The sequence below is a fragment of the Lepidochelys olivacea genome (assembly GCF_965140295.1).
Source record: "Lepidochelys olivacea isolate rLepOli2 genome assembly, chromosome: 13".
NCBI classification, from domain to species: Eukaryota; Metazoa; Chordata; order Testudines; family Cheloniidae; genus Lepidochelys; species Lepidochelys olivacea.
Window position 1 is genome coordinate 12,294,688 of NC_140423.1, and position 71,892 is coordinate 12,366,579.

Here is a 71,892-nt window from a genome sequence, read left to right on the forward strand (position 1 = left end):
ATGGGGGATATTTAGTTTGGCTCCAAACGGAAGTAGACATCTCATCATCAGTTTACTCTTGGTTCATTTTGTTGAAGGTGAGGTCTGTTGGGAAGAGGATGAAGGGGGTTATAAGGAATGGAGGACTGTGGGCCTTATGGGGACTTCTGTAGGATGGGATCAGCATTTAAAACTCTGGATGTTTGCCTGAACCTTTTATGATTTCTCTGGTGCTAGCTTCATATGCATTTCTCCAGTGCTCTGCCTAGCTTTCCTATACTGTTACATGCATTTTATTTTGAATGGCTGATTTATGGCATGTTTTATATGCAGTTTTGTAACGGAATGGCTTGTTTTAGGGTCTTTGTGCCGTATTGCACTATATTTTAGGGATATTGCCCAATTCCTATCCGCTACATACTCCTTTAATGTAAAAGGACATTAAAATACACTGTAGTATGGAAGCAAACTGATATTTTAACAGAGGGAAGCAAGTTCTGCAGCTGAAGTCATTGACCTAAAGTTTTTAAAGGTCCACATCTTAGTATGTCAAGAGGAGCATCCAGCTGCTTATTAATGACAGTGCATGGAAATGGTTTCTTAAGTAGATCTGGTCCATGCATTTGTAATGCTCTATTCACCACCATATCAAAGTTTGTTACTCACTCACTTGCTGCGAAGCTATATGTAATTTTTTCATATACAAAATGTGTCCAGGAACAAGGCTGATACATCTACTTGGTAGAGCTGTTTGAGAAAGGAATTTTCCATATGTGGGAAACTGACCTTTCAAAATTGCTTTCCATTCCCAATGAGAATGAAAAATTAAAATAACAAATTTGTGCAAAATTGAATATTCTGAAATGTTTCAAATGAGAAATGGCAAAATGAGAAGTCTACATTTTCAATGGAAACTAAACAACATTGGGTTTTTTTTGTTTTGAATCAACATCCCAGAATGACCTTTTTCATTCCAGTTCTCCCAATCAAAGACTGAAAAATTCCAGCAAAGTAAAAATCCATCCACCTCTACTATTTGGTGTGGGGAAGGATTGCCAACCCCCCAGGATTGCCCTGGAGTCTCCAGGAATTAAAGATTAATCTTTAATTAAAGATTATGTCCTGTGATGAAACCTCCAGGAATATGTCCACCAAAATTAGCAACCCTAGTGTGTGGGGGAGAGAATTATTGTAACTAAACGACTTCTCTTCTCAAACAGCAAGGGAAGCTACAGTATATTTGAAGGGGGAGAGATTATTTTAACTTGTTTCAGAGTAACAGCCGTGTTAGTCTGTATTCGCAAAAAGAAAAGGAGTACTTGTGGCACCTTAGAGACTAACCAATTTATTTGAGCATGAGCTTTCGTGAGCTACAGCTCACTTCATCGGATGCATGCCGTGGAAACTGCAGCAGACTTTATTTATACACAGAGAATATGAAAAAATCTCCCTCCACCCCACTGTCCTGCTGGTAATAGCTTATCTAAAGTGATCATCAGGTGGGCCATTTCCAGCACAAATCCAGGTTTTCTCACCCTCCACCCCACACACAAATTCACTCTCCTGCTGGTGATAGCCCATCCAAAGTGACAACTCTTTACACAATGTGCATGGCCACACTATCAGAGGCTCGTATACCTGCACATCCACCAATGTGATATATGCCATCATGTGCCAGCAATGCCCCTCTGCCATGTACATTGGTCAAACTGGACAGTCTCTACGTAAAAGAATAAATGGACACAAATCAGATGTCAAGAATTATAACATTCATAAACCAGTCGGAGAACACTTCAATCTCTCTGGTCACGCAATCACAGACATGAAGGTCGCTATCTTAAAACAAAAAAACTTCAAATCCAGACTCCAGCGAGAAACTGCTGAATTGGAATTCATTTGCAAATTGGATACTATTAATTTAGGCTTAAATAGAGACTGGGAGTGGCTAAGTCATTATGCAAGGTAGCCTATTTCCTCTTGTTTTTTCTTACCCCCCCCCCCCAGATGTTCTGGTTTAACTTGGATTTAAACTTGGAGAGTGGTCAGTTTGGATGAGTTATTACCAGCAGGAGAGTGAGTTTGTGTGTGTATGGGGGTGGGGAGGATGTGAGAAAACCTGGATTTGTGCTGGAAATGGCCCACCTTAATTATGCACATTGTAGGGAGAATGGTCACTTTGGATGAGCTATTACCAGCAGGATAGTGAGTTTGTGTGTGTGGTTTTTGGGAGGGGGGTGAGGGGGTGAGAGAACCTGTATTTGTGCAGGAAATGGCCCAACTTTATTATCATGCACATTGTGTAAAGAGTTGTCACTTTGGATGGGCTATCACCAGCAGGAGAGTGAAATTGTGTGGGGGGTGGAGGGTGAGAAAACCTGGATTTGTGCTGGAAATGGCCCACCTGATGATCACTTTAGATAAGCTATTACCAGCAGGACAGTGGGGTGGGAGGAGGTATTGTTTCATATTCTCTGTGTATAAATAAAGTCTGCTGCAGTTTCCACGGCATGCATCCGATGAAGTGAGCTGTAGCTCACGAAAGCTCATGCTCAAATAAATTGGTTAGTCTCTAAGGTGCCACAAGTACTCCTTTTATTTTAACTTGGTTTCTCAGTGGCGGAAACCATTTTTAATTGTGACTCTTAAAAACCACAAATGGCAAGGGTCTTGGTTTTAAACGTAAAAAGACTTTAAAGAAAAAATTGATTCCACCTTACCCAGCACTTCCAACACTGAGGCTATTTTTGTTAAATTTCTGAGTCTCCCCCTGGCGCTGCTTGCTGGAAAGTGTCTGTACCAATTTGAAAGCATCAACACTTCACAGCATCTCTCTTGCTTTTTTTTTTTTTAATTTCTTTTTTATCCTCAACATTTTATCTTTCCCATCATAACCCAGACTTTTCTCCACTGTTGTTTGTTACAGCTTCCAATCTGAGATCTTCTTCCTCGGGCATTGAGTTAATCCTTGTTCCCATTGCTGCTTGACAGATGATTCACTTCTCACATAGCGTCGGCAGTTCTAGCCATGTTGCTGCCTATGACTGCATTTAATAATTTTTTCTTCCTGGAGGCAGCTCAATTTCAGGCAAAGGGGAAGTTTTTCCTACCCAGCTTTAGGAGCTATTCTGAGTCCTCTAGTAGCATAGCCTACATTATAGGTTCACGGCTACCAGCATGCAAAGAGGTTGTGGGGTTTATTTATTTATTTGTTTTGGTAACACCTGGTGTGTGTTTGAAGAGATCTCATACACAGTGTGGCTTAACTTCTGCAAGTTCAGAGAGTTAGAGCACTCTGCTCTCCCCACAGCCCTGCCTTGCCCTCCATTCCACAAAACCCATAGAGCTCAACACCATGCAGTTAAAGAAGGAGTGGCTTCTATAGGATCTGGAGAAAAGTGAGATTGACATTGCTTGGGTGTCCCATGTACCCACATACTTCACATGCCTGTATAACCTGTAGATTAAATGTGTCACCCTACAGCAGCTGGCCTACAGAGGATAATAGCCTGCTGCTGCTACCAGCTAATAGAGGTATTTGTTCAGCCCAAGTGACTTTGTGTGTGGAAGGTCCTGGGTTCTGTCCAAATCGATGATCATTGGTGGAAGTTATTATACATTCCTCTGAGCAAAAGAGCCTGGGGATGGGATGATACAGCCTTAAGACTAGAAGGGAAAGAAGGGGAGAAACCTAGAGTTGATCCCTCCCTGGATTTCAGTCAGCATATCTGGCCACAACTCTCAACTGTGTGTGGGTTTTTTGGTTTTGTTTTGGTTTTGTTTTTTTAAAATCAGGGCAGCTGTGCTGCTTACTTGTCTGGCATTCTGCAGACTGTCACAGTTGTCTGCCCCTCCCTGTATCTGACTGAGAATTTACACGGGCTGCTGGCTGCTGCAGATACAGATCAGGGTCGTCACTCGAAACACTGAGCATCATCCTTCTTCCAATAGTATAAATGTGTTTTGTCACCCGCAGGGTTCTTCTGAAATGGGATCTCAGCTAACAATGTAACATGCATTAGAGGATTGTTTCTTTGAAGAGAATCCATAGGGACTCTTTGCTGAGAGCAGTGGGAAAGACTGCCCGTTTTATCCAAAGTTTCTTTACTTTTCTTTTTCTCAGTGTGTGTGGCACAGAGAGTGGAGGGAGTGTTTTGGATCCAAAGGAAAGTTCTTTTTAATCATGGCCAAACTAACAAAACCCTGGCAGGACATGAAAAGGTCCAAAGATAAGACTCTAGACACTTGGATGATAGCATTCGCTTGGCCTTGATTTTATCTGCTGTTTCTTATATTCTTAGATGCCACGAACAGTAGCTAGGACATTTGATATGGGGGCTGGGCCAGAAACCCAAAACACAAGTGCCACCTGGAATTAGCACCTTCGGCTGCAATTTTTCCAAAGGAAACTAAGGGAGTTAGGTGCCCAAATTAATTGGGAGCTTGAGCTGCTTTTGAAAACCCCAGCCTTGGCCAATAATACAAATCTGTTTTTGAAATGGGTACATGTACACTGTCCAAGAACAGTAAAATTATCATAAAAGAGGGCCTGATTCTCCTCTTGCTTACAGCAGTGCAACTATGTGGATTGCAGTGCAGTCACTCCTGATTTGCATGTGAATGGACAATATAGTCCTGGGGGGTTATTGCATGTGACATGCAAATTTATACTCAGAAACTAACTTTTCTTAAAGCAATGGTGTTTAACTGGAAAAAATGACACGCAGACAGGTTCCCCAGCTGGGTACAGCTCCCATTTATTCCAGCTGGCTCTTAGGAGTTCCTGGCTCTCATCTGCCCATTTAGATCGCTAGACTGAGTTCTACTCTCAGCCCTTGACTTCTCTCCCTTCGGGTAAGTCACTTAACCTCTCTGTCTCAGTTTTCCCATCTGTAAAATTGAAATAATACTGTTTGTTCTTGTCTCCCATGCATATCCTATCTTGTTAATCTAGTTCATCTAAAATTGCCTTGCAGCTGAAGAGCACTATGCAAGCGATAAGTATCAATTGAAAAAAGGTATGTTTTTATTTATGTTTTCTAATTTAGCACAGATACATGTCTGTAGTTTAGTGCTTAGATTCAGAAGCCATATGGTAGCAAGATTTTGGAGTACAGGACAAAAAAATAAATCCCAGACTTGCAGGTCTTTTTAGTGTACTTTTGGTTGGGCCAGATCGCTCAGTTTGTCATCCCCTAAGAAATTACTCCAACTGATCCTAAACAAAAACTGACTCCAATCAAAGTGATTACTGTAGAGCAGTTTAGAATAAATAGTAGCTGTCAGTTCCATGTAGTGCCTCTTCCTATTAGGAAGTAGAATATCTGTTCTATTTAGGATATGAAAATACATAGCATATGATTTGCTGTCTAGTTTTGGTGGACAGATGCAATAGTTTTCAGAGGTCTCAAGTGAATTCCACAGGGATCTGTTCTGGGCCGGGTGTTGTTTAACATCTTTATTAATGACCTGGATGTTGGAATAGAGAGCATACTGGTCAAATTTGCAAATGACACAAAGTTAGGAGGGGTTTCAAACACTTTGGAAGATAGAACTAAAATTCAAAGGGATCTTGATAAACTGGAGAACTCCGCTATAGACAACAAAATTAAATTCAACAAATACAAATGTAAGGTGCTGTGCTTAGGGAAGAAAAACCAAATGCATAAATACAGAGTGGGTGGATAACTGGCTTGGCAGCAGCACTGCTGAGATGGACCTGGGAGTTGTGATGGATCACATCATCAGCAAGAGTCAACAATGCGATGCGGCTGCAAAAAAAGCAAATGCAATTTTGGGTTGAATTAACAGAAGTATAGGATGTAAGTCACATGAGGTGATAGTACCACTCTACTTGGTACTGGTTAGGCCTCAGCTGGAGTACTGTGTTTAATTTTGGTCACCGCAGTATAGAAAGGACGTAGGGAAACTGGAAAGGCTGCAGAGATGAGTAACAAAGATGATCAAAGGGATGGAATGCAAGCCATATGAGCAAAGGCTGAAGGAACTGGGTACGTTTAGTTTGGAAAAGGTGTGTGGGGGGGCATTATAGCTCTCTGTAAATACTTGAAAGGCTGCCATAAAGAGGAAGAAAAAATGTTCTCCCTTGGGCAGGACAAGAGGCAATGGGTTCAAACTGCAGCAAAGCAGATTTTGTTTAAATCTCAGGAAAAACTTCCTAACTGGAAGAACAGTAGGACAATGGAACAGGCTGCCTAGGGAAGTTGTGGAAGCTCCTTCACTAAGGTTTCAAAAAGAGGCTGAATTGCCGTCCGTCTTAGACAGTTTAGACACAACAAATCCTGCATCTTGGCAGGGAGTTAAACTAGATGATCTTTGCAGCCCCTTTGAAACCTATGGTTCGATGAATAACACACTCTCAGGCAGACACCCTTTTTGGTGACTATTGTGAATGTGATAGGAATTCAATGAATACATTTGCCACTAATTTTTTCCTCCTATAAGGGATACTGGTGGTCTCTTGGAGACTCTTAGTGCAAGACAGCTAGCAAATGTATGCTTACCATGATGGCTGCTTCCAGGGCTGGCTACCTGGAGGAGCGTTTGGAGAGCAACAAAGGGTTGCAGCTCAAAAAAGAAAAAGCTGCAGGTTGGATAGGAAATGTTTCCTAAGTGGCTCAGTAATTCGGCAATAGAGTAGTCCAACTGTGAAGGTCATAGAGCCACTGTGGCGGGCTGGGGATAAGGGTGTATAACACGCTGGCTCGTCTGCCCTCTACTGGATAGAATTGGAAATACTCCGATGGAGCTACTAGAGCTGGCTGAAAAATGGTATTTGCAAAATTTCTAAAAAAAACCCAAAAAAATATATTTCCCCCAAAACTTTTTATGGAAAATAAATTTTTTAAAAAAGATTGGGGCATATTTTCAGGTTTTTTCCTCAGAAATTTGCCTTTTTTAATCCTAAAAAGTAAAAAAAAAAAATTCCATTTTCATAACCTGAAAACTGCTGAAAAATATTCTAATTTTTCACTGAAAAATAGTGATCTTAGACAGAGACAAGGGTGGGGGGGACGCGGCATTTTGCATCAAAAAAAAATTTTTCAACTGAAAAATATCAGCCCTCCCTAATGCTAAATTCTACTTCTCCATGGGTATGGAGATCCATCTTCAGCCCAAACACCACAGTCTGGGCTTTGGCCGTGGATGGGGCCCATTTCAAATGTCACTGTGAAGATCTGACTGGCTGTGTGCTGCAGCACAGTGACTGCCATTGAACCGAGGTGAAGGTCACTATTATTTGCATCACAGTGATGTGTAGAGGCTCCAATCAAGAAGTAGGTCTCCTCCAAGCTAGTTGAGATTCAAACTGGCCCTGTCCAGAGATCTGACAGTCTAGAAATATGACAAAATGAATAGATGGATGAAAACCAAACTGGGAGGGTGGGAGACAATTTTGTTCCACGCAGAGTTGGACAAGAAGGCCCAGATTTTGAAGCTTTCTTTTTTCCAGCCTGATGATCTAGAACAGGGATCAGCAACATTTGGCCCACGGCCCCCCAGGGTAAGCCCCCTGGCGGGCCGGGCTGGTTTGTTTACCTGCCATGTCTGCAGGTTTGGCCGATCACGGCTCCCACTGGCCGCGGTTCACTGCTGCAGGCCAATGGGGGCTGCGGGAAGCGACGCAGGCTAAGGGATGTGCTGGCAGCGGCTTCCTGCAGCCCTCATTGGCCTGGAGCAGTTAACCGTGGCAGTGGGAGCCGTGATCGGCCAAACCTGCAGACGCAGCAGGTAAACAAACAGGCCTGGTCCGCCAGGGGGCTTACTCTGGTGGGCCGCATGCCAAACATTGCAGATCCCTGGTCTAGAATTAAGCTTTGATGGATATAACCATACGCTGGACAAACCTTACTGAATTAAGTTTAAGTAGTTTAGGAGGCCATTGTACTAAAAATGAAAATGTTTAGGTACTATTGAGGGATTGTATGTATTTTCATGGGGGAGGGGGACCACAGACCCCCAGGAACTAGGGGCTAGGGGGGAGCGGTTAGACAAATTGACTCAGGTTGTACCACCTCCAGAGAGCTACTACCACATCTACTGGTTCAAAATGGATTTGTCAGGGACCAACAGACACAGAAAGGACTTTTGGATAAATAGCCAGAGTTAAAACTGACTCAGGGCTTTCTCTTTGATCCATCAAATGGATAGGGCCTCTGGTTCAAGAGGGGCCCCAATCAGTAGGAAAGGGCTGGCAGGACTTTGACCTACAGAGGCCTAATAAGACTCATAGATTCTAAAGCCAGAAGGGAACATGGTGATCTACTCTGACCTCTGGTATAACACAGGCCATAGAACTTCTCCAAAATTATTCCTAGAGAAGATCTTTTAGAAAAACCTTCCATCTTGATTTAAAAGTGGTCAGAGATGGAGAATCCAATTGTTCCAATAGTTAATTACCCTTGTTGCCAAAAATTTAAGCCTTATTTCCAGCCTGAATTTGCCTAGCTTCAACTTCCAGCCATTGGATCTTGGATCATGTTATACCTTTGTCTGCAAGATAAAAAGTCCGTTATTAAATATTTGTTCACCGTGTAGATACTTATAGATTGTAATCAAGTCACCCCTTAAGCTAAACAAATAGAGCTAATTGAGTCTATCATTCTAAGGCATGTTTTCTAATCCTTTAATCATTCTTGTGGCTTTTTCTGGAGCCCTTTCCAGTGTAACAATATCCTTCTTGTATTGTGGGCACCGGAACTGGAATCAGTAGTCCAGTAGTTGTTGTACCAGTGCCGAATCCAGGGGTAAGATACCTTTTCTGCTCCTACTCGAGATTCCTGTTTATGCATCCAAGCATTCATTGCCTTAGTTCTTTTGGCCACAGTGTCGCACTGGGAGCTGATGTTCAGCTAATTATCTATCACAACCCCCAAATCTCTTTCAGAATCACCGCTTCTCAGGATAGCATCCCTCATCCTGTAAGTATGGCCTACATCCTTTGTTCCTAGATGTGTACTTTTACATCCATATTGTATGCGTGCGCCCAGTTTACCAAGTGATCCAGATCACTCTCTATCAGTGACCTGTCCCCTTCACTACTTACTCTCCCCCAATTTTTGTATCACCTGCAAACTTTATCATTGATGATGTTATGTTTTCTTCCAGGTCATTGATAAAAGAACCAATCCCTGCAAGACCCCCACTAGAAACATAGCCACTTGAAATGTGTTCTTGCTGTCAGCAAAAAGATGATGGACTGGTAGCCACAGAAAACCCGTGCTTGGGGTTTGAAGTACTGTTCAACAGCCAGAGCCCTTGTGGAGTGAGGGCTGATTTCTGGTAAGCTTATTAGCGTGCATGTAGGTTCTTTTATTGTTGTTAATGTGTTTTCTCTGTAATGCTTTACTTTTCTTGCTGAGACAAAACTGTGTGGAAACCGAACTGCGGCAATTACACTGTATATTGTCTCTGAGGAAAGAAGCAAAGCAATCCAAAGCAGGCCTGTTTTTTGCTGGGGATTTCACAGCATAATCTGTAAACTATGTAGCCTGGAAATACCCTGATCAGGAGGGAGAGAGATGCTGGTCTTCACCCAAGAGTGGTGACAGCTGCAGAGTCTGGATCCTAAAGTCGGCACCCTTGCTGGACCACCAAGTAGGATACAGGTGCAGCTGCCCTAAACTGTGACATCAGTCATTTCTTTTGAAGAACTGGGAGGTTCGGTGCCTTATGAAGGAAATGCTTTGTGTAGGTTTCAGGGAGCACTGCCACTGTGCATTGCATTGTGTCCCTGTGGTTAGGGCTGGGGAAAAAACTGGCAAAAATTCTTAGAGGGTCAAGATGCCTTTGGTGGTTTCAAGATCTTTAATGACCCCACATGGTCAGAACTCAGTCAGTGCCCTGTAGCAACATGCTGGTGCTTTAGTTCAGAACTGGCTCAGAAAGAAGGGTGCACCCCACTGAATAACCAGCACCACGTCCTGGCAGTGAGATGCTCCCTCCCATCCTAATTAGGGGGTGAGACCTCTTTGTGGGTCACCACAAAGGCTATGATCACTGCAGGCAGAGACTGCACAGTGCCTGACTCAGGGCTTCATCTGGCTCAGTCACGATGAAGAACAGGGAAAATGGACTGACAAGTTGCTAGGGTTTTTCCACATCTCAGCCTGTTGAAAGTATATTGTCAGAGAAGATTAAAAGATGCACTAATGACATTTACAACCCTAACTAAATAAACCAATGGCACCACAGTGTGGGAAGGCGAAGTAGCTTTAAACATTCAACCTGCTGTGGTCAGAGTGGATTCTGAAAAGCAGAAATCTGGGGGAGCATTAACTATCAGCCAGGATTAATTATTTGTCAGCTCTCAGTGGCTATTCATATTTTTTTTCCTCTGTAGTTCAAGCTCCTCGTTTGAATACACAAGTTGGCTTGAGATTGATTGCTAGCAGAAGCCATAAATCACAATCGCAGCATCTAACGATGGATTTTGAAGGCCAGTCAAAAAGTGCCTCCTCGGAGTATTTGTCCCTTGCAAATGCAGAGAACCTGGATGTTGAACAATTAGGTAAGCTTGGCTCTGTTGAACTGGATTTGATTCAGAGTGCTGAAGGGCAGGGGTGGGCAGCTTTAGTGGTGGTGTGCATTGCTAATAAGCAGGAGGAGAACTACGTGTAAAGGTACCAAAACAAACCGCTCTAAAGAAATCAAATGTGTGGGTAGAACTGGCTTTGCACCCCTCTTATCCCTCTTCCTTTTTACCAGTGCAGGCTCACTGGAGTTACTGTATAGATGGCAAACGTAAATCACCTTTTGTACTGCTCTCCCTTAATTCCCTCCTACCTGGACTTGTGCTGTCCCCTCCATGATGGTATTTGTAATGTCTGAGAGTGAGCCCTGCCACTTAATGTGAGGGATGTGGCAAAATGAGTCTCCAGGGGGAATCCTGACATAGTTTCCTATTCCACGTATCTTGTTCTCTTGGTGGAGGGTGCGATATGGCCCAAAGCTCCAGGCGTGGTGCTGTTTTGGGGTCTATGGAACCAAGAGTATCAGACCTCTCTGAGGGAAGGAAAAGCGAGGTCAGCCGGGAGTTCGGCAGGAAAGACTGACTGACTGACCGAGGAGTCCCTTCCTGCTTTACATGGTGCCCGGAGTAAAGAAACGCTTCAGCTGACCAGTATTGCCAGTCCCAAGAGGTCAAATATCATGAGTTAGGCCCCACAAAAATCATAAAATTGACAGAAAAAAGGGTGCAGGACACTTTAAATGATATGAATTAACCCTAAACTTCCAGGTCAAGTGCATGGTGCATTTCTTTGACCTGGACTTCTGTAATGTAAACATACAGGTGTGTGTGTCTGTGTGTGTGTGTGTAAACAAAAACATGTTAGTCACAATGCTAATGCACTGCCAGAAGGTGATCAAATACTTCAGCAATGAGCACATTATAAGGACCTATATAGAACATGGTGCTAATTATTTTAACATCAAGAGCAGCGAGTGGGATTTTTCAAAGCTACCTAAGGGGTTTTGATGCTCGTTTCCCATTAAAACAAATAGGAATTAGGCATCAAAGTCTCTTTGGCAGCTTGGAAAATCTCATCCAACAGCTAGAGTCTGCTTCACGATCTAACATCCCCTCGGCAGATGGTCTACAATGATAAAAGCTAGAACTTCAAAGCTGCATAGGGGAGAAGGGGAAAGGTAAATTGGGGCTAAACTGGGGGTTGTCCCCTTTAAGGAGGGACAACTGAGAACAATGCCAATGTGTCCTTAATTGTATCCACTTGTGTGTTACACTCTGCAGGAGGCAACCCAGAGACATTGTGTTTCATTGGGAAACCCGTTGTAATATTTCAAAGTGATGGCATTTAATCAATGGATGTAGAGGTTCTAGTCTGCCACTGAAATCAAAGATGTTCTGCCAGTGTAACATTGGAGCGATGCAACAGTGAATCACCATCAGTCCTTGTGACTTACAGTCACCTTAGAAAGAAAAGGAGGACTTGTGGCACCTTAGAGACTAACAAGTTTATTTGAGCATAAGCTTTCGTGAGCTACAGCTCACTTTATCGGATGCATTCAGTGAATGCATCCAATGAAGTGAGAGAGATGCATCTGATGAAGTGAGCTGTAGCTCACAAAAGCTTATGCTCAAATAAATGTGTTAGTCTCTAAGGTGCCACAAGTCCTCCTTTTCTTTTTGCAAATACAGACTAACACGGCTGCTACTCTGAAACCAGTCACCTTAGACAGATTTTCACCATGTGCGTTTGTAACCCACGTGCCTCATGGGGAGATATATCTTTAAGAAATGGTGGATGGGTAGGGGAATCAGGGCCAGCTCTAGGGACCAGCTTCGGGGCAGCAAAAAACCTAGAGCCGGCCCTGGTAGGAATGAATTATGTCTGGGTCATTGTTACTAGGTAGATGCACAATTACCTCTCCACACACAGAAGTTTCTGGAATTGGGTGTGGTAGTTTTGGGTATGCTCAGTAGGTTTCCTGTTGCTGGACTCAGACTCCATGAGTGACCAAAGACTCTGAGACTCAGGTGAACTCAGCCTAACCTTTTGGGAGTTTCTTCTCACTGTGTTTCTGTAGGGACTGACCTGTTTAGATTCAATTTGTTTTCTTTATTTATGTTCATGTGTAACTGTAAAGATCATTTGTGTGGCTTACACAACAGTCATGTTATGTTATAAAAATGAAGTTATTATTACTATTTAATTTTCTTTCATAAGATTTTATAAAGTTGGCATTTAAGAATTAAGTTAATTCCTTTTATTCTTTTGGACTTGATTATGGGCAGGTTGACTCTGTGTAATTCTTGCTGAAAATCCTCAGTGCCATAACTCTGGGTCTCCAGGTGCTTTGCTATGGGTGTTGGGTTTTTTTAGGCACTGGAGAAAGGCAATGAAGTAAACACTAGCCCACCCAAAGATTACATGTTAACATGAAGCCATGATAAACATGGAGCAAAGAAAATGAATTGAATTAAAAACGTTTAAATACACAAAAATATTCAAAAATAAGGACATGCAGCTCCTTGTTTCCCTTGTCTGATTTTTCGTAGTTAAGACCTCCATGACAGCCAGTGTTTTTCGTTAGTTTTGTTTTCAGAGAAACATGTAAGTTTCGTTTTCCATTTACAGGTTTGCAGCATGGTTTGAACCATGTTACTTACTCTTTGCTCCACCCACAACTGATCATCTCGCAGTGTGTGACAGGATGACTTAGCTCTAGGATTCACAGCGTAACCGAACCCAAACGTTCAAACATCAGGAGTCAGGCCCTGCAAAATCATGAGACTAGCTTAAAAAATATCAGGACGCTTTAAAAATAATCAGTGTGGAGTTATTTTTATTTGCCTTCCTGTCTTGGAGTCTTTTCAAGTTTTTCTTCTGTGACCATGAGGGTTAGAAACTTGCATCTTTTTTTTGTTGTTGTAATGAAAGCTAAGATTTTCCTGTAATCGCTTGACTTTGGAAGCTGGTGCTTTAAGAAAAAAAACATGAAATATTGCAAGATTTCCCATTGCAAATGGAGAGTTGGCAACATTGAGTTCAGCAGAGCTTATTCCTTATTTGTAACTCTCCCAGGCCCAGAGTTTTGCATGCATTATTTGCAGTTGTAGTTACCACAGCTGCAGTAACTGTGCATGTGAAAGCCCCGTATCAACTATTTGCATAAATAACTAGTGAAACTGAGCACCAAGTTGCTGTTCTTGAATGCACACAGTGGCATGCATACAGCGTATAAATAGCTGGGCCTTGTTGTTCAGAATTTTGACATGACCAAGAACTTTCAGGTGGAAGAGAAACTTTTATTTAAAAAAGAATAATGATCTCTGCTAAAAGAAACGCAAAGAATGGCTCATACACAATGGATCCTAATGCAGCAGAGTACACAGCATGTTGTCCGTTATGAAAGTATGAGGATGTAGATCCATGTGACTCTGCTCCCTGAAGCTCAAAGAGATTTCAAAGAAGGATCTTCCAGATCAGCAAGTCTGAGATGTGCCTAAGTGGATGACACTGAGCGAAGGACACTTATGTAAGAGAAGGGAACACATAAAGGTAAGCTGTGGGGAGTGGAATACCTATTCATCCCTCCCGATTTTCTATTAATATCCTCACTGCTTCTATCAGGAAGTTCCCTACTCTTGCTTTATGATGTATATTATATCTGCTGCAAATTAAAATTGCCAGGAACTGTCTGAGTCAAGTGTAATACTTTATTCCCAAGATAAACATTTGTACAGTGGACTTTGTCTTGTCAGCCTTCTCGGTTTCAGTTTATGAGATATGTAAGTTTCACTTTCCACTTCCAGCTTCACCACATAGTTATTAGCCCTTCGTCAGAAACCCAGCCCCAAGTTACGCTTTTCTTTTTGTTCTGACTGGATATTTTGTGCTTGCTGATACATGCTCATACACTGGAGTCAGTCGTTTTCTGGAAAGTTCTGTAACTGACTCTCAATCTGCTTTGGGACTCGGATAAATGGCAAATGCACCATCTAGTGCAGGTAAGATTTGCTTTTAAAGACATTCTGAGTTTTTAGTGAACAATTGCCTGACTTTTCTAGCTGCTCATTTATACTCCTTGCTCTTTCTATTACTGCTGATGTTGAGCACACAAGTGTAACCGGTGTGATACAAGTGTTGTTAGGTGTCCCAGCAATGGGAAGGTAGGGAAAGGGGGCTTCAAAATCTAAATTATGGGTTGTGTCTTTGTCATCATTCGTCTGTGTCATCATTCGTCTGTCTTGGAAGAGTGATTGGAAACGTCCCTGTTTACTTGCGAATGCCATGAATAGAGCTGGCCAGAAAATGGAATGTCTTTCTGTGGAAAATTTTTAACAAAAACAAGATTATTTTCAGCAGAAAATTTTGAAAGTCAAAACCTTCTTGGTTTTCAGCAACTGAAAACTCTGTTTTCAGCCCAAAACTGTCCAATCACACCCTGAACCCACCCACCTCCCCCCAAAAAAATGAAAGCAGAAAATGTCCTGTTTTACAGGCAAAAGTTTTTGTAAAAATTAATATTACCAATGATAGCAGAAACTTTCAGCCAACCCCCCGCTTTCCATAGGAAAACAAGCTTTGATGGGATATTATTGACTAGCCCAGCCATGAGAACTGGGGGGGAAATGGGTTTTCCTACTGACCCCCACCAACCCCAAAGCTGGCAGGTGGGAGGAGCAAGCTATCAAGCAGTTATCACAGGGGTGGGCAAACTACAGCCTGCGGACCGAATCCGGCCCGTCAAGGCTTTGTATCCAGCCCAGGGGATTGCCAGCCCCGTGGTGGAGCAGGGCTAAGGCAGGCTCCCTGGCCCCGAGCTGCTCCCAGAAGAGGCCAGCACCATGTCCCTGTGGCTCCTGGGGGAAGAGGCGGGCAGAGGGCTCCGTGCACTGCCCTCGCCTGCAGGCACCGCTCCCCGCAGCTCCCATTGGCTGGGAATGGGGAACCGTGACCAATGGGAGCTTCGGCGGAGGTACCCACAGACGAGGGCAGTGAGCGGAGTCCTCTGCCCTCCCTCCCACAGGAGCTGCAAGGACATGGTGCTAGCTGCTTCCGGGAGCGGCGCAGGGCCAGGGCAGGCAGGGAGCCAGCCATAGCCCCACTGCGCTCTGCTGCCACCCCAGAGCCGCTCCAGGTAAGCGGCACCAGACCGGAGCCTGCACCCCAAACCCCTCCTGCATCCCACACCCCAGGGCCCTGCCCTGAGCCCCTTCCTGCACAGTGCACCCCCTCCCACACCACGCGCTCCCTCCCGCACCCCGACCCCCGGCCCCAACCCTACATTCATGGCCCTGCATATAATTTCCCTATCCAGATGCGGCCCTTGGGCCAAAAAGTTTGCCTACCCCAAGTTATCATGAAGACATCTGACAGGAAGGGACTGAAGGATTAAAAAGGAGTCAGATCTGGCAGTTTCATCATCTGGGTCCATTAGCTGTTTTCAAGCTGGAAGACGTTGTGCCCATGAGAATCACACCCACTCGGTTAGTTGTGTGTAATCCACACTTGTGGCCCATGGTACTGCAGCGTGGCCTTAGGCAGAGGGTCTCCCGGTCTACGAGCCACCAGCTGTGCATGGCCTGAGGCTTTGGGTGTTAGGTTTTGCTGTTAGGTTTTAATTAGGTGTAAACTTGTTCAGCGAGCTAGCTTTGGTGGCCAAGCTACTAAATCTTTATGGACAACATAATAATTAAAGAAAACAATTAAATGGCCACAAAAAACGATTGGTTTGATGAGAGCCCCCACAGCTGGCAACAGCGAGAGCGCCAGCTTTCCCAAGCTGTTTTACTGCTCTGCATTTCACATTCATACATGGACTAGATCAACTTGTTGTGCCAGGCTGGACTTGCCCTGACCAGATAAGAGGTGAGAGAGGGAGCTTGCCTCTAATTATTAATGCGCTGTCAACGTAACAATAGCGAACCTTCTAAACATGTGGCACTGTTCTATTCTGGGGCCCAGTCCTGGGTACACTGAGCTCCCACTTAGCAGAATTGGAGTAGAGGAGCTCTCTAGGGCTCAGCACCTTTCAGAATCAGACGCCAGCTTTCTCCACTTCCAAACTGGACTTGAACCACATTACATGGTTATAAGACTGATGTAGATGGGGTCTTCTTTGCAGCGAGGTAAGGAAAATTCAGTCCTCTTTTTCCCCTTTCTTTCCATCTTAGCGGAAAGGTTGACCATCTTTCCAATCACAGAATGTGTGTTTACCCTCTTCTCTTCTCTTCTCTTCTCTTCTCTTCTCTTCTCTTCTCTTCTCTTCTCTTCTCTTCTCTTCTCTTCTCTTCTCTTCTCTTCCCTCTCTAGATTCAGGCTGAATCCTGTAAACCCTTTGCTTGTGTGGGAATCCCCATTGACTTCCCAAGGACTGCACACCACATGAGCCTTTGCAGGAGTGGCCCCTCTATTACAGCCTCCTGTTGGTTGCAAGACCTTTTTGTGGCTTTCCTCACCCCCCTTTGGATTGTCCATTAGACTAGAATTTCCCATGGTAATGCTTATCAATCAAGCCAGTGACCGTGTCACGTTCTGATCTTGGTTACAGGGTAAACTGAGAAACTTCTTTGACTTTGTATAGCTTTTTGGAGAAGGTGGCGGGGACGGGAGATAAAAGAGGAAATGTACGTGCTTTCATTTTCATTTTTTGTCTAAAACCTTAGCGTGGAGAAGGGTTAGCATTTGCCTGCCATCTGTATAAGCTCCCAGTAGTTCACATCCTTCTGAAAGGTTTATTTGAGTTATCTGAACCTTTATTGCTTGAGAGTTGGGAATGAACTGAGAAGTAGCTTCCCTGTGACGTTTTCCCTGGTCCTTTTCCCAAATCCAAACATTTCTGAATCTCTGAAAAAGTTTCCATTAGAACTTGGCTCTCAAGAGGGACAAAGGTTCGGGTTGGCAGTACTAATCTCATCCATGTCCCCCATCATCCATCGTCCCTATTGGTTGTGGCGAAACCTCATAAAAGCAAACCATCTAGGAGTCATTTCCCATCATGCTTCAGCCTGAACTGTATCTTCTAAAGTCATTCATTTATTCTCCAGAATTGGCTGAGATACAATGTGGTGATACAGGAATTGAGTAGAATCAAAATTACATTTTAATTGTAAACATTTGTCCAGAAATTAATGTCTCTGAACTAATAGTTCTCTCCAACCAATGTGTTCAGAAACAAATGACGGTCTCTAATTGATTTTATGATATACAGGGACATGTACATGTAGAAAATCACCCAGGGATAATTGCAAATCCCCTTCTTTCAGCAGGTATCCACATAATCACTCAACCGATGCATTTGCTTGTTCTCACACAGTTGTCATTGAGTAGCTGCATGGGCATTTGCAGGAGCTGATTTTTGGCAGGGATGGATTTTTTAAAAGTGCTGTGGAGCTGAATTTGGATTTAAAACACCACTACAAGCAGCCTATGCTGTATAACAGTTTGCTCAGGGCTCTAAATAGATGTCCCCTTACTGAGATCTTTATTGATGACTTTCTCACAGAGTAGGTATTTATGATATCCTCAGATCTTTGAGATCACTCAGTAATTCCAGTGTCAATCCCAATATGTAAAGATGTTTTGAGCAACATCCAAGGACCCTTTTAACAGCTCATGGACGGTTCTTCCCTTTGCGAAAGCTAAACGAAACACAACTTGAAAAAGAAACTCCAACAAAGTTCTTGCTCTTTCTTTCTGAACTATTTTTTCTCGAGTTTTTTTGAGTTATTTAATTCATAAAGCACCATCGCTGCAAAGCAATCTGAGAGGTGGCAGCACATACAAACAAAAGTCAGAATTTGAAAAACACAAACTGGTTACCTACTCGTGAAGGGTGCTCTACAAATGAGTCCTTGCCCTGATTCAGAGCAGATCTCAGGATGTTCAGCTGATCTCAATTGCCTTGATAGGGTGAAAAAAAGCCCTGTAAGTACCTTAGGTCTCGATTATTCAGATTTCAACACCCATTGTAAACTTTCCTAATCATCTTTTGTCATTTTTAAGCACATTTATGTGGATTATTTATTACAAGTACAAAGTAGTCTTGTGCCACCGGTGTATTTTTCAGATGTCTGAAGGTAAATTACCTTCGTTGTTGCGGTGTGCAAAAGCCCAGGAGTTCAACAGACCTAACTGTAGTTTATTGACCCAAAAAAAAGCTACAACTGGTCCACCTTGGGTAACAGAAGCCAGGACTGGAACACCAGTGCTGCTGAAACTCACACCCAACACACATGGGCAGGACTGTGTGGGCCGTATCTCCTGGCTGTAGTCACTCTTATCTATTCTTTATCTTTATTAGTACAAATTTTGTATTACACAATAAATGCATAAATGTGCCTAAACAAGCATACAGCACTGGCTCATACAGGGCTGACATCTATTGATTTCAATGGGCTTCAGATCAGGCCCAGGTAAAGAACATCTTTCCTGAAAGGTCTGGCTCGTCAAAGGATTTGGGAGAAGTCCAAACCAAATGGCACTTGGCAATGCAACTTAGGAAGCAGTGCTTCTCATATCTAAGGAGGCAATTCTCACCAACGTTAGCTGAATTTAACTTTACATACAGTGAAAACTTTACAATATGGCTGAGAAAATTCACAAAATGTGCTGTGAATGGCACTGAAATTCAGAAAATAAAAGCAGCTGGAGATGTGAAATCCAGTGGAAAGGGTATCATTCCTCGGTCTAGACATTTTGCTGTGTCACATCTTTCACTTGAGGGTCAAATTTTGCCTTCAGATATCCATGTGAGTTTCATGTGTGAATATCAGAACATAGGATTTGGCCTGCATTAGGAAGACAGTTTGGGACAACTTGTTCAGGGTAGTTTCTCTGTGGTTGAAAGCCCATTCTCTAGGGTCCAATCTTAAGTGGTGCTGAAATCAATGGGAGATGAGGTCCTTTCCAGGCCATAACTTCAGGTCTTGAATCATCCTCTACTGAAGTCAATACACGTATTTCCATAGACTTTTATGGGAGTGGGATCAGACCCTCAAAGAGCAGGAGTCAGAAAAGCTTTACTCATTTGCTAGCCCATCGATACTATATGGTATATTTACAAAAATACCAGCCAGGCAGTGTCTGGTATACCCAGCTCAGGTTTTTTCATTCATAACTATTTAATTTCAGTGCTGGAACTCTGCTGTCATATATGCATGTCAACAGCCCATTGTCAGTTTAGTGGTAAAGTATTAGTCAGAGCTGACTATTTGCAGCTTCCTAAACACATTCATGAATATATAGCAATGGCACAGGACTGCTTCACTCAGCCTTTGAATTTTTTACAATGATGCTGTCACTTTTGAGCAGTGTCTGCAGCCTCTCTTACTATCAGCTTCAATAAACAAATGTAATCAAAGTTGCATTCAAAAGTAGCTTCTTGGAGTTTCTCTGGAGGAGCAAATAATCTGTGTTTATTTTATTTTTTTAAAGTCTGCATAGCAAATGATTTCCTTGTTTTAATTATATTGATTGTAATGTGCTTACAATAATTAACGCTGCTGCTAATGGATTATTGGAATTTCTCTTTAATAATATCATTAGGATACATTTCATGCATTTAATGGTTTTTGTAAAATGACAGTTAAGCCCTCTTGCCTTGGATTTCCTATTTCCTGATTGAATTAGTTTGTTTGCAAGGGCAAACCATGTTTCACAGCTGTAGCATTTTGGGGGAAATAAAAGTGGTTTTTGTTAGATGTGCCAATGTATTTCCAGTCAGAGATGCTTTTTCTGCTCTTTGTCAGTTTCAGTGCTCCTCTCTGCTCTACTCCCCTTCTTTCCTGGTCTTCACGAAAAGAAATAAAAAATCTTTCATGACATAGAATCTCTTCTATGGAGATAGAAGGCCATGAGTAAAACATGCAGCATTTGGACGCAACCAGGATCCTTGGGATTGAGATCCTTATATTGGACCTCACACTGCACCTAGAAGAGGCCCTGATCCAAAGGCCACTGAAAGCAGTGACAAAACCCCCCTGACTTCAGTGGTGCAAGATCAGTCTCTTAGCAAGCAGGAGACCTTGCACCACCCTGCTGACTGCTTTTTGTCTGAGTGCTGGCAGCAGTGAATGTGTAGCATCCCTCGTGGTAGGGAAAGGACAAGACACAGTGGTGATGAATACAAGAGGGTAATTTCTGATTCTCTAGCTCACAGGCTAATTTAGTCCTTGCAACCTAACATCTCTTCAGTTCTTACTCCGCATGAAGCAGTCATAGAAGGGACTGCTGACTCTTACAAGAATACCCAGAGATGCAGAGAGGTACCTTGCCTCTTTCGAGATGGGGTACTAACTTACCACTCATGAAACCACATGACCTGAAGGAAGGGGTAGCTACTGGGAATTTTAGTTATGCCTCAGAGACAGGAGGCTCTTTTTGTGTTTGTGAGGAGGGGAAGCTAATGCTTAGACAGATGCAGGACCAGTGCCTCTGACTTCACCCTGGATATGGCCGCATTTTTCCAAATGGCATCTCTTTTAAATTGTCAATTTGTGGCCTCCAGAAGCTAGACCCTCACATCCCTTCCAGACATAATCGGTGGTGCTAGGCTTGTGAAGTGGCATCTAAAGAGGACAAATCAGTCCAGTATGGGAAAATAATGTGGGTATCACTTTTTAAAATAAGTCCTTAAGCCAATGACCGTGACTGCTCTGAGGTTGTCATTTTGGGTGAGTAAATACGTATTCATTAAAGCCTAAATATGTAACTGCACCTATTTATATGACGGACAACTGCAGTGCAAAGCCACGCCAGCCCATCATTTCAATTCATTCCATGCCTCCACCGCTTGTCTCTGGTCACAGTTCCCCATTTGGCTTCTGTGATCATTATTGTGTGACTATTATATCCACAGTTAACAAACAAAAAATTCAGACTGAAGATCAGAGGCAAGTGAGTAAAGTCTGGTTGCCAAAAGAAAAAAGGGGGGGGGGGAGTTATTGTCTGAATTGCTTAGAATTGTCTGTAGATGGCTTTTATTGTTTACATTTAGCTTCACAAATGGAACAACTCATCTGGGACCACTTAAGGACAGCTGCCACTCCAAAGAAGGCCTCTGAGATTGCCTGCGCATGTTCGCTTAAAAAACAGGAAGCCAACAAAGTGCTGTACAAGCTGCGTAAGGAGGGAAAGGTTGAGAAGCAGAGTGTCGATAACAAATGGGTTGTCTGGACAGATGACACAGAGGTGGGATGTCATCAGAAAACCGCCCAGTTGAAAAGCGGTAAATGTTTTGAAAAACCTTTTAAAACTCTGTCCGCAACCTCCGATGCTGAGGGCATTTGGGAGCTGAGTTTGTTCTCAAGTCTGTAACTACACTGCAGCCTAACTGCATCAGAGACTCTCAAGGCTTTGACCCCAATTACTCTGAGTCCATTTTTATTTAGTACAGTGAGTTGCAAGTCAATCGACTCTGGTTTTTTTTCTTTTATACAGAACTGAAACTTGACTAAAGCGGAAGGTGCATTCATTCCTAGGCAGTTTTTGCACTGAACCTTGTCCAGGGTGGTAGATTAACCCCATGTAGTGTTCTCTGAGGGTACCCTGCCCTAGGACATTTCTTTTGTAATACCTGCAATCTTGGTGCATCCCAGAAGCAGACAAAGGTTGGCTCTTCAGAAATATCTTGGAAATATCTTTTGCCAGAAGCTGGGAATGAGTGACGGGATGAATCACTTGGTGATTACCTGTTCTGTTCATTCCCTCTGGGTCACCTGGACTGGCCACTGTCGGAAGACAGGATACTGGGCTAGGTGGACCTTTGGTCTGACCCAGTAGGGCCATTCTTTTGAGTGTCAGGCTCCTCTCTTTGCTCAGACATGGGGGGTCTGCACCCAGGGAAGGGGGGTAGTTTAATCCTCTACAGAATACTCCACCCATCCTGTAAAAGCCTCTCCATGGCTCCAGCTTCATAAAGCTGTGATGAGGAACCAGGTTCCCAGGCAGGGGAATCTGGCACTGCCATACCCTTTGCACTGGAGACCTTCATCCCTCCAGGAGGCATCTGGAAGGCATAGGCCCTGTAAGTACAGCTTCTGCAGAAGAATGATCCTGTGGATCTCATGGGATCCCCAACTTCTTCCACAGGAGGGTCAATCGCTCCCTGAACCTCACAATGAAAAGCTCTGCATGAACCCCCTATGGGCTTCGATCCAGTGTCCTTTCCCCTTCATGGGGACCATGGGGCCCTTCATTAGCCAGGGATCTTTGGCTGGGATAGTTTTAAGATAACTAGAGAGAGGACAAACTCCACATAAAGGCAGAGAAGTGCCCTTCCCCCTCCCTGATCAACTCAAGCCATGCAGCAGACCAACCGTCTGCCGATATCCTAGCTCTACTAAAGCCCCACATTTTCTGGAGGTGGGCGAAGATCAGAACCGAGGGTATGAAGCAAAGATGCCCGCTCTCCTGGGAGCCTGCTTTAGGGGATGGGGACAAGAAAGGAAAATGGGGAATCAGTCTCTCTTCCTAGCTAAATAGCAGAACTTTTCACAAATCCCCCGCCCCCCAAATTACAGTGCCTAACAATGTTCTTTGTTGTAGATGACACTGCCCTAGTCCCATTGCACCAGGCTGTGAACACTGTGACTCCTGTGAAAGATGACCACAGACTGTCAGAAAATCGTAAGATATTTGCCACGTGCCTAAGACTGAATAGACTAACTTTAGAAATCTACATTTAATGATTTTTGGCAGCCACAATAGAATGCTATTAATGCTAGCATTGCACTATGGTATGTGTAGAAGTCTAGCATGGGTCTAGGAGTCATAAATCGTATTCCTGCTAGGAATACCTTGTGCTAGTAGCCCGTAGGCCATGATAAAGCCTCATCATCCCAGGTGCACCTCCAGAAACCCTCTGTCTCAGGGAGGTAGATCCCCACCCCAGGCACCTTAGCTCCCACAGGGGAGCACATGAACTGCTACACCCCTGTAAGTGGCACAGGATACTGCTCTATCTACTCTATGCAGCCCACCAGCTCTGGTAGTTGGTAGAACTATGGCTCCACCTACTCCCCATTCCCTTTGCAGCCGGTGTAATGGTGGGCCTGAGCTGGATAGCATAGAGCTCATTACTGGCAATCCCAGTGAAGTCATGTGGGCTGATAACTTGGTAAGATTCAAAGGGGAATTTGGTAGACCATGTGTGGCCTTGGGGCCACAAATTATCAGCCCAGTGGTCCCAGGGAGCAGGATACAAACTTCACTGCGTTATCCTCCATTTCTGGCAGTGAATCAATAAGCCCACCCTTTGTTTCCCAGAGAAAAAGATTTACCAGTTTCTGTCAGAAAATGGATCTTGCCGTGCATTAGCCATTGCCAAACATATGGGAAAGAAGACACAAAAGGAAGTCAATGCAGATTTATACGCGCTGCAGAAAAAACATGTCCTCAGCCAGGAGGAAGACACAAAGCTTTGGTCAGTTTACGGACAGGGCACAGGTATTGTACTGAGATGCACTTTTCAGAACACCGCATTCTGAGTAGTGTTACAAAAGCAGCTTTGTTTTCTTTATGGCTGTAAACACTTTCAGTTAGACAACTAAATGGTCCTTCCCCGGGCCACGTCTCTTTGGCTTTGAGAATGTGGGCTTTACTTCGATGTGCCTATCAGCACCAATGCTCACAGTTTGATTGATCTTTAATCAGAAGTTCTGGTAAACGGCTCAGAGCATGGGGCTGGGAGACTTGGGTCTTGAGTCAGCCAGACAATGCCCAACTCACTGTGTGTCCTCCTAGGGTGATGGGGGTTCATTTAACTCCCTTGTGCTTCCATTTCCCCATCCGTAAAATGCGGAGAGCACTTGTCCACCTTGTAAAGGGCTCTGAGTTCCTGAAATGATTCGCACTGTGTAGCCACAAGTTATCGTTACGCCTATGCTGACATATATTAGGAAAAAAAGAGATGTTGTCTATCGATCTCTTACTAAAATCATTTCATCTCACTACTTCTATGGCCTTGCTTGATCAGTCTCATTTCTATCATTCGTTTCAAATCCTGCCCTGGGATATACACTGTTGCCATTGTTCATTGTACATCGTTTTTGGGTACTGCTGGCTGACTGAGATCAGCCCTCACCACTGGCACCATTAGACACACAGACACAGAAGTTATGTGTAACATCAGGCTCCCTTACTTCTGTAGCTCCTCCCAATGTCTTCCTGCCCACAACCCTCCAGTCTGAGATAACGAGACAACAGAGAGATCTGCTACCAGTCAGGGTCACTAGGAAATCAGGATACCTAAACAGCCCTCACTCCCTCTAAATACACAGAATTAGCAACATAACGGGCTCCTTTAGGTGTGTCTACACTGCACACTAAGTCTGGGCTCTGACTCAGGTTTGAGCCCAAGCCCCACTTCAGTCCACACACAAATTAGTCTGTCTTGGGTCAGCAAGCACACAGGACCCGGGTCCTAGGATTCTGCTAGAGTGCGTCTACCCAGTGAGCCAGCAGCCCACCATGGAGTGTCTCAGAGCCGAGATTTACAGACTCAGGCTCGTGGGACTCGCATTACAAGGCTAACAATAGCTGTGCAGACTTTGTAGCTTGGGCTTTGAAGTCTAGAGAGGGGATCACTTTTGTCACAGGACAAGAATTGCTTTTCTCCCAGGAAAATTGTTTTGTCTTTTGTACTGGAGACTAATGTGTGTTTTGTTCTTTTCCAGGTTACAAAGCAACAAATCCTGGAGCAAATAAGGAAGCAGTGCCAGTTATTATTCAGCATAATCCAACAAACATTATCTATCAGGGAGGAGTGCAAAACACCATCTCTATAGCTGATTCCAGAGCTACTCAAATTGGAAACTACAACTCACTGAATCTAGTGGATAAAAAAGGTGGTAATCATCTCTCTGCACAGGTTTATGGGTGCTATACTGGTTATCCTCTCTGAGAACAGACATGAACAACAGCCATCATAATTAATAACATAAAAAAGATTTTGTATTTTACCAGAGCTGGTTGGAAAATGGATTTTCTGTCCTGTGGGATATGCCAACATTTTGAAATTTGCTTTTGTGCCAGACCGAATTAAAAGTTAAGTTACTGCAGAATGGAAATTCTGAAAAATTTCTGTTAGGAGACACCAAATCGTTTCATGTCAATAACTGAAACTATAGCATAAATGTATTAAATATATAATATATAAATTATAATATATAAAATATATAATATATAAAATTACTATTGCAATATACACCTAATATAGACCTTATCAAAATGAGATTGTCAAAACGAATCATTTTGGCACTCTCCCATACAAAATTTCACTATTATTATTATTATTATTATTATTTTATTTTATTAATATAGTTATTATTCCTTCCCTTTACACTTACACTTTAGATTCTAGACCAACTGTTCCAAGTCTTAGGGCTGCATCAGAGAATGCTGATATGTTGCCCTGTGAAGTAGAAGCTAAAACAACCACCCAGGGTGGTCAGGAAATTGATGTCACCGAGTCCACACTCAAGAATACTGTCATTGGTAATGATAATCAAATGAATATCATTATGAAGAACTTCGTTGACAGTCGAGAGGAGCATCTAGACCAATATGGCACTCCAGAAAAGAGTAGGTACAGTGTGTTGGCTTGTGTTGAAGATACTCCAGTGCTCTGTAGGGCACTGGTTATACGAGAACTCCCTCAAGCACAGCCCTGTCTGCATGAGCGCTGACTTGTGAATCATTACAAAGTATGTCAGTGCTGAAACAAACCTTTATGACCCTAGAAATTGGGCTTGATGCTCAGAGTCTGTGATGTGTGAGTAGCAGTGGTTATTGCACTCCAGCCCTGTTCATGTCTATCTGTCCCCTTTCACAGCTGGGGTAGGAAAACTTTCCTCTGACATCCTACTAGCGCGTATTTGTGACCCACTCCTATAACAAAAACCTCTTGCAAGCCTTCCATTTGGCTCCACTATTTATGGTAGGACACCCTCCCATAAAGCCTGCATCTCAGCTAGGCAGGACCAACTTCATGACAGAGTGCAGCCCAGAAAATGGATCCTAATTATTGATTCTGCACTTGTCATCTGCCTCTGATTCCCACCGACTTCAAAGGGATGTAGGACGAGGCAACTAGATAAAGGGAAAGTATTCCCAAGTGGTTAGAGTGCAGGACTGTGAGTCAGGAGAGCTGGGTATTCTTGACTATGCCACTGACTCGCAGAGTGGCCTGTGGCAAACTGCTTAATGTCATCTGTAAAATGAAGATGCCAATATTTTGTACGTTGCTTTGAGCTCCTTCAACTACCTGAAAGGGGGTTCCAAAGAGGATGGCTCTAGACTGTTCTCAATGGTAGCAGATGACAGAACGAGGAGTAATGGTCTCAAGTTGCAGAGGGGGAGGTTTAGATTGGATATTAGGAAAAACTTTTTCACTAAGAGGGTGGTGAAACACTGGAATGCGTTACCTAGGGAGGTGGTAGAATCTCCTTCTTTAGAAGTTTTTAAGGTCAGGCTTGACAAAGCCCTGGCTGGGATGATTTAACTGGGAATTGGTCCTGCTTCGAGCAGGGGGTTGGACTAGATGACCTTCTGGGGTCCCTTCCAACCCTGATATTCTATGATTCTATGATTCTATGCTGCACAAGTGCCTAGAACTTTTTAGAGTTATACTAGGTACCCTCCTATCTGTATCCATTCATTTCTGTGCAACAAACTAACGTGCTGAAATGCTGAGATTTCTGCTACTATAATGCAAATCTTAGTCCCACCCGAGCCCTGGGAAATGAGTATGTCACCTTTTCGACATTCACTGATTCCGTCTTTCTGATTTCTTATGCTCTCCTTTTTATGACAAATGCCCCCCCCTTTTTTTTAACTCTAGATCCATTTGGTGACATTCTTTCTGCCAGCTCTGGACTGTCACTGAAAATTAGCACCTCCCGCCCCGGGGAAAGGAGAGCTCCATTTCAAAGAGTCAGCATCAACAAGTCTCAGATGGAGAACGTCATGATCGGAAACAGCAACCAAATGAGTGTTCATGAGCAGTGTGGTTCTGCCAGCCTTGCAGATGAGGAGACAAATGAGGAAGAAGATGTTTCAGGTCAAGATGGCAAACGGCGTATTGACGCTTGTAGGCTTCTTTTGCATGTAAACTGTGCCTGATGTGTATGAGCTGGCTCCATGGTGTGTGCCAGACATTTGAAGACTACTGACATCTAGGTCATACTTGCCAAATTTGGACAGGTGGCCAGTTCTGAACATTGTGCACTATGGGCCTGATCCAAAGCCTCTTTAGGTCAATCGAAATCTTTCCATTGGCTTCAATGGGCTTTGGATCAGATTCTAGAAGCATCACTATCAGTGGGTCCTTCCCCCCCCAATTTGGGCCAGATCCTCGCATCCTTCCTAATGCTGGGGTAAATTGGTACTATGCACAGGAGGAGCCCTAATTTACATCACTTTGAGGCACCCCCACAATATTCAGAGGAAACATTAAGAACAGTCCCACTTCATCACATCTCTCCCCCCTTCGAGACCGAACTGAACGGGGTCACTTTAGCCGGTGACCTGGGGAAGTTCGAAGCTACCAACGTTCCCATGGATGCCCCAGCATCTCTTCCATTCGTTGGTGGGAGTTACACCAGGCCCTTCCAGTTCCATGCCCTCCCTTAGGTCGGGGGTGGTCAACAGCACTCGCATGTGGGAAGGTTTATGCGGCCCGTGCCCTTTTGCCACCCCAAAACCCCCGAGGATCAAACTGGGATCAGGTCTTCTCCCAGTGCTCCAGTCTGGAGGGCTGCAATTCGGGCTCTCTTGGTTAAGAGTCCCCATCTTGACCTGGGCCACATACTGTTCACTTAAAGAACTAGCATGAAGACATTCCTTTCTCAACAACCTTGTCTCCCCAACAAGCTGGCCAAACACAGCCACTTGGTTATAGGACTGTTTAACTTTCTTAACAGCTTTCACTTCACTACCTGAAGGGTTTCTTCAGGTATGTTGGCAACAAGAAGAAAGCCAAGGAAAGTATGGGCCCCTTAATGAATGAGGGAGGCAACCTAGTGACAGAGGATGTGGAAAAAGCTAATGTACTCAATGCTTTTTTTGCCTCTGTCTTCACTAAAATGGTCAGCTCCCAGACTGCTGTGCTGGGCATCACAACATGGGGAATAGATGGCCAGCCCTCTATGGAGAAAGAGGTGGTTAGGGATTATTTAGAAAAGCTGGACGTGCACAAGTCCATGGGGCCGGACGACTTGCATCCGAGAGTGCTAAAGGAATTGGCGGCTGTGATTGCAGAGCCATTGGCCATTATCTTTGAAAACTCGTGGCGAACGGGAGAAGTCCCGGATGACTGGAAAAAGGCTAATGTAGTGCCAATCTTTAAAAAAGGGAAGAAGGAGGATCCTGGGAACTACAGGCCAGTCAGCCTCACCTCAGTCCCCAGAAAAATCATGGAGCAGGTCCTCAAAGAATCAATCCTGAAGCACTTACATGATCAGGAACAATCAGCATGGATTCACCAAGGGAAGGTCATGCCTAACTAATCTAATCGCCTTCTATGGTGAGATTACTGGTTCTGTGGATGACGGGAAAGCAGTGGATGTATTGTTTCTTGACTTTAGCAAAGCTTTTGACACGGTCTCCCACAGTATTCTTGTCAGCAAGTTAAAGAAGTATGGGCTGGATGAATGCACTATAATGTGGGTAGAAAGTTGGCTAGATTGTCGGGCTCAACGGGTAGTGATCAATGGCTCCATGTCTAGTTGGCAGCCGGTGTCAAGTGGAGTGCCCCAGGGGTTGGTCCTGGGACCGGTTTTGTTCAATATCTTCATAAATGATCTGGAGGATGGTGTGGATTGCACTCTCAGCAAATTTGCGGATGATACTAAACTGGGAGGAGTGGTAGATACACTGGAGGGCAGGGATAGGATACAGAAGGACCTAGACAAATTGGAGGATTGGGCCAAAAGAAATCTGATGAGGTTCAATAAGGATAAGTGCAGGGTCCTGCACTTAGGACGGAAGAACCCAATGCACAGCTACAGACTAGGGACCGAATAGCTAGGCAGCAGTTCTGCGGAAAAGAACCTAGGGATGACAGTGGACAAGAAGCTGGATATGAGTCAGCAGTGTGCCCTTGTTGCCAAGAAGGCCAATGGCATTTTGGGATGTATAAGTAGGGGCATAGCGAGCAGATCGAGGGACGTGATCGTCCCCCTCTATTCGACATTGGTGAGGCCTCATCTGGAGTACTGTGTCCAGTTTTGGGCCCCACACTACAAGAAGGATGTGGATAAATTGGAGAGAGTCCAGCGAAGGGCAACAAAAATGATTAGGGGTCTGGAACACATGACTTATGAGGAGAGGCTGAGGGAACTGGGATTGTTTAGTTTGCAGAAGAGAAGAATGAGGGGGGATTTGATAGCTGCTTTCAACTACCTGAGAGGTGGTTCCAGAGAGGATGGTTCTAGACTATTCTCAGTGGTAGAAGAGGACAGGACAAGGAGTAATGGTTTCAAGTTGCAGTGGGGGAGGTTTAGGTTGGATATTAGGAAAAACTTTTTCACTAAGAGGGTGGTGAAACACTGGAATGCGTTACCTAGGGAGGTGGTAGAATCTCCTTCCTTAGAAGTTTTTAAGGTCAGGCTTGACAAAGCCCTGGCTGGGATGATTTAATTGGGGATGGGTCCTGCTTTGAGCAGGGGGTTGGACTAGATGACCTCCTGAGGTCCCTTCCAACCCTGATATTCTATGATTCTATGATTCATCTGAGACCTTCTCAAAGTTATCCACACTGGATTTTTCAACAGGAAAGTCAGTGGCTTCATTCACAACAGAAAAGTTCTGGCTGTTAGGAACTGAAACTTTCTTGATTAAATCACTTTCACACCCTTCAGTTGCAGTAAACTGCTTGCAAAGACTACCATGAGGATTCCTTTCCCCAGGGACTTTTCTATGCAACAATTCACCCCTCACAGAAATTCTGCCCTTACCCTCTTTACCTAGGGCTTGCTCAAGAGAAACACTTTCCTGATCTTACACCAGTGGTGAATAAGGAGTAACAAAGCTCTTTGCTACCTGTGACACGTCCCCTCCAGGGAGCCAGCAAGGGGGTGGGAGTGGCTGTGATTTCCACCATGCAGTGCATAGTGGCCTTAGCGGACTGGAGAATTCAACCCAAGGGTTGATTTTATTTATTATGGTACTTCCCCCATCATGCTAAACTGTAATTACTTTGCAAGCACCTTGATTCCTCTTTTGCAGCATGCTGTACTTTTTCACACCCGTATTTCTTATTTTTGTATCTTAATCGTTTATCATGTGTGTTCTTTAAATTGTAAATGAAATATACAGAGATAGAAGCAAACGGTAGCTACCAGTGTCAGTAACCACAATGTTAATTAATTAATTAATTAATTAATTTTAACATAAGGATTGCACAATTCAGTTGCATTTATAGCATGCAGGGCAGCTGGCGCACAGCTCTGCTCTGCTCTAGTCACTTAAATGCTCTCTCACTTTTCCTCTTGCTTAATAATTCCACTAGATTCCAACTTGATTTCGGAGCAAAGCAAATGGACATCCTGTGATGATAACAGCATGGATCAGTCAAGTGACATTTCCATCCTTTGTGAAAAGCTGCAAGATGTAATCATTGGGAACAACAACTACCTGAATGTAGAAGAAACTGCAGATACTGAGAGGGGTGAAGGAGATGAAGACATATAATAGATATGTGGGGAAAGCAAAGATCTTGCTTATGAGGCCCTTGCAGAAATTCACAAATGTGAGCAGGAAGAGGTAAAGAAACTTGCTAATTCTAACTATTTTTGCCATGGAGAAGGAAGATATTTTCTGTGATTTACAGACAATAAATGGAACAGGACACATTGTTCTCTGCCTACTCAAAATGTTGAAAAGCAAACAGGATCCCTATATCTTTCCTTAGGGAGTTCTTCTGCCAGAGAAAGAAAAGTAACGGAGTGAATCAATTTTATGCTCCCTGTGAACTTTCAGAGCCCTAGCACCACCGTAAACCTTGAATCCATCCAGGACTTGGAAATCTTGTGCTGTGGCAAGTGACAAATTTCAAATGCAGCTGCTATAAAACTCAGTTGCTTACAACTAGTTTGCACCATCCTTCTGCTGGTAGGCTCCAAGGCAAGCTGCTAACTGGACGTGATAGCCCAGCATGAGCTATGACTCAATTTGGTGGAGAGAGCTTTCAAATTCTGCCTCTTTGGAGAAGGAGATGAGCTAATGAGTGAGGTGCAGGGGTGAGAAGGAAGAATGCAAAGCATATTGTTCTTGTCAGTTTAAGATTCTGAACCTCTTCTAGGATCCAGCCCAAAGTGGGAACCAAGGTTGTGGAGCCAAAGCTGAGCCACTCCAAAGAGACTACTCCATCCTAGTAGACAATTGTACTTGGGACAGTGGATACTGGGATTCCTACCTCAGAGCTGGGAAAGGGGAGGCCTGTTCAAACCAGCTATACAGACACATTTAGGGGGTCTTGTGTGTACTGCAAGAACAGCTGAGCTAAGCCTGGTTACCAAAAGTTAACAGGTGTCTGTTACTAACAGAATTCAGTGTTTCCAGCTCTCATTAAGTTGTCATAAGTCTCGCAATGTTCACTGACTTTCTTAAAGCCCCAGCTCCTACAACTCAGAACCTCTCTTCTTGTTTTTAAAAGGAAAAAAAGGCTGAAAATGTGAACAAAGCATGATCGCCAGGCTCAGAAACCAAAAAGTCGAATAAAAAGAACCCCAAAAGGTGCAGATTTTTAAAATCTCATGATTTTTTAAACTGCTCTCATGATTTTGGGGCTTGATTCATAATATTTGAAAGCTTGGGGTTGCTAATACTAATCACGTGGTTCTTGGACATTACCATGCCCGTAGCTGGTTACAAAACTGTTCTAAACATTGTAGTATGGACAGGGTATTATACAGCTGGGCTCCAGAAGTAAGGAATCGTTAGGGGAGAATGAGAGACTCTGGAATTTTCTTTCCTTTCAGCTCAACAGTTCCACACTATGTTGACTTCCCAGGTACTTCCTAGGCCTGTGTCTTCATGTAGGTCTTTCCCAGAGGGATTATTTTGGTTTCTCTCTCTCTCTCTCTCTCTCTCTCAACATTATGCTAATTTAGATAATTATTGTCAGTGTTTTTGTCAATGTTTAGATTGTTTATGTGACAAGAAAGCAAGTGATGGGCACATTGTATAAATATGACAAATTAAATTAATGCTGCAGCTGGGTTTTTAAAAGGGATGAATGATTTTATTTGTAGTCACAGAGACAAATTGAAGGTAAATGGATTCCCTGCTGCAGAGTGTAAGCTGATCACTCTACGTGTCAGGAAGGTATTGACCCATCCACCGCACAGTAGCCTTTGATAGCTACGCTATGGGTTGATGTACCTGCTCAGCTCTGGAGCTCAAAGACCAGAAACCAAAAACAAAGTTCACGCAAATCCCTACAAATCAACACACCAGGTGAGCTAAAGTAGCTGGTTTGAATCCTGGAACGGGGATCATGTCTATTTACAAATATGGGGCCCAATTGTCCAATCTGCCTGAGCTCCCCAGAAGCTGAGGGAGAAAGTGGAGAGGGAGATAAATGGGTTTCCTTCCCCTGTATTCCGGACCCAGCTCCAATGTATGGTACAACATCAGGAGTGCTCTTACATTTGGGCTACCTAGAGCCCCCTCAGGGGCCATTCCAGCAGTGGCATTCTGCCTTCTCTTGGCCATGTCTCCAACACACCCTCTCCACCAAGTGCTGTGAAAGGAGATGGTGTCATTCCCCTCTGCCAAATCCACCAGCCTTCGTGCTGCCAGAGTGATGTGAAGGGTCCCGTTGGAGCATTGAGCCAGTGGGATTTCTTGACCAGCTTTTAATGTCACTGCTGCATTTCCTGTTCAGTCAGACATTGATCAATCTGCACCTTGTTTTCAAGGCAAGGCAGGACTAGTCAGTGAAAAATGTATGACCCCAGAGTTAATTTACCTCCATAACTAAGTAGTAAACTAAATCAAAACCACTTCAGTAGAGCATGAAAAATTTAACGAATGAATAAAAATATTGATAGGTACTCTCTGCAAATCAATGGAGTCACAGTGTTGAATATGTCCTTTTAACTCCATGTCTGAAAAGACCTAGATGTATAGCACTCCACCTAATAATTACTATTTCAAGTTGCTTAACTCAGGGGTGAATGGAACCATCAATATCAATTTGCATGTGCAATTGTAATATCCATTCAGCCAAAGTGACTCAAGATGGCATCAGAACTACCTCTTTGTTCCTTTCAAAATATAACAACAAACTCAAGAGGATTGGTGTCAGGATTTGTGCGTGTAAAGCCAAGAGCATACTGTATTTGTAGTCAGTGGATGACAAGCAACTGACAGATCCCACCTCCACCCCCAGTCAAAGCAGCTGAGATGCATGTCAAGCTTACTTTGACTGCAATGTGATCGTTCTGTTTTCCTGTGTGGAGGTAGCTCTAAAATTAGGGACACTGGAAAAAACAGACCGAAAAAAGAAAGAGAGAGAAAGCTCTCTGATCATAGCTAAATAGCAAATCAATGCCAAATGTCAGAAGTGATCTAAGTGTCGGCATATGCCTCACTATACCAAAGTCAGATCGTTGTCCCGTGATGTCTGGTATTCCACTTCAGGAGTGGTTGTAGAGATTAGAGACCCGGGACATCATGTTCAGGGTTATCTCCTGTTACACAGACCCTTATCTCCTCACTATGTGCCCCCCAATGGCCACCCTGAATAGTAGCACTACATGTTTATACTTACTCCACAGGGGTCAATTCCAATGATTAAAGGCTTAAATTATTCCTTCTATGGCTTAAGGAATTGCCATGTGAGTAAAGGGCAGGAGATCCTTCAGAAAACCCAATAACTGACCTATTTAAGTCAATGAGAATTTTTTGGCCATTGGGACAAATATCAAGCTTTATACGGGCCTGAGTTTGAAACCCTTACTGATGCTGTGTGGCACTCATTCAATGGGGGATTAGTCATGTAAATAAATCCTATCTGATGTGAGTAATGGAGGCAGATTTTGGCCCTAAATCATTACATGAATTGATCTTAGGCTCAGGAGAAACTGCATGACTGAGTTCTAGCTTTAAATAATAAATCTCAAGCCATAAAGTACCATTTGGCTTTTGTCAAAGTTGATCCAAGAAGGCTGTGCTGAATAGTAAAAAATATCATGGGTTTTGGTGTTAAGTTGCATCTTCAAGCATAAAATCCAGCCTTGATGATGAAGTGGAGTCCAGCCTGTTTCACCCAGGCCAAACATACTCTACAAGACCCTTATGCTACTTTTCATTTAGAGGAAATGTCTTTACATGGAAAGAAAAGAAAAATCCTTGACAGATAAGTAATTAGGAAACATCTGGCAAAACTGAAAGCAAAAGAATTCATTCCAAGCAAAGGTGGTTAGTTGAACGCTTTTCATCGTGACTCCAATTTAGCATTTAACGAAAAAAATAACACTCACTGATGAAGTGTTTAAAATGGCAGATGGCAAAAATTATGTACACGTCTAGCACAAGATGCTAAATAGATTAAGGGAAAAACATATTGGATAGTCTAAATGTGGAGATGTGTGCCCAGAGGCAGGGCAAGTATTTTGAAACTGTCATGATATTTTTTGATAGATTTCCTAGAAGCAGTGTGGTTCCAGGAATGACAGGTGATTGGAAAGGCTGAGTACTGTACACTGCAGTGTTTGCCTTGGAAGTACAGGGTACCTGTTTCCAGTGATGGTAGCTCCTGGAATGGCAACACAGCAGGAACGCTCCATATGCTATATTCTCCAGTGCCCTGCACCTCGTGCCATCATTTACACCGCACAAATTGGGTATAAAACGCCACCAAATCCGAATGATAGCATACCCGCTTTACAGGGGTGTCAGTGATGATACTGGGTGTTTGGCAGTGAAGAATCAGACTTACGGTGTCTGTACTGTACTGTAATTTATTGCTGTACTAGTCTATCCCAGGTTACACACTGCTTTATGAGCTTACAACTGGGACTAATAGATTATTCAGTAAGAAAGTGTGAACTCTGCCAACCCCCTCCCCCGCAAAACAAACAAAAAACCACCCTCTGGAAAGCAAAGACAGGAAGCATACACTATATCCCCCTCCCAAATTAATTGCTACTATTTTGATTAAAAAACATTATCATATAAATATTTGATTTAAAATGTGATTAAATCTTTCTTGCTTATGAACTGTGACACCTTTAAAGCCTAACCTTTTATGGCTTAGCGCTACATAATTATTTTGCTCATTAGCTACGTTTAATAGTTCGATCTCTTAATATGCTTTGCCATTTGGAACCTGCCGTCAGTGCCAAGTTCAAATCAATGCTGTTAGTTATTTGTGCCATTGCAGATAATTAAACAAAAATTAAAAGCGATTTAACTTTGCAGATATTCACAGTGTGGTATTAATCTGGCTTGGGATAGACTGGTATTCAAAGACTGGGAGTGACTCAATTAGCCCAGTGCTATGGGCCTAATTCTGACTTTCTTTATACAGGGACAGGTAGGGCCTTGTGTTCCCAGACCAGTAGGTGGCTGCATGGAATAGGTAAGGGCATTCTGGAATTTGTATGGGCAATTACATCTCTGTAAAAAGTTTTAGAGCAACCTCAGAGCTTGATTCTGCGCTTGTAATTTGTGCAGTCATTCACACCTGTGCAAAGATAAAATGCTACCCTATGAGAATGGGATTCTTTCACTCTTGCTTTCACTGATATAAGTGAATGCACCAGGGTGTTAGAGGCTAGGAATCTTACAAGAACCTACTGTCACTTCTGTTTTTGTTCCTGGTTGAGAATATCCTGAGAAGAACCTTTTCTCATGCTATTGCTAAACTTCCCACCTTACCTGCAAGTTACCAGAAGCTTAAAGGCAGCAGCAAATGTAAAGAAAGTACCACAAAAATCATAATTCAGAAGCTTTACTAAAAGGTTGGGATCTTTTGGAGAGCAGGTGAAGTTTGGGGAGAAGAAAGTTTTCTTATTTTTTCACCCCACTGGTTCTGCCACCATCAAAGCCTCCCAAAGCATATTTCTATGGACACCTTGAAAGGCTAAAAAAAAGAGGGTGGTCCTTATCATAATACCACTCGAGTTTAAGGCCCAGAAAGTTGCACTGGAAAGAAAGACATTTGGGTCTGATTCTGTTCAGTTATGCACATGAACCCAGTGTGACAACAGTGGGATTGCACATGTAAGCTAAGAGCACAGTTTGCCCCTTTGCTTACAAGATCCAAGGAACTATTTTACCTTTCAGAGGACTTGCTCCTGCAAGGCTTAGCTTTCACCCGAGAGGAGGGATGGTCTTCTGGCTAAGCTAGGGGACTGCAACTCAGAAATGGGCAGACTGAAAGACAATAACACCACTGCATGAAATATACTGAGTTTTTGAAATTAGTGTTCATTCTGAGGTGGAAGGAAAATGAGACCTTTCAACATTTTTCATGAAAACATGACACTCAATGCCAGGCTAGTCAGCAAGCTGGGTGGTTAGGGCACTCACCGGGGATTTGGGAAACCCAGTTTCCAGTTCCTGCTCCTAATCAATCAAAGTGGAAATTTAATCCAGAGTCTCCCACATCCCAGCGATGTGCCTTAACCCCTCCCCCCTGGGTAATGGGCCATAAGGGGGTTGGCAGAGGGTGTCTCTGAGAAACCTTCCTGATGAATCCAACCAGCTCCCCACAGAAGATCTAGGTTCAATTCCAGTCTCTGCCACAGACTTCTTGTGTGATATCAGACTTCATCCCTTAATCCTTCCAGTGCTGATTGGCATGATAATGCTCCCTTCCTCCCAACCTTCTTCTGTCTTGTCTATTTACACTGTAAGGGCTTTGGGACAGGGTCTATCTCCTGCTATGTGTTTGATCCACGTCTAGGACAATGTGGTTTAGCTCTTGGTTAAAGCCGCTATGTGCCATTGTGAAATTGTTACAAATGAATGGGAATAAAGGGTCCTCAGCGGGCTCAGGCCTGCAATGACTGCAGAGCTTGAGACCAGAGCTGGAGGCGTTATTCTTCAGTGCCTGCTCATGCCAGCCTTAGCCCTATTTCCTGATTTAAACCACACACAAAAACTTGCCTTACATGGTCCTGGGTGCTATATTTAGCTTGCCAATTAATCCAGCTGGATTAGAAATCACATAGCCCCTTAATTATAGGTGTATAAACTCCAGACTGGCAGCTGTTTTGACATTCTCAGCTGGGAAATTTGCCCTAAACAGTCAATGCCCCAAGCTGATGCAGGATCACGGTCTCATGACTGCCTATGCTCATGCCCATCTGTTGTGATGGCATCATGCCTGCTCACAACTTGCTTGGACCCATGCCCCGGGACACAGGTGCCCGGCAATAATAAACTGAGATGGGCAGCCTGCAAGGATCCTCTTTTTCTGCGGGAAAACCTTTTCTCTCTTCCATGGGCCTTTCTCCTCCCCTGATGACATCAGCTGAGAACAGGCGAGGAATGTGAAAAGCTTCACGGGAACGTCCTGCAGTGCACTGCTGAAGCCTGACTGTATGGCGGAGACAGACTGGTGGGATTAGGTGGAGGCAGTTCCAGGAAGCACAGTGCTCCACATGTACCAGGAAGGCGGCTGGCTGCTGCAACGACGGGAGTGAACCGAGCACAGCAGGGAGGGCACAGTCTGCCACGCATCCAGCAATGGTTCTAACAGAGCTCAAAATATATGGGATATCCATTGGCACTGCTCCCTCGAAGACAGATCTGTGCTGAGTTACACCAGCTGAGAATCTGCTACGTAGCGTGATCTTTTGCAGAAGCTAAAAAGGCCAAACTGCAACCGACAACCAGGCCCCGGCCCTGCCCCTTCACAGGAGGCAAAAGAAAGGAGGGCATTTTAAACCTCTTTTCCCCCTCTCCTGCCTAAGAAATATCCCATCCAGCTGTGAGTAGCCTGAACGATGGGCAGAGCAGAGAAAATAGGGCATACGATGTGCCTAGACACGCTTGGTCTGGAGAGAATAGCAGCGCATCAGTGCAGCAGATATTTCAACCCCTGCTTATTGATTGCTTTACTGAATACACAATCACTTCCCCATAAGCTATTCGAGTCTCTCTAACTCGCTTTCCTTTCTTGAGTCATGTTGCACATCTCAAAAGAGTGCATAATATGCTACACTCTTCTAACACTTATCCACATCCAATGAACGAAACCTATACAGTCTGTTTATGGTCTGTCACCAGCAAATCAGTGGCAGAACCCAGAACTGCTGAACCCCATTGCTGTATGTAACCACTAGACATTGCACCCTCTGAATTTGACAGCCAGCGTTCAGATCGGAGGTGGGAAAACTATGGCCCGCAGGCCGCATCCGGCCCGTGGGACCGTCCTGCCCAGCCCTTGAGCTCCCAGCCAGGGAGGCTAGCCCCTGGACCCTCCTCTGCTATCCCCCCTCCCCTGCAGCCTCAGTTCGCTGCGCCACCAGCCTCTGGGTGGCAGGGCTGTGAGCTCCTGCTGGGCAGCGAGGCTGCAAGAGCCACTGGTGTAGTGTATTAAATTGTTCCCCGTAGGAATGTGCTAATTACAGTGTACTACTTATGGCTGCCAGTCCTGGTGCTCTGAGTGGCATGGTAAGAGGGCAGGGAGTGGGGGAGGGGGGGTTGGATAAGGGGCAGAGGGTCCCAGGGGGCAGTCGGGGACAAGAGGCAGGGGGTGGTTGGATAGGCGTGGGAGTCCTGGGGGGCCTATCCGGGGGCGGGGATGTGGATAGGGGTCAAGGCAGTCAGGGGACAGGAAGCAGGGGGTGTTGGATAGGTGGTGGGATCCTGGGGGGGGCGGTTAGGGGAGAGGGGGTCCCAGGAGGGGGCGGTCAGGGGACAAGGAGCAGGGGAGGTTGGATGAGTCGGGGGGCTCTGAGGGGGACAGTCGGGGGCGAGAAGTGGGAGGGGGAGAGGGAAGGGGAGGGGGCGGGGGGCCAGGCTGTTTGGGGAGGCACAGCCTTCCCTACCCGGCCCTCCATACAGTTTTGGAGCCCCGATGTGGCCCTCAGGCCAAAAAGTTTGCCCACCCTGGTTTAGACACAGCCTGCACATTAACTTTGAGTGCTATGTCCCAGGGCCATGGGAACTTGGAATTACAGTGCGTCGGCATTAAGGGTGCTCAAAATTTCCCCAATTACACGTTTTTGTGTCTCAAAAGAAAATTGAATGAAAAACTGCTGATTTTTTTTTTCAAATTTGTGTTTTGTTTTTGTGACATTTGTAATCAAAACTTTTATTGACACCATAATTTTAAATGTTCATTTATTGAAAGCCTGGTATGCAGCAAACAGAACATTTTGATAATAATTTAGATTACAATAATAATAAGCAGGACATTTTTTGAAAAAGTAAAGCCTGCAAAATGAAAACAACTTTGCAAATATTTACAATTTTAAAAAAAATCATCCTGTTCTATTCAGTATCAGTGAAACTATCTAGCCCCATAAAGATCTACTTAGGTTTTTATACTGTGCCCATTACCATAGTATCTGTTTGCTTTGGATCCCATCTGGCTCGCTGTCTATCTTGAAGTAATTAGTCACATTCAAAAGTCCTGCCCCAACATGCACTGTTTCTTGTGCAGAACTCTGGATGTTTTTCAGGACAGTATTAATTTCTCAGACGTTTCAAAGTCCATATCAGTAAGCTGGAATGGGTCTTTTAAAACCAATACAGTTGCTTCTCCCAACTGCTTGCCTGGGAAACTTGGCAATGGAATCCGGAATGGGGCATATAGGGAAGTCCCAAACAAAGTTGAGTTCTGGTCTGGAACAGATACTTCTATAGTTCCCTTGTGCCACAAATTCCACATGAGAGAAGTTCTCTGTCTCACCTCAACAAGACGTGAACCACACAGACATTTGCTTGCTGCTGCATTGCCGTTTATTATAATTCTTGCAGCTCCTTGGCTGCTGAGGGAAAACGTGTGAATCTATGATACCTGACCAGTGAGTTAATTCAATTACCGGCAGTTGATAAGAGTAATTCACTAAGTGACTCTTGCATCTTCAATTTGAGGAACCCTGCCAAAATCTGCAGCATGGTTAGGTCTCCTGAAGGGTTTGCTGCCATGTACACGTGGTGTTTTGTTGTTGTTTTTCTTTTTCTTTTTTTCAGCAACAGATGCTTTGAATGGTCATCTCTGTAAAATGGGGATAAGACTATTTCCTCTCACACCCTTTTCAGTCTTGTCTGTTTAAACTGTAAACTCTTCAGGGCAGGGCCCTTACTGTGTGTTTGTACAGCTTCTAGTACAACATTGCTCCAAACTCAGATGTAGTCTCTAAACACTGTTGGAACAGAAATAACCATTGTGTGATGGGCCAGTGGTACCTGATAGGTACTGGCCCACGAAGCTGGTAGTGTGCAGCTGCTCTAGGAAGGACCTGGTGTGGGCACTACTCAACCTTATTCTGTCTGTTCAGCCAACTTAGGGCAGGTCTACACTAGAAATGCTACATCGGCGCAGCTGCACATAGTACCGGTGTGGTCACTGTAACTTTTGTCACTTGAGGCAGGGGGAAGGAGTGTCTTTTTCACACCCGAGCGATTTAAGTTAGATCGACATAAGCGGTAGGGTAGACTTGCCCTTAGTGGTCTTCTAGTGGGTTCACTGCTACTTATAAGTTTCAGAGTAGTGTGATTTGTTTTGCAGCGACAGGTCCTTTGAAAATAGTTGGTTAAAATGCTACTTGATGAAAAGCTACTTGAACTTTTTTTGCAGTGTGGTTTAAAATTCATGTGTGTCTGTAAAAATAATGAAAAACGTGCCCTGCTAAAGCTAACAAAAGTTCAGCTCTCCTGGATATTCTTCTCCCATTTTATTGTCTCTCTTCCTCTAGCTTTAGCACATAACCAAATCCCAAAGTCCTTTTCCTGTCAGGCTTGCTACAGTGCGTTGATCCTTCCCGCAGTTCTATGCTTTCCAGAACAGTTCCCTGGGCTACCCAGTGATTGGAAAAAATTACAGTTGAAAACAATGGTTCATTATTTTAGATAAATCAAAGAGGTACATTAATTGGATGTGGCAAACTTTAAATTGCCAACAAATGCATCAACTTGCATTTAATTTATCCCTTGCATTCAGAAGGAGGCCTATGGTTAAAACAGCTGGTCAAGTCACCAAGCTGCTGTAGTCTGGATTTGGGCTGCATTATTTATAAATAATTAGGAGGTTGGTAAAGTGAGCATGGACATGATCTGAAGGAGGCGAGGTACACAGTGGGGTAGCAGAGCCGTATCTGTGCCGTCTAACACTCAACCCTCGGGAGACCTGGGTTGAACTTTTCAAAGCTGTGCAAGAGATTTAGCCAACACCAAAGTGAATGGAAGGTCTATGGCTAGTTCCCTTGCACTGCTGTGAAGATCCAGGAGCTGCTTCTTCTACAGGACATTTTTTGTCCCTCAGACAACAGTATTGTGGGACAGCGTTCCACCTTACTGCCAATAAAGGAGTGAAGAGCTATTCATCTTCTCCCCATGCCCCTCCATGAAAACATACCCCACATCTTGAACTGCCTGGAGAGGAGGGGAGAGGCTTTCTGGCAAAATCTGTCCAGGCTCAGACAAAAGTGGTCTGGGGAGCAGAATATAAACAGGCTGAGGCCTCATTGACACACACAAAGACGCTAGTTGACGACAAATGGCTTGTGTATCCACTTTCTAAGGACAAATTAAATCCTGTTTGCAACCCAGGTGAGGCCTCTTTGTTTACACTAGCGTCTGGTATGCTACAGTTCATGGGACAGCTCACCTAGCAGACATAGATATCTTAAGTAGTTTTCCATTGAAACTACAAACCATATACATGTCATGTTTTCCATTGCCCATTTGAACAAAGATTGGTGTTACAACTACAGGTATCACCCGCAGACTGGATTGAGAGAGAGATTTAATGCTCAAGAACTACCCAGCAGAGGTTAGCTGACTTACCTTAAAGTCTTTTTACAATGCATGTATCCTATGTATACCCATGCACGGATCTGTTGATTGCAGAGTCTTTGGACTAATACCTAGCTTATATATAACACTTTTCCTTAGTAAGTCAATGGCAAAGCTCCTGTTGACTTCAGATTGTGTCCTTAGTGCACAGGTGATGTTGTACAAGGTGCTGAGTGTCTGCAGCTATGTCATGATGACAAAGGACCCAGCAGCCTTCAGTCAACAAGAGTGCTGGGCTGGCTGAACAATTTAATGCTCATAGTTATGTGCAGTGGGACAGAACGCCTACTGCCAATGCATTAGAAGCACAGTGGCTTCCAGATGGCAGAGATGCTGGAAGAGCAGGTGAGAATAGCGATGGGGAGCCTCTGACAAATTTGGGAGGGCAGTTTGCGTAAGCAACCAAAGCAGATGACACTCTATGGTCTGTGTACTGGGAGGTCAGACTAGGTGATCTGATGGCCTCTTGTGAATCTTGTGAAGCTTAAAAGCTGTGAATCTTTAGAGCAGGATGTTCAAAAGTGCTCAGTGTTTGCCTAACTCCGCTTCCTTTGAGGTCACTGGGAATTTTCCTATTGACTTCAAGGGAAGGAGAATTAGGCCGACACTGAGCACCTGGGAAAATCCCACCTTTTAAATGTTTATTCTTGGGCCTGCAAAAATGGGTTGGAAAACTCTGAATGGAAATTATTGAGAATTTTCTGGTCTTTTCTCACTTCTTGTCAGAGCAGCAGTATTATAACATCAGCCCCTCCAGCAGTGTGTCAGGTCCAGCTGGGACCCAGAAAGGCAGAGGGATGTAAAATAATTAGGTGTGTTGGCGGGGAGGGAAGGGAAAACAGGAGTTACTTGTGGGTTTTATGAACCTCAAAAGGGATTTTGATGCAAGTGCTAGGCAAAGTTTTTGGGCCTGTCCTTATCTGATCCAAGCATTTGTGCGTTGTTAGCTTGGGGCGGGGGGTAGACCGTACGGGGCTGGGAAATGAGTTCTGCTCCTGGGCCTGTCACAGATTTGCTCTGGTTGCTATTTTTGATTGATATATTTTACTGGCATTTGATGTTCAAAAGAGCAGATGTAAGGGTAGCTACTGGAGTCTGAGGAGTCTGAGGCCTGTCATGTGACAGGCGTGTAACTTTTTGTAACCCCAATCCATGTCGTGTGAGTTAGGCCAGGAAATAAAAGACCAGTCTCTTGCCAGCATCCCCATGAGTCACACCTTTATCACAAGTGCCACCCTTTACTGGGTGAAGAAGCAAGCCAAAAGTAGGACTGTAAAGTTATATGTTTTAAAATACTTATTGAGAAGGCTGACTCAGAGGACAGCAATTCTGTCCATGCTCACCGCAGCTGTTAAGGAAGCAAAGAAATACCAATGGGTGAGTTCCAGAAGCTTTATCCATCACCAGGAATGCCAACCTTAATGGGACCTACACCCAAGGATAATGCAGAAATCATTGTCCAGACATTTTGCGTATGATATCACTGGCATCAGATCAGAGCACACTCAACAGTCATCTAGTTACCCTCAGCATTCAGTATCAGATACTTCACTTCTAAATCAGTCTGGGCCAGCACATAAGAAGAGAGGTCTTTGAACCACAGCATGTTGTTAGCAAAGCAGATGACAAATTCCAAGCACTGTTTGGGGGAAGATCACAATTCACCTCCGCTTCTATTTTTATCAAGAATGCCGGCAGCTTGTTTGATTTCGATGGTGAAATTCATAAATCCCCAAATATAATGCCTGCACCTCAAAGAGCTCATCTTCTGCTGAGGCTGGGTTCTGAGAAGCTTTGAAGGACGCTTACTGGAGAACTTGCTTTGTTGGATTATTGACTGGAATCTGTAACGGAGGAGGAGCTCAGCTGGTGCTTTTTCTAACCACTCCCTTCCTTGGTGTTATATTTCTCCAGACACAGAGCTGCTTTTCGATTTAAAAGCAAAGCAAAACCAAGAAGAAAAAGCTGAAGTAGCGTCTCCAGGAGAAAGTGCAGTGGGCACGGCTCCTCGGTAACAGGTTGTAGGAACTCTCAAAGAAGCAGTCAGTCTGTCTGCACACAGGCAGAGCTTACAGACATGTCCAAAACAAAGGCATCTTATTAGGATTTATTTGTGCCAGGACCCAGGACCCGTTATGGGCCAGGACCCCGTTGTGCTAGGCTCTGTACCAACACAGAACAAAAAGATGGTACCTGCCTTGAAGTGCAAGGTCCCTGCCCCCTACAATCTAACGGTATGTCTACACTGCAATCGAAAGTGTGATTTCAGCATGCATAGACACAGGCGCCCAACCTTCCAATGTGCCAGAGGGGTGCTCAACCCCCCGGCTCTGTCCCAGGCCCTGCCCCCACTCCACCCCTTCCCCCAAGGCCCCACCTCTGCTATGCCTCTTCCTGCCACCACCCCACCCCTTCTCCCAAGCCCCCGCCCACATTCCGCCCCCGCCTCTTCCCGCTGCATTCCGCCCCTCCCCCAAGCGTGCGGCACCCTTGCTCCTCCCTCCTTTCCCCCCGGAGCCTCCTGCAGGCTGCGAAATAGCTGATCATGTCGGGCGGGAGGCATGGGGAGAGAGGGGGAAGCGCTGATCAGCGGGTCTGCAAGGAAGAGGGGAGCTGAGGGGGGTTGTTGGTGGTGCTCATTACCCACCACTTTTTCCCCGTGGGTGCTCCAGCCTCGGAGCGCCCACAGAGTTGGCGCCTATGTGTGTAGACACACCTGCACTAGTGATACGTTAGCTGGCATCGCTAAAAATATCAGTGCAGCTGCTGCGGCCTGGGCTGGACAAGGCTGCCTGGAACTCAGGGTGCATATTTGCAAAACTAGCCCATGCTGAAGCCCATGCCGTGGCGGCTTCACTTCTATTTTTAGCTGTGCTAACTAGATTAAATCTACGTAGGTATGTCTGCCTAGTCGCACCTTTGATTACAGTGTAGTCACACCCTGAGTGCAAAATAAAAGACAGCAGGCGTACACAGACAGATGGGGGAGCACAGGCAAACGACGAGAGCGTATTGGTCAACATGGTAGGCAATGGAGTCCGTTGCCCCGGAAGCCTCCCCAGTGTCAAGAGAGGGTTCTGAGGAGGCGTTTGGAGCACAATGAGTTAGCCTTAAATGCTTATGGGGAGCTCCTCTCAAGCACCTGGAGCAGTGTAGGAGAAGGAATGAGGGTGCTTGTTTCAAAATTTAACAAGGGGAGGGTAAAGGCAGAATCATTAGGCCATTGGAGGTGGGAGCTGACATGTTTCATAACTGCAAGGCTATAACAGGGTTCAAAAAAGAACTAGATAAGTTCATGGAGGATAGGTCCAGGACTGGCTATTAACCAGGAGGGGTAATGGTGCTGTCCCAAGCCTCTGTTTGCCAGAGGCTGGGAATGGGTGACAGAAGGTGGGTCACTCGAGGATCACACACCTATTCTGTCATTCCCTCTGAAGCACCTGGCACTGCCCACTGTCGGAAGACCGGATACTGGGCTTGACGGATCTTTGGTCTGACCCAGTAGGGCCGTTCTTATGTTCATAAATGGCTGTTGTTGGCCAGGATGCTGGGAAGGCTAATGCTGCCATAGGCGCAGCATGATTTTGGAAAGAGCTAGGGAGGGTTATGTTGATGTTGAAATGCCATTTGTTAGTGTCCTATTTTGGCATCCTTCTCAATGCGATCGGTGTGTTTGTGGAGAATGAGTGGGACGGGTATGTGAATGACGGCTAATGTGAGAATAAACGCAAGGCCCTGGCTAGGTCTGCGCTCTCTGACTTGCCTCAAGCTGCGCTGTGCTGGTTAGAGCATATCATCTGTGGAGCAGGCTTGGAGGCTGGTTCCAGCACTGATTATGAGCTCACTGAACCAGAGTTGCCAACTGCCCATACAATTACAGCAAGTCTGTAAAATAGAGAGGGGGAGGGGGAACGGACATTTTGGATTTTTGGTCAAATACATAAACCCTCACTTCTCTGTCTGTAACTTTTCTGCCAATCAGTGACCCTGTTGTGAAGGCTTTGTATGCAGTGTTGTTGTAGCCGTGTTGATCCCAGGATATTAGAGAAACAAGGCAGGTGAGGTAACAGCTTCTCCAGCGCTGTGTGAGCTCGAAAGCTTCTCTCTCACCAAGAGAAGTTGGTCCAATAAAAGATATTACCTCTCCCACGTTGCCTCCTGCAGGCTTTGGGCAACCCTGCACTGCCACCGTGAGGGACCGCCGTGAAGACTGACTGCTGAGGAAAGGCTTTGAAAATCCATTTCTAATAGGAGAACAGATAGTAGTAGTACTATTCCTCTCATTTCTGCCATGGCGGCACCTGGGAGCCCCGGTCGTGGCCCATGGCTCCTGTGTGCTTAGGTGCTGCACAAACACAGAACTAAAATACCTTGCCCCAGAGAACTTAATATAGAAGAGTAAAGTACGTTCCCAGGTAGAAGGAAAAGAGAGACGCATCGTGTTCTAATTCTACGGGCTGCTGGTGAAGGAGGAGGCTGAGGTCTGGGAGCTTGAGAATCTGGTTCCTTCTCTCTCTAGCCTCCAGCCTGTCAGCAAGAATAAAGAGAGTTGTGCCCACACCGCAGGTAGCAGGGGATGCAGGTGGTGGGTTAGAGATTGCAAGTGTCGTGGTGAATTGATTATTTCTGCACGGCTGGGGAAATCAGCTGATAAGAGACCTGAGACTGAGAAATTCTCCATCTGCATCTTCCTGTAAAAGATTCTCACGAAGCAGGGCTGCTGCTGACTGCAGCCACTTTATTGCATGATACAGCAGCAGGTGGAGTTTGGGGTTTTTTGTGCATCCAGTGCAGATGGAAGAGGCCTGACTGGTAGCTCTGGAGACAGGTATGGTACAGCAGTGCAAGCTTCTCCTTCCTGCATCTCAGCCCTATTCTGGAAGGATAGGAAGGGGTTCAATCTTCATGGGCCATTCCGTCCTTGGTCTCCCTTCTATGACTGCCAGTAAAGGGGCCTTTAGTGTGACTCATGAAAGCAGTTATGCTGTGGATACTAGTCCACGAGAAACTGGATTGAGAGCAAGCTCATTTCATGGAGCCACCAGATGGGAAGGATTCTAGTGCTACTTTCTGGAGCGGATTAGAATCAGTGATCTGGAAATTACCCGATTCTCCTTTCCCTTACACCTGTGTACATGAGGAATAAGTCTACTGAGATCAGTGGCATTACACTGACAATATCAGGCATCTTGGACTGAGAAGCATATCGGGCCCAGCCTGTTAAACCAGAGGAAAGTTTTTTGCCCTCTACCCATGTTTCCATCTGTGCCACTTGGAATGGCCAGGTGGGAAAATACCTAGTTTGGCTCATGCTGCTCTTTCAGGACTTCTTTAAGCATATTGTTTAATTACTTCAGCTCTTGTGGATCCTGCTGCTGAACTGTAGGATATTTAGGAAAGATGGAAATACAGAGATGAGCTGCAAACTTCAGATTGGAATAGGACCATATTTGGAACACTCCCAAGTTTAGGATTGTTTAGACTGAGGTTTCTAGTTTGACTCTTCACAGAGAGGGTGATCTGGGATTGGGTCCAGATTTCCAGTACCCTCAAAAGGTTGGGGATCTTCTAAATTCAGGGCCTATCTTTACAGAAGTACCCAACCAGTATCCCCCCAGATTTGCTCTGCTTACTGCATGAGGTTCATCACACCCAGAAATACTTTTTGGGGCCAGTGGCAGAGGTACAGTGCATCCTGGGCACACAGTGCCCAAGATGAAGGCACACATTTGTTAGGAGGTTCAATAGGTTGGACTAGCACCCACAGGCTGTGCCAGAACTAGACAAGGGGTTACAATTCTGCAGATTCATTGCAACAGCTTCACTTGCTCCCTCCCTGTGCTCCTTGCCCCCCTGTTTTTCACCATTTCCTATTAAGGTTCCCAACATCTGTCAGGAACTGGATCCTGAGAAATAAAGGGCATAGTGTTGACAATTAGCCCATCCCCAGCAAACTTAAAACGATCAGAAAACTAAGTTGTGGGCCCCAGAGAAGCAGGAGGGAACTGAATGGAGTCAGCAGCAGGAAAAGATCAGCCTCCAAGACACACAGCAGAGAGCAGCTCCTCCTCTCACCCCACCAGTGTATTTGCCAGCAAACACCCACATGCAGTAAGTACACTTCAGAGTGAAGCTTTGGAGCCAGGGCCTCTGCTGTGGCTAAGAGGTTGGAGGTGTGCAGCTGCTGTTTGCACTCCCTTGACCCTGCAGACCCTCAGTGTCAGGCCAGTCTCCCCAGTTTAGCACAACTGGGCTGTTCAGACGTGCACCATTGACTCAGGGGGACACAACACCTCCCAGAAATCACTGTAGTTCAGAAATCCCGTGGCTTGAATTTTTTCTTTCTGGCCCTGCTCCCTGTTTTGGTAGCTATGAGTGGGAGGTGGCATAGCAGTTTCTATGGTGCCACCCTAACATCTCTTCATGCAAGCTAGATCTTTTGGATCTGCCAGAATTACAACCTTTCTGTGCCAGGAGCCAAGACCAGGGACTTAGCATTCATGGATGTAAGACATGGACAGAATGACCTGAGAGATCCCTCCCATCTCTCCTCCAGTCCTTGGGATTGTTCCTTACTACAGACCCTGCAGTGCTGTATCCCGTACTGAACTGACAGCCCCGGAGAATATTCACAGAGCCATGTATACCACAGCCCAGTGTCACTAAACTGTGTGACTGATATGCCTCTGCCTGAGCCAGAGGGGAGTTCTGTCTCCAAGCTTCCAGCCTTGATCTCTCTCCCCTAAGATGGCCAATGAGAGAGGCAATTGTGGGGAGTGAATTTACATGGAGCAGACACCTGTTCTTAGGGCGATGGACTGAGACCCACCAAGCTCACATCAGATGGATGACTGAACAGCCCACTTCTGGTTGCTGCTGAACGAGGCTAGACACAGGCAAGCTGCAAGTGAGGGGCTCTGTATCCCAGCACCAATGCCCTGAGCCATCCTGTCCCCCTCTTCCTTGTCTCTGACAAAGGAAAAATGGAAGAAACCAACAGTAAGATCACACAGCCTGTTTCGATGCCTCCCAGTTCTTGCAATAGCTGGCGGGAACTGCAATTAAGGTCTGCTGCAATTTCTTCATTATCATAATGACAGTGCTCAGCAAAATATACGAGAGACATTGATGGCGATGCCCAGATGCTGGAACCATACGACGCCACATGGAAAATCATGGTGTGGTATAAAAACTAGGCTTTTATAATGTACAGCTGGCTCTGCATAATGCCCTTGTAATTTATCAGTCTACAGCATCTGGTCCTTTGCTGTCATTCTTCGATTCTCAGACAACTATAATCTCAAGTGTCTTAATAATAACACAAACCTGCCAGACGGGGCGGAGGGAAAGAGACTGCTCCCTTTGTGATGCTCATCCCAAATGAGAGGGGGGTGGGGAAGAAACGACAAGGGAGAATCTAGAGAGGGTTTGGAATATTCTACAAAGGGGAAGGTACAAAGGGAGGCTGGAGGGAGGTGAGTGACTGCACAGGAGTCCCAGCCAGGACTCTGCCCAAAGGGGCGGGCTGCAGAAAGTATTGCTTTGGTATCCAGTCCTGAAAGAGCTTCTGAGGCATCAGTTCTGGTCTAGCCTAATTTCCCTTTGTAGCTCTAATGAAAACCATTCGGCTACTCCTGCAGCTTCAGTGTGTGTGCGGCATTGGTAAGTCTGGGGGAGTCTGGCTTTCCCTCCTCAGCTGAAGCATATTAAATACGACCCCCAACCCATGCTATCCAGGAAAAGGGGGCCAGACAGTCGATCCAGATGAGCGCCCTGTGACTTCCCACAGAACTGCTCTCCAGCTGTCAGCAAGGAGCCGGGGTTCTGTGATCAGTCCCATCTCTCCAGGCAGGAGAGCCAAAATCTGATCCTCTCTTGGCAGAGCTGAATGAATAAGTCATAAGGGATGTTTCACTTTGACAGGCCTATGGCAGATTGTCCAGTACATCACTCCACCAGTGCAAAGCTGCCCTTAAACTAGTGTAACCAGCTGTTGGAGGATTCCTCCTGTGTAACGGGATCCATCCATGGATGGCATACAGATGCAATACCAGCTTCTATGATACCAACCTCTTCTACCCTATAGCTGGCACTGCGGATGTGGCCGAGGGCCCGCTATGCCTTGCATATTCATGGTCTTGGGACCATTGCAAGTTAAGACAGCCTTCAGACTGCTCTAACTTACACTGGGGGCTCAGCATAGTGCACAGAGGCCCCAGGACTGAGGGAGCATAGATGGCTTTTCAAGCCTTTGCACACCCCTCTGCATGGCTGGATTGAGAGTCCCTGAGCCACAGCTGGAGACCTGGCCCTATAACTTGTGGATGGGACGTTAATTTCTGCAGCATACCCCTGGAGTTTTGTATCCAGATGCTGTAACATGTGAGGCCTTCTTTTAGTTTGATTTTCAAGAACTCTTTCTGTCCCCAAGGCCAGTGGCTGCCTTCCCCTTTCAACACATTGAAGGAAATGTGCCCGCAGTCAGCTTAATTAGGTTTTAAAATTCTTTACAAGATTCCAGAGCATAAAATTTCTGCATGGCTAACACATCATCAGTCTAATCATATTAATCTCCCAGTTCTATCTCCCATTGAAGTCAGTGAAAAGCATGAAGTAGAATTGAGCCCTAAATGTAAATTCATCTGCAAAGGAAAAGTGCAGGCATTAAGCCAAATTCTTTCAATTACATTGGTGTAAATCTATTAACTTCACTGGAGTTAATATACACTTGGGTAACTAAGAAGGAAATTTGGCCCATTTTCTTCTAGGAAGCTTCAGTCCAACAATGCTCTGATGTAAATTGTAGACAAACACCACCCCATCACCCAGCCACAGGACTGGCTTTCTACTTCACCTGGCCTATGTTCACAAAAATAAGGCTAATTTCTTTCAGTTTAGGGTGCTGTGATCATCAAAATCGCCACCATAAGTATGATCCTTGTGGAAGGAGAATTCCTGATTTTCTATTTTTTATTGTTATTTAAAGTAGAACAATTTTCATTTTAGTTCATTACACAAACTCTTGGGCCCATTTAGTTTTCATTCATTAGAATGAAAATTAAAATTCGACTTAAAGCCTAGAGAACACTAAGTTCACCTTTTTAGGGTCTTTGTGTGTGGGAATCCAACAAAGTGCAAAGAGAAATCCCTATGATTCATCTGCTGAATCCCCCAAAATGTAAAGTATTTGAAACAATTCATTCAAAGACCACAAGATGGCAATCTAAGTAATCTCTTTAGGCACAAGTGAAATCCTTTGTGAAATCGCACTGAACTTTCACATTGTGGTTCCATGGTAAGTTTCGGTGGTTTTGTTTTTGGGTTTTTTGTTTTTTTTTAATAATAGGGAAGAACAAAGGAAGGGGAAAAGGAAAAAATATGGGACCAAAAGGGGTCAGACTAAAAAGAACCAGAACTCCCAACCCACTTTAGAATAAGAAAATGCTAGCGTTTTTAAAAGTAGAAAGAGATGGTCTGAGATGGATTTCAGCGTGACAGTCAGTGTAGACAGCACTTCCACCAGTAGATGGAATAGATCTTTATCGTAGGGTTCAATTGTTGTTGTCTTGTATGTTATGATGATGTATCTAAGCACAGTTCCATCAGAGCAAAACCACCATTGCCGGCTGACTTAAAAGACAATGATGGGATCAGTGAGTGTGGGCAAACACCCATCAGCCTGAGTCTTGAAGATGAGGGCTCTAACATAGTCAGGATCTACCCGGTTAAAAGCTTTGACAAATCAACAGGGTCGCTAACTGTAGTGGCACATGGTGACTTTCCATGAAAAGGGTGTGTTTGAAAGTGTTTAGACCCTTTGAGTCCAATTTGTACATGTGTTTAATGTGACCAAAGACTCTCATCTGGTGCATGCATGCAGTTACCTGAGTGAAAATTAGTTGGGCAACATGGGTGGGCCTGAGTTAATTGTATGCTTATATTATCTGAATATTAGGATTCTCATTTACTGCACAGAGTCTGGAGTAAGTACAGAACATATGTCACATTAGTGCCAATGAAAATGCCTGCTGTATAAATATTTTGTGTGCCTTTGGAGAGACGAGGTTAATTGAAATACTTGCCACTTCTGCCTGCATGTCCTACCGTAACTCCCTTTATCCCCCAATAAAATAGTGAAAGACAATGGCAAAAAACAATTGAGAGCATCAAGGGCCAAATTTTCAAACAAGTGAAGTTAATAAACGTATACAAATCAGGTAAGTGCATTCAGGTGTCTACTGGGGTATATTTGTGTGGGTATTTGGCCCAATTTCACTTCATTCTAGCTGAAGCAGTTCGGAGACCCACAGAATTTTTCATTCTTGGCACACAGAGACCCACATTTGTATTGCTGAAGTTGATACCACAGGCCAACTATCTCTTTGGTGTCAAATGGAGCTGTCTCAAGAAAATATTGTTACGGGAGCCATCACCAGGTGGTGATGTTATATATAGTCTTCCAAGTTGCTTTTTTTTTAGTGTGCGAACTAATGTTCAGTTTTGGGACGAGATGCAGTGTTGCTATTGGTTTTTATTATGTGAGGTTCTGTGTGGAAACAGTTTCTGGAAAAGGGGCAGTGCAATCAGCAGAAGCGTTTGCTCTCTGCCTTTGGGCTCTGATGAGATTCATGCCTTAAGGCAGAGTTAATCCCTGGGAACTGGGCATTAGTGTTTCACTGAGATTCCTAGGAGATGGGACTGCCCTGCATGCTGTTTGAGTCCCTCTGTTCCAGGACTGGCATATACATGTAAATAAAACAAGTTACGCTTAGATTGTACTCCACATCACTGATTTCTCCTTCACTGGCCAACCTGCCAGGTCCTGGACATCATTTTGGTGTCAAAATGGAACACTAGTTGTGGAAGAAGGGACAATGATATAATTGATCCTTTATGGCTTTCTGATGCTTCTACCATTCTGGATGGAAATTAAGTGCTATGGTGCAAACCTCTTCTCCGGAGCATTTATCAGAAATGCAGTCTGCATAAATAATAAAATGCCCATGATTTAAAAATCATATATTTCCTCTGGCATTTATACTCAATGGGTCCAGATTCTGCCCCAAGTCATACCCAGGCAGTCCTATTGACTTAAGTGAGGGTACATAGATGGGATTCAAAGCAATGTTTGGCTCAACATCTGCTGGTCACTTTGGTGTGAAACAAGGAGAAGATTGTGTTAAGCACCCTGACTGGCAGAACTGAATTCTGGTGTTAAAGCTAATACACAGTAAAGGCTCCTTACCTTTCAGAATTGTAGTCGTTACTTTACTACCCTATAGAAACAAAGGACAGAGGTAATGAGAGCCATTTTGTAATAGAAATTAGTTGTCTAATATACCAACTGCTGATGCCTGTCAACTCGTGCTACACTTTCAGATCAGCTGACATGAGTTGGTAGGCACAATATGCAGCACTCTAGAGTGTATAATTTTTAAAATTTCCTGAGGCATAATACTGACTAGTTGTTGGGCGAGACTATTTTTTATCCTGGTCAACCTCTTCATAACATGCTGCTAAGATATCTCTGTCAGACTGTCCTCAGCATGTTAGTGATCAGACGATACAAAATGCTTTGCGATGTTATGGCCATATACTCTCAGGGTGGGAAGAGAGATGTTGGCCTCTGTGTCTAAATGACTAACTGCACTCCTGCTTGTCACCCAGCATGACATTTGCTCTAGCTTACTCCAAACTCTTTCTCTAGTACCCAAGTGTTAAGTACCTGGCTGTTGTCTTTTAAAGTCATCTCAAGTCATTTAGGTTAAACATTAGTGGTGTCATAGTCATTATATTGTTATAATGAAAATATAGTTAGATCATATTCACTCAGCAGGTGCCATTTTCTGAATTGTAAACTATTACGAGCCAAGGCTGATGCAGGAGGGAGGTTATGTGAAACAGATGCTTTAGGTCATCAGTGGGAGTCCACGCAGCAGCCAGAACATTGCACCATTTGATGGATGTTCAGTGGCGTATGTGAAAAGAGTTTGGACTTCAATCCAGTTCCCATTAGTCAGGGGTCCTTGTCAAATTTACACCCCCATTGGCCATCTTGGCAGAGAGAGTAGAGACTAAACAGGCCTTGGGGACTGAACTGCCTTATGTCATAGGGTTAGCTTGCCAAGCGGGCAGAGCAGTGCAGTACAAGGAATCTTCCAGGCCTGGTGGGGGATTTGAGGCCTGTCAATATGGGAACTTTTATTTCAGGGCATTTTTATAAATCCTAACCACTTATCCCAACTCAAGGCTCATAGAGCATTAGGGTGGGATTTTCAAAAGAGCCTATATGTTGGGGACCATGTGAACACTGGTCCACAAGGTACTTAGGAACTAGGCTGTGCCAACCTGCCAACCAGTCACTTGCTAACAGCTGCCACAATAGAAGCTGAACTCTGACAGAGGACTCCAGTCCTGGGCTCTGATTGGTGGAATGCTGGGGGTCCTGATTGGTTCCTGGCTCTTATTTAAACCAAACACAGGAACAGGTACTAGTCCGTGCAACTGGGTTCTTCCTGCTTAGGACTGCTTCCCTTATGCTACCTGCTCCATCTGCTTGACTCTGATCTCCTGGTACCCTGACCCTACCTGTCTCCTGACACCTGGCTCTTAGTTTGCCCGCTGGCCTATCTCAGATTCTGACCTCTTGGTATCTCACCCAGCCTGACTCCTGCTCTGAACACTAGGTCAGACCAGGGCTTCTCAACCTGGGTCTGTGGCCCCCTGGGGGGCTGCAAGCCGGTTTCAGGGGGTCTGCGAAGCAGGGCCATCATTACACTGGCTGGGGCCGAAGCCTACAGCCCTGCAGGAAAGGAGCCTGGCATCCCGAACCCTGGGGTTCCAAACCCCCTTCCCCTCTCAACTGAATCCCTGAGCACCCCCGACCCCCCGCTGGACCCTAGCGTTTTTATAGGATGCTGGGGCGGGGGCTCAAAAAGAGAGTTGAAAACCCCTGGGTCAGACCACCCATGTCCTGGTTGTGACACTAAGAAAGTGAGGGACCCATTGAAGTTGGGCCCATGATTCCAGTCAGCCCCTTTGGAAATTCCAACCATCATTATTATTGTATTGTTTAATATTCATATTACTCTAGCACCTAGAGGTTCTCATAGGGGTAGATTAAGTATGAACACATAGGAAGATAGTACCTTTGCATAAAAAGACATATGAGGTATGTGGGTGTGTGTAGGGGGGGAAATACTGTCATACATCTGCCAGTTTTACACACAAACCTACATTTGCCGTTTGTTTTGATTCTTATAAAGAGATATGATTCTGTAAGATCCTCTCAGGCCGACCCTTCTGAACCAGCTAATTAAATGAACAGCAGTAGCAAACTCTTCCTCATCCACCCAATCCACCTATGCCCTCCTCAGGGATCTGGGAGAATAAATATACAAGTCTTTCCAAGTGCCCTGAGGTCAGCAGTCAGGAATTACCAGGGAAAGACTTAGGGACTGCAAGACCAAGGGCAGAAGCACATTGCCTTGTCAAGGGCCCCTTGCTGAGATGACCTGCCAGCAGCTCCCTCCCAAGAAAGCCAGGGGGGCTAGTTACTCGAGCACGCCAGCTGATTGCAACTGGAGAGATTCTCCCACTCAGTAATGGGTGCTCAGCCTATGTGAAGTCCAGACCTTGAGTTAGGCCCAGGTGGATGCTAGGCTGGAGCATCAAACTGTGCCATCAGAGGTTAGAACAAACCTCAGCAGAGACTTACTTTCTTACTGTCTGTGTTTCTCAGTTGACTTAGGTGTGTCTCTTGGCTTCTGCTTTTGTTAAATATAATCAGCTTTTAAAATGGGGCAATTTAGGATTTAGAGTGCAAGGGCTTGGATCTCCCACTCTGTAAGCAAAAGCAATGCTAACAAGTTCCTGGTGCATGGCAACAGCTGGTTGGGAAAGGCACTGTGTACACCAAGTGAGTCAATGACTGGCCAGCACTTGTCCTTCCGCCTTCCCCAGGTGCTATATATCCAGTACATTTTATAGTCTTCACCAGTCTTGCTTTTGGGCCAGAGATGAGGCAGTTCTGCTCCACCTCTGTTGACAAACTAGATGCCAAAGCAGGGGCCTGAAGGGGAGTCAAAACCAAAGCCACTCCTAAGATCTCCAGTGAGAAATATTTCTAGAAGGGGAGACATTCAGCTTTAGAGAAGCAAAATCTCTGAAGAGGGGTCAACCCGTTAAAAATGCCCAAGTTCTGTGTCTGTACAGCGCCTGGCACAATGGGGGCCTGGTCTGTGAGCAGGCCTCCTCAACGCTATCACGAAATAAATAATTTTATGGTCACTGAAAGCTGAGATCTTCAAGTGTTGAGCCTCAGATAACAAGGAATTGAATGGCATTGTCTGATTCCAGCTGGACAAGGATGATGCAGCAATATGTATTAAAGGCAGAGGCTGCAACTTTATTCAGGTATCTTATAACTTGACGTTGGGGAAAAGGCCCCATAACCGCTGCTTGGCAGTGGAGTCCCCGTGCAGATTCCAATAGCTGCCAGTGCTACCGAACCAGAATGGTATAGGGCCATACCCCGGGTAACTGCCATGTAAGGGGACTGGGTCAGGGTACCAGAGCCCATCCGCCCTGCTCACGTGAGGAAAGGTATTATGAAGAGGGAGCTTAAGCCAGTCATCCCCAATATGCCAAGCCAATGCTCAGGGCCAGTGCCTCATAGACCCTCAGCTAGGGTTAAGGAACCACAATTTGGCCTGTGTTAACCTGAAATCCACTCTGGAAACTTGCATCAGTCTCAAGCACAATCTATAGCCCACAGCCAGATTTCCAGGATGCCAAGAGCACGGCGAAAAAACACACAAAGCGGTTTGTCAATTTTGCCATATGGGGCCCTTCCAGACCCGGCAGAAGGGGATCTGCTGAGCTTCCAGGAGATCCAGTGCACCTAGCTAAGGGGACAAAGGGCGGGGCATAAAGTTTGGGCACCAACAGAGGCTGCCCAGGCCTACAGGAAATAGACATATCCTACCAGGACGGGCAAGTAGCCAATCAGGTCTCTGCATCCCCTGAAATGCCCGACAGGGCTGGGGACCAGACTGGAGCCTGCAGCATGTACTATCTCCTCGCTCACATATATCTCCCTCCCCCATGAAGGAGTAACCCCAGCCAGCCAGGGACAGCAGGCACTGGATGCAGGGGAAGGTGAAGCAACCAGCTGTCCCAGTCCCCACACACCAACTCTCCTCTCCTCTGGCCCCATCAAAGTCTTCTCCTGGCTAGTAAGCAGGTCATCAGTCCTATGAAAAAGATACACTTTGCCATGAGGATTCACTGAATAGTGTGAATTTGCTGAAAAGGCTGAATACAAATAAAGTCAATACATTATATTAGCTTATTTAACAAAGCTATGTGTGTTCCTTGCTGAAAATAAAATATTTACTCTGGTTAATAGGAGGATAAGTTCATACATTCAGATGAAATGATCTCAGGGCAAAGTACAGCTGAGCAGCTAATACAGCCAATTGCAAACAGGAATCTGACAAGTAGGTGAACAAACATGTTACACCATCGAGAAGGAGCTGTAACTGCTTCCCTTGGTGTTTGTGCCAAGCTGAGATGTCCCCAGAAGAAACAGAGGAACCAGCAAGACAGTATGGGGAAATGAATGGGAGGCTGACTCCTAGCACTCCCATTTCAATAATTAATGATGCTTCTATAGGGCAGAGGAACAGAAGAATGGCCATACTGGATGAAGTTCAGTATCCTGTCTCTGGCAGTAACCAGTATCAGATGCGTTAGGGGAAGGTGCAAGAAATCCAGTTGTAGTATATTATTATGGAATAAGCTGCCTGTAGAGGAAGTTTCCTCCTGACCACTCAGAGCCTGATTAATGCTCTGAAGCATGAGGATTTCTATCCCTTCTAAAACATTTTTAAACATGTAACTTACCCACAGTTCCAAGTGCAGTGAATGTGCTCAACACCACTAAAAATCAAGCTCTTTGTCCTGTTTTTTCAGATGTCAAAGGTGGGGCAGTCTAAGCCCTCCACAATCTCCCTGGGCAGTCACTGCTTTGAAGGCTATACGAATTGCTGATGAGGTAGTTCCCTAATCTAAGCTGTTGTTTCATTGGAAAATAATATTTTGGCCCTACCAGGACTTGATTCCGATTTTGGCATATTTAATCCAAATCAGACAATTTGTTAAGATCCCAGAGGTTAAAAAAAGAGGGGAATTAATAGGAAGAAATTAATTAAATAAAAAAAGAAAACTAAGGAACTGGAGTAGAGCAATTTAATAAAATAAGGCCTTCACAGTTGTTCTTATTAAATTCTACAATTATTAATTAATCTTTGTCTAAAAGAGCTGAGGGAGATTCTCTTTCAGAAACTCTGCTTGCAGGGCCAGCTGATCAAGACTATTCCTGTGGATTGATGGGATTGTATTGACTTTATTTCCTTTGTCTTATTTTGTTTTGTTGTTGTTTTTCATTCTTGTGGATAATTATTTAAAATTACAAATGTTGAAACAAGGGAGTTCAATTCTTTCCGAGTTCATCTGAAGCCAGTCACAGTTAGAATATCCTTTACGCTTACTCAGATGTAAGCTCTTTGAAGTAGGCATCTTGTCAGCTCTGTGTTCTGTAGCACTAACAGAGTGCTCAGCATGGTACCAAACAAACCTAGTGGAAGGCATTATTGCCCAGTGGATAGTGCCAGGGCCGGCCTTAGGGAAAATGGCACCCTGGGTGAACTTGCATTTTGGATCCCCTGGCCCCCATGGACATGGTCCCTCCCCCCACTTTACCCCTGATCCCCCATGGGCTCCCCACCCTCCCTTCCCCCCAACCCTGCACTGTTCCACCTTCACCCCTAATCCCTGCACCTCCCTCCTGTGCCTCTAACCCCTGCACTGTGCATGTCCCCTTTACCCAAACCCCTGCACTCTCCTTCTGAGTCCCTAACCCCTACAGAGTGTGCATGCGAGACAGTGTGTGTTGTGTTTAGGGGGAATGTGTGTGTGCCTGAGTGTAGGAGTGTGCTGTCTCTTTAAGAAAGCACTCAGGGTCAGGAGCCTGAAGGCTGTTCAGACACAACCAGCCGCCAGAAGCTCCAGATCCAGAGAGGCAGCAGCACTCACAGATCCCCCTTGTCCCATCACCCCAGCTCAAAGGAAATCGGGTGCATGGGTGAGGGGGACACCCTGACATCAGCCCCCACCTTGACCCCCAGCAGACAAGAGGATGCTCCCAGTCCAGAGTGGCCAGGGCTGGCTCTGGGGAGGAGGGGGACAGGAATAGCAGCAGCTGCACAGGTGGAGCAGAGGGGAGGAGAGGAACCCCTGCTCCGGTGGGGGTCACCTGGCTTGGAGAGCTGGTCGTCCAACTGTCCCCTGCAGCTTGGGTCTCTCCCCCCACCCCCTCTCCAGTGCTGCTGCTCGGCTGCCTGCTTGCTGCCTCCATCAGCCCAGCTGGCCCTCAGCAGGTCAGGTGGGAATCCAAACCCTGCACACGGCACCCTCTGGCGGGTCACCCTGGGCAGAGGCCTGGACAGCCCACCCCAAAGGCCGGCCATGGATCATAGTGCACTGGACTGGGAGTCAAGAGACCTGTGTTCCAAGTCTAGCTGGGTCACCTCCATGCTCAGTGACCTTGGGCATGCCTCAATCTTCCGTCCCACCCTTTCTCTGTCTTATCTATTTAGACTATAAGGCCCAGATCCTCAAAGGTCAGATCCTTAGGAACCTAAATACCTTTAAATAACTGAGCCTAAGCTCTTTGGGGCAGGGGCTGTTTTTTATTAAGTGTTTGTACAATATCTAGCACAATGAAGCTTTGATCTTGGTTGGGGCCTGTTGGTGTTACTGTAATACACATAGTAATGAACAAATTAACAAATACATTTGCTGATGTAAACAAAGTCAGAATGAGCTCTAGCCTGACGTCTGGTGGTGATCTGTGGAAAAGGACTTCAGGGGCTGATCTCGTTTGCTTGGGCGCACCCACCCTGCTTAACATGATGGTCTGCCTGCCCAAATGGTCACTTTGGCTGCTGTGGGATCCCCAGTCTCTCTGTTATTGGGGCAGGAGTAATAAAGGGTTGCTATCCTGGTTATGTGAATCAAGTAGAACTGTACTTGGCATTTTATGATGGAGGGACTCGCCCTCAACTAAGCAGCACTTGCTAGGCAAGGGACATGGGTTCCAAAACCCAATGAATTGAGAGAGGTTGGGGACAGGTATTTGTACCTGGTGGTGTGGGCCTCAGACATCAATTTCACCCCCTTCTCTCCCCACTGTGTAATATCAGAGCTAATTTTGATTCTATTAGGAGTCTGGTTACAGGCTGCTGAACTGAATTCACTTGGGCAAATGGTGCCCCATCACTGAGGCTCCCCTACTATGAGCTGAAATCACTAAAGAACTAAAATTAATAAGAGCTTAAATCACTGAGTGCTGTTATGTAGAGTGTGGGTGTGTGGGGGGCCTGAAGACCAGTCAGTGAGTGGCTAGCAGCATGGGGAGCAGAGCGGAGTAGATAGCACGGTGGCTGGCGGAGAGGAGCGGCAAGCAGGATAGCTGGTGAAGAGGCATAGCTGGCGGTGAAGACTGCAGCAGAACCCATGGAGAGGCATGGTACTCGGCCGTCGACATGAGCAGCGGAGCATGTAAGATGCTCCCCCTCCCCGCAGCATACTTCCCTCCACTTCCACCCACGCTGGGCAGTGAACTCTGCAGATGAATTCCTGAACTCTGGGGGCTGCACTGACCAAGGTCAGAAACTGTGGGTGGGGTGACTGTTGGGTTGCTGGACTTAGGACTCTAGGGGAAAGGGACACTGCCCAACTTACTTGGGGGTGAGTCTTTTGCTCATGGTTTGTGTTATGAATCCTGTTTGTGGTGTTTTCCCAACATAATGCAGCATTGTTTCCCTCCTTTATTAAAAGGCTTTTGCTACACTCAGACTCTGTTCTTGCGAGAGGGGAAGTATTGCCTCTTAGAGGCACCCAGGGGAGTGGTATGTAATTGTCCCAGGTCACTGGGTGGGGGCTCGAGCCGGTTTTGCACTGTGTTATTGAAACGGAACGCCTAGATACTGAATCCTGACCTTGTTGCTACCAACTCTGACGGGCAGAAGGGCTACGCTATAACTGACCAACCTTTGGTAGTAGTATTTTGCACAACAAGCTAACAGAATTTCACTTACCATGTTATCAGCCTTATCTACTTGTTCTCAAGGACCAATATGGTTGGAAATATTTTCTGCTCGCTTACCTTTGGACTAGCCATTAGCCCTGGGATGGCATCATACTGTATATGTCTAAACAAATCACTTTCTTCATAGACATAGGAGTTATTTTAGGATCCTGTTTACTGCCCTGCTTATCAGACCTTAGAGGACATTGCATCCCTCATTGCAAAGTTCAGAACGGAAAGATTGGAGTTGTTTGCAGCCAAGGTTTTGACTCGCAACAGAGGTCAATTGCTAGCCATGCAAAATGCCTTTCCTTGCACTAGACCCCTCCCCAGTTATACAGCACAAAGAAGAATAAATAAGAGGCCCCGCAAAAGCTATTTGAAATTAATGCTGAGCTAATCAATCTGATCGGAGGTTTAGGGTATGTCTACATTGCAGTGTAAGCCCAGCCTACAACTCAGGCTTGAGCCCCAACCTCCCCAAACTGTCTACACACAAATCTCTCAGACTTGGGGTTCTAGGATCCTGTAGGGGTGGAGGGTCCAAGAACAGGTCAAGCTATGACCCAAGGTTCAAACCCTATTGCTTTGCAGTGTAGACACAATCCTACTTGACTCATGTCCTGGGAGTCTGCCAAGAGTATCCCACAATCCCATGGGCCAACTTCCTTTGTCCTCTCTATCCCAACAGTCTCCAATTGACTCAACTGAAAACGGAAGCTACCCCGCCGTCAGCATGCAGCAGAACCTCAGTGAGTTCGCATTAACCCTTCCATTGTGTTCTGACCACTGAGCTGCAAACACTCCATCAGAGAGCCTTCTGTGTTTGCAATGGAGAACAGAACAGAACAAGCCTTTTGCAAAGCATGCTGCTTCATGATCATGGAGCACAGCCAAATGTTGGCGAACCTCTGGTCCGAGGCCAGTAAAACTGGGGACTTTAGCAAAAGCACCAGGAATGACAACACATACCAGTGATAGCTAAAAAGCTGGCAACTTAGCACATTTTCCAGACTGATGACTATTGTAGGGAGTAGAGTAAGAGGCTGAAGAGCGAATGCTGGAAGACCATAGACCAGAACTGCACCACAGGCAACCCATTGACTTCATGCCTATTTTACAAGGAGTTTGACCTGGTGTTGGGCTCTGCACCCACCGGGTCAAACTCCATCATGGTGCATGATGATCTGGTCAGCAGGTATGGTAGCCTGCTGGCCCCAGAACCCAGCATGGGAGCTAATGGGAGCCAGCAGCACTTTCTGCAAGGGGACCATGAAGTGACTCTGTTGCTGAAACCTGTTCCAGACCAGGATGGAACAGGATCAATGGCAAATTCTGGGTCCACGCTCAGAGGAGCTGTTTGATGCGCCCCCCTGAGAAATACCCTGCTGCCGAGCCTGCAGCAAACCCGGAGGAGACAGAAGCTTCCCCTGAGCCTGGTATGTTTCTGACTCCAATTTAAAGTGTATTACTACAGTCCTGGGAGGAATTTCTGCTCTAAGAACCACTGCAAAAATTATGAGAAGCCCCAGCTACCAGTGTGTTTCTGCTAATGGCGGACTCTATCCCAGCACACTGGCATCCCCCCTCTGTCTCTCCCCTCCACCACGTGGAGTTAAAAATGGTGACTGGGAAATGCAAATAGTAAAGAACAACGTTAAAGAGTATTTTTACTGGAAAGGCACAGATGTTTGCTAGGATCATTCCTGTTTTCCTTAAAGTAATAAAGGCTTTAAGTTTGCCACTCTGTAATCACTCAGCGGTCTATGGAGCCACCTGGAAACAGTGAAGTCAGTGTGAATCTGACACTATTCTATTTCCAAGACTAGTCCATTTCAGTTAGAGGTAGTCTATGCAGTCTGTGGGTGACAAAGTCATTTGTCCCAGGTATGAGTTGAGTGTCAATTTTTGCCCAGAAATGTGCTGTGTGTGGGGAGGAAGAAGGCTGTGGAGTTCTGCATGTTTGCATGCAGCCATAACGGGGTAAGCCATGTGTAAGCTAATGCAGCATCCTGTTAATTCCCTCCTGGATTCTCAACCAATCCCTGGTGCTAAAAGCTGCACACTTTTCCTGAAGCAGGAACGCCAGATAGGGAGTCACATTGCAGGTAAGGGCATATTTTCCAGCGCCACCTCGGTAACTGACTAGCCCACTCCACTCATAGATGTGCTATACATTAGAATACTTTCCCACCAGCAGCGAGGAGTAACGTCTCTTCCTCAGCAAGACTAGTTATGTCCTCCAAAATATGAAAGGCCTGAAATGATAGAAAAACCCAGCCCAAGTAGTTATGCAATTTTTATTAAACAGAAACAGCTTGTTTTTAAACTTATCATTGTCTCTGCACTTCTATAACTCTGATTAAGCAGGCTGGGTCCAGGGAGATTCTGTGGACTGATGCATCTCCTTCACAATATAGTCTGGGTCTGTTTTGAAATGTAACATTTTTTGTCCTTGAAATTCCACAAGAATTAATTCTGTGCTCCTCCACTGAGCTATTTTAGACAATAACCCCCTGCTTCTTGTCCTGTTTCAGGCCCCTCAACCTCTAGTGGCTGCTGTACTTCCAGAGCTCAACCCCGGCCCAATGTACCTTCATGAATCGTTCCAAAAGGAAGCATTTCTGTATTAAAGTTAGGGTCCCATGAGAGGGCCAGCAAACAGGTCCAGTACCAGAAGCAGAGGGACTTAAGACTGGAGAAACAGCATGCCAGGAGTAGGAGGATAGGCTGCGGCTCCCACATGTCGGAGAGGCCCATGCATTCAGGCCCCATGAGTGGCTGGGCAGGGCAACTAAACCCCATGCAGCCTTCTTCTTGAACCCCACTCCTGTGGCTACCTCCAACCCCCAGCCCCAAGCATATGGAAAGCAGGGAAAGGAGAATGCAGGGCTAGGGGACATGCAGGGCTTTGTTTGTTTGTTTTTGTTTTTGGAGGGGGGGTGTTTGCCCTGTTTCCTGCACTATGATTTGTTTTGTTTTGGAAATGTTCTTCTGTTGCTTATTTTGTGGGGGTGTTAGGCAGGCCAGCTGCCATTACAATGGTGACTGTTGTACTGTTTTAACTCATGTTTACAAATAAAGCCTTTTGTCATCCAGAAAGTTTATCACTATCACTGCATACCATCATATACTCGGGATTTCAGATAATAAAGCATGATCAGGAGCAATTATACATCACTAAGCAAATATTATTCCGCAGTGCAGTTAGGTACAGCAATTCACACTTCAGTAACTTCCTTATATGAACCCATATAACGATTCATCCCCCCTCTTCTCCCCCCACCCAGTTCATTATTCATTATGTCCTTCCTAAGTACATTGCATGGCAATCAAGCCCACATGCCTCCCAATTACTGAACACCCCCACCCCAAATTATTAGCACCTTTCCCCACACAAGCACATTCTTACAGGCACTATTCTCCCTCTTTCGTTGGGCCATCCAAGCCCATAAGTGAGAATACAAAGCATCCCTGACTTCTGTAGCCCAGGTGCACGCAGCTCCAGCTCTGGTAGGTGCACTTGCTGGCTGAGCGCTCCAGTTCAGCGGCCCCTCGCTGTCCCAGGGCCACTCAGGGGAAATGTCTGGTGGGCGCTGTATTGCTTGAGTCAGGATCTATTAGTGCAGCTGGTCGAAAAATCCAAAAATAGTTTCACAAAAAAATTCCACTTGTTGAACTTGTTTTAGTTTTTAAGTGTTTGAAATTTTTTTTCTTTTTTTGTTTTTTTGAAAATTTTCATTAGTTTCAGTCTGTTTTTCAGGAGACATTTTTATCGAAATGGTTATTGACAGTTTTTGTCGACCAAAAACTTTGGGGTTGTTTTTGTTTTTATTTGGTACATAAAGAATTTTGAAAATCATTTCTGTTACAATTTGGAAGATAGTATCAATAAAAATACCAGTTATAAATATCAGAAAAGAGCACTGTATTTTGGTGAAAAATGAAAAAAATTGATCAGACTGACAATATTTTGCAACAAGAATTGTTTAATAAAAGAGCAATTTTGGGGGAATGAAAAACCTCCACTGAAAAATGTTGACTGTCTCTACGTATTAATACCATGCCTTTAAGAATCAATTATCTAAATAAACTGGTAAGCAAAAAGCATAACTTCCTATGGACTAGAAAGCTGGGTAGATTAGCTCTAATCATTGAACAGAGCAGACCTTGTTACTCCACTGTAACAAGTGAGTATAGCAGTATTTTATTTACAGGAAGTTGAGCGATCTTTCTATTGCATTTCATGATATTGTAAAGAACAGTTTTTAACAGGGATTCAGAAAACTGTGTGTGATGGACCTGGAGCTGCTCTGTGATCATTTTTGAATACTGTACGTTACCTGGTTACTGGGATATGCAGACCCGACACAGGTAAGGGGGGAGTTAATGGGGGTCAGTGGACCCAGTTGTCCCTGCCCTACTACACCTGCAGCAGATGTCAGGTGTGGAGAGGGGAGTTAAAAGGAGGCCTGGCTCAGTTTGGGGGTGAACAGGAAAGAGAGCAGAACTCTGCTTCACTCTTGTGAGGGAAGCCAGGCTTCAGCCAAAAGTTGGAGACAGCTGGCTGCCTGGATGAGCCTCCTGGTGGATGGGACAACCAGGCCCAGGGAGACTGACCTATGAACCAGCTAAATGAAGACAGCCCCTGTGTAGAAGGGTAGGTGCCTGCCAAAGGCTCATCAGATGATCTTGTTTTAAGTTCCTAGCATTCTTTTATTTTTGGACTTTAATTACCCAGAAGGGGTGGAACTCAAGGGTGACTTAGCCAGAGAGCTAAAGCGCCATCGTACTGGACTCTATGATCAGGTGAGTAGTGCCTCTTTGGGCCAGAAGAGGGCACCACAGAAGCAGGCCCTGTAACGGGATGTTTACTGTATGACTATATTCAATTTAATAGCAGGCTGCTGGAAAAACAAGTGGGAAGGGAAGATAATGGCTCCCAATAAGACATCTCCATGTAAACTCTTCAGGGGGTTTAAGAGACGATGAGTAAACAGAGAGAGAACCCACTTCCTTGGCTCCAGCCAAGTTAAAAACTTGTTCGCCAGTGGTGAAAACCAACTGCTCAAAAGGACCATAAAGCATTAAAAATAAACACACACACACCCATGAGAGGGGTATAAAGAATCTATAACATCCTAAACTCCCTTTGCAATGGGTAGGGGTAAGATACAACTGAGTATTGACTCTTTACTGTTTTAAACAGTCTTTTCACTTATGCTTTGTTCCTGCTGTTAAGATTAAACAATACTTAGCCTTGAGATGACTGGTTTGGGTCAATGTATATACAGCTGGTCACAAACTCCCAAGGGGAAAAATCGCCTGAACCCAGTCAGACCTGCTGGGGTAAATATGGTTGATCCACATGTTTGTACCCAGGGACCCAGTCTAGGAGTGGGAGAAACATGTGATTTATCTTCAGGAAGGTAGAAGTATGAGGCCTCATACCTGAGGGAGTACAGTCAGAGAGACTGGAGAAGGGATCAGAGGTGGAGCTACACTGTATTTGTAACACCTTGTACAGTTTTTGATCCTCATGGAGTTTGCACACCCATGACTTGTAACAGTAGGTTTGGACAATTTTAATAACATACTCAGACACCATATTTACATGATTGCACCGATAGTACATTATTTAAAAAAAAACAAAACATGCCATTCCTAATACATTGCATGGTACTAGCTCACTGGTCTTTTCCTTTCAGACAAGGAAATGGAAGATGTTTTGTTTCTCTGAGTAGAAGTCCTAGAGATCAGCATGCTAGTGGAGTACTCAATGAACTTTGCAAGCCTATGGCATTGTAACACTCTGCCAAGTGTAGTTTTTATGGATTATCTTTCAGTGGAACAATGTCCTGTCAGCTTCTAAGGGTAAAGTTTGTCAAACAGTTTATGGAGGTAGCCCCACCACACAGACTGGGTTCCATTTTAATTCATGATCTACCCCCAGGTTACATTAGGTTCCTGATTAATAACAGAGTTAACATATGTACCTGCTAGCAGATCCTATATTTGCTGTGCAACAGAGAGAGAGAGAGAGAGTGGTTCCCCCTTAAAAATAAACTTTTACCACACTGCGACATTGATTTCACTACAGCATTTCCGATCCTTAGAATTCATACAACCCATGATGTTGTGTTTATACCATACCTTGCACAATGGTCCCAAGGTCCTGGCTGAGGTCTCTACATGCTACTGCAATATATATACTTAATAATAGTGTACCTATTTGTGCAGGCAATCACACTTGCAAATTTTTATTGATAAAATAATAGTGACTACATGCAGTAATTTAAATGATTAATTTACCTTGATTAGTGGAACTACATTCCCCTTGAATTAGAGCCCGCATAGGTAAGCAGACTGATGCCCTCTGAATGTTTATAACGGAACCAGAGGATTGAAAAGAGGATGAAAGCACTTGCAAACTGAAAAGCCAGCCAGCCAGCTGTCCTGAATCTGGATGCTTGCAAAGAGTTAACTTTCAACGCAGGCTGCATGAGGGCCAACAGCAGCCAAGCCTCTTTCCATTATTTCATCAAAGCAACAGGAATGGCTTTAATTTTCCATGACGTGCTTATGAAATATAAGCCTTCTTGTAATAAGGAAATGATTTGGTTTTGTAATGGATACATAAGAAATCAATTTCCCATTTTCAAATTAGGTAAGATTAATAATAAAGCAAACAATAAGCGGAGCGAGGGGGAGAAAAGAGAAATCGGAGAAGGTCCCAGCAGCCCTGAGACGGGACTGATTGCATTTGGGTCTGTTACAATGCATTCATTAATTGCTTTACTGCAGTGAAGTTTCAGCTGTAGTATTTCTTCAAAGAAATTATTCCTCATCTGATTGTAAGTGATTAATTTCTGCAGGCAGTTGTATGAATGCCCCCATAAATACCTTTCTGCTGGTCATTAATCTTAGGACACGGGTTGCTTTTCATTCAATAATTTGTAGATCAAATAACATGCTGTTGTCACCATCTCTAAGGACAGATGCTTCTCTGACCTTCCTGCTGCTCCATCAGCGTGGACAGTGCTTGCCAGACACATTTCACTGGAATAGGGGGGTTAGAAGCTGTCCCCAACAATAGGTGAGCTTGCACAAGAAGAAGGATCTTCTAACTTCTATGTCATAGGCTGTAAACACTGCAGATCAGGGACTGCATTGTCATATGTGTTTTTACAGTGACTATGATTGTAATATGGATATTACAGTAGCATTCCAATGCCCTGATCCCGGTGAGGAACCTCCGAGTTCTACAGTAACATAAATATGAATAACCTAGATTTTCCTCTTTTTCAGTGTTATCTTCCATGCTTACTATCTGTAGGCTCCCTCTTCTCACAGCACTGGGGGCAAGCAGAGGGCAGAGAGTCAGGATTTCTGAGTTTGCTTCCCTGCTCTCTTGCTGAGTCACTTGGATGCATTTATTCACCTGTCTGTGCCTCAGAATAAATAAGGGTAATCCTTACCTACATCACAGCATTGTTGTGAGGTTTAATGAGCCTGATCCAAAGCCCACTGAAGTCAGTGGAAAGTCTCCCATTGATTTCCATGGGTTTTTGGATTAGACCCATTGTTTGCAAAGCACCTCAAGGACCTCCGGCAAGAGGTGCTATGGCAGTGCAAATTATTCTTTTTGATTTTCTTTGGGGCGATCACTCTCTCACAAGGATGATCAATACAGCTGGACGTATTTCTAAAAGTTATGCTCTTGTTCAAACAGAAATTAATTCCAGGAAGTCCTATGGCCTGTGTCTTGCAGGAGGTCAGACTATATGAGATCAATGGTTCCTTGTGGCCTTAGACTATATCCATCTACCTGCTCACAAGGGCTCGTTTTCTACATCTTCCATTGGGCGGCCTGCATCCAAGTGTTTTTCAGTCCATGCTCTGCCAACACTTTGTATATCTTGCTGTTTCTTTTTGTTCACATTCTGCCTGTTCTTTTGAACCACTCCTTTTTATCAAATAATGTTAAGGCGATCTGACAGGCACATGTGGTGGGCAACTTTGACGGCTGCTGCCGGGGCGTTGCGCCTTGCTAACTATCATGGGAAATTCACCCCTGTGCAAAAGAAGCAGCATGAAGTTTATCCACTACTTAAGACATAACTCTGAGTCAGGACCCACATGGTACATGGGCCTTGTGCTGATGGTCTGCACAGAGCTGACTTTCAGGCCAGCTACTTGAAGATACAGAAATCTCTGAATGTGGGTCCACTGAACCCTGGAATAGTCAGAGACATTTGATACAGGCACCCTTGCTAAGTTGCATTGGAAACATGTTGGCACCCATGTCATTTACAGAAGTACTGCTCCTTCCCCCCCCTTCCCCTTCCCATACACACACATTCTTCCCCCCCATCACAGAGGTCACTCAAGGGATATTATTGCAGTATCATGGTGTCACATTAGACCCAAAGGGTATCTCTTTCTGAAAGTATCACAGAGCAGGAGGCATGCAGTCCTGTGGCAGGCTGCTAGCACCCAAAAGTTCCAGCAAGTCGCAGTTCTAGCCATGCCTGTTTCTCCAGCAAATTACAGAATTCAGATCTGGAATGGCCAGATACGTTCTCTCAGTGCCAGCAGCTGCCTTCTGGCTGAGCTCCATGGTTGTGCTAAGTGGCTTTGGAGCTGCCCCAGGGGGCTGTCATGGGGATTGGAATTAGAGTCGCAGCCATCTGGATAGGCTGTCTTTCCTTCCTAGATATTGTTGCTTTTTTAGCTTATCTCTGCTGTGCATATTTTGTAAGTTCCTGCTTGAAGTCCCTAACAAGATTTGTATGGTGGCTGCTTCTTCCTAACGGCAATCATTATTTTGCCAGGAATGTATTTTTTGCAGAAATCTTCCTTGAACCTCTTCTGCAGTGAGCTGAAGGGGATGAGCAGACTATTTTTTTTTTTAAAAAGCAACAATGGTGTTTATGAAAATGGGTGGTAGAACTTCTAGAATTAGGCAAAGGTGCAGGCAGTTGTCCGTATCTTCCCTGTACAGCTTTCTCAATGCAGCTAGTCCTTGACCCAGCAACGCCTCTGCTACTGGCAGTGTGGGGCTTTCCTGAGCACAAATGATCCATCATGGAGTGAATTGGGCCAAACTTTGTGGCAGTTTTTAGGGATCAAGATGAGACCATCAAATCTCTGTCCTGCTTCCACCCTCCAGCAGCAAGAGGCTAGTGCATTCCTATTTTGAGCCTCCCAGCCATTTTATAAATGTTTGTGTATGTGTTTCAGCTGATGCTCTAGTTTAATCCATATCTTCTTGTTTCCATGGGCTGCCTATGGAGGCACAGGGAAATGCTGGTAGATTTCCAATTTGAAAGCCAGAAACAGAGATTGAACATACAAAAAGTCCCCAGACAAATCTCATCACAGAACCTTGATTCTTCTCTCTTATGCCCAAATCTTGGTCCCATTGATTTCAGTGGGAGCTTTGGCATGAACTTCAACGTGATCAGCATTTGACCCTTAACGAACTCTCTGTATAGTCTTGATATTTTTCCAGTGATTTCAGCTCGGAAAGCGAGTACAGCCACGTCTGGCTCAGTTCAACAGACCTGGAGGAGCTGTAGGGAGGGGCACGCATTTTTCTGAACATTTACCAGTATTTTTTTCTGGAACACAAGTAAAGTAGGATTAAAATATAGAGCTGAATGAGAAGACACAGTGAAATGTACTATAAATCCCAAAAGAATTGCTCCAGAGTCAAAACATCCTTTGGCCTCTCCAATGGTTTTTAAATTGCTTAAATGTTTATGTTAGCAAAGCTCCTCAAATGGATTAGAGTCTTGTTACTCTGGGCCCACTGGTGGTGTCACATGGTAGCAGGGCTCTTCACAGAGATGCCTGCCAGAAAGTACATACCCACCAGGGAATATGGGCTGGAAAGAAGGTTTTGCGTGTATTCTCTCTCACCCAGTCCTCCTGGAAAGAAGGTTTTGCGGGTATTCTCTCTCACCCAGTCCTCCGGCTTATGCATTAAAATACATACAAATTATTCCTATTTTAGCCAGGAATCATTTGTTTGAGGATGGGAATATGCTCAGTGGTTTTGAGAATATATACACAGACTAATAATTTCGCAGCATACATGGGCACCTGTGGTGGTTCTGTTTCCATGATGGGCTAGAGTTTGCCTCCTTGTCTCTCCTACAATTGCCAAAAGGTGGTGACATGGACTTCTGGACCAACTGAACTGGCAGCCTCTTGTCACATGTAAGGTTAGCTTCATCTCTGGCTTGTTTAAATACTGCTGGGGTTTAACAGCTGTTCAGATCTACC

At 44.9% G+C, this 71,892-nt stretch overlaps 1 protein-coding gene and 1 long non-coding RNA gene across 3 annotated transcripts; both read left to right on the forward strand.

Moving 5' to 3' along the window:
* Positions 1-9,123: 9,123 nt before the first annotated feature.
* LOC311530028 lies at positions 9,124-13,316 on the forward strand. The gene is made up of 3 exons (XR_014713900.1): positions 9,124-9,279; positions 10,340-10,507; positions 13,098-13,316. It is a non-coding gene; the product is annotated as an uncharacterized lncRNA (long non-coding RNA).
* Positions 13,317-13,492: 176 nt separating this feature from the next.
* Positions 13,493-32,638, forward strand: ZBP1 (Z-DNA binding protein 1). Of its 2 annotated transcripts, XM_084645209.1 has the most exons (9): positions 13,493-14,021; positions 14,276-14,470; positions 21,463-21,693; positions 23,013-23,093; positions 23,733-23,912; positions 25,142-25,312; positions 25,821-26,048; positions 27,307-27,525; positions 30,976-32,638. In XM_084645209.1, exons 2-9 carry the CDS (start codon positions 14,446-14,448, stop codon positions 31,155-31,157), a joined length of 1,317 nt encoding a protein of 438 aa, XP_084501335.1. In that variant the 5' UTR covers positions 13,493-14,021; positions 14,276-14,445; the 3' UTR covers positions 31,158-32,638. The 2 variants fall into 2 exon arrangements, with proteins under 2 accessions (XP_084501335.1, XP_084501336.1); XM_084645210.1 differs by lacking the exon at positions 14,276-14,470 and having other exon boundaries at positions 13,494-14,021.
* The last annotated feature ends 39,254 nt before the right edge of the window (positions 32,639-71,892 follow it).

What these genes read in the sequence shown, in the direction of transcription:
- ZBP1 (XM_084645209.1), top strand. Translation starts at nt 14,446, where the DNA reads ATGGCAAATGCACCATCTAGTGCAG. An exon ending in AACCGCCCAGTTGAAAAGCG is followed by an intron (nt 21,694 to 23,012) that starts GTAAATGTTTTG and finishes TCTTTGTTGTAG; the next exon opens with ATGACACTGCCCTAGTCCCA. An exon ending in TGAGGAAGAAGATGTTTCAG is followed by an intron (nt 27,526 to 30,975) that starts GTCAAGATGGCA and finishes TAATTCCACTAG; the next exon opens with ATTCCAACTTGATTTCGGAG.